General features: G+C 41.0%; 4 protein-coding genes and 1 pseudogene across 4 annotated transcripts in view; 2 read left to right on the top strand and 3 right to left on the bottom strand.

Annotated features, from left to right (window-relative positions):
- NECAP1 (NECAP endocytosis associated 1) overlaps window positions 1-3,053 on the bottom strand; it is an 11,448-nt gene extending 8,395 nt beyond the window's left edge. Inside the window, exon 1 of the mRNA XM_046641950.1 lies at window positions 2,906-3,053. Coding sequence (XP_046497906.1) covers window positions 2,906-3,000 — 95 coding nt within the window. The 5' untranslated portion in view covers window positions 3,001-3,053. The remainder of the gene's footprint in view (window positions 1-2,905) is intronic.
- Window positions 3,054-24,312: 21,259 nt separating this feature from the next.
- Window positions 24,313-31,606, top strand: C3AR1 (complement C3a receptor 1). Its single transcript, XM_046673806.1, has 2 exons — window positions 24,313-24,461; window positions 28,759-31,606. The coding sequence occupies exon 2, from the start codon at window positions 28,769-28,771 to the stop codon at window positions 30,218-30,220; it is 1,452 nt and encodes a 483-aa protein (XP_046529762.1). The 5' UTR covers window positions 24,313-24,461; window positions 28,759-28,768; the 3' UTR covers window positions 30,221-31,606.
- Window positions 31,607-32,555: 949 nt separating this feature from the next.
- On the bottom strand, window positions 32,556-51,831 carry FOXJ2 (forkhead box J2). The gene is made up of 11 exons (XM_046670483.1): window positions 50,720-51,831; window positions 44,511-44,857; window positions 43,229-43,303; window positions 42,078-42,146; window positions 41,753-41,893; window positions 40,821-41,019; window positions 38,494-38,895; window positions 37,973-38,074; window positions 37,191-37,400; window positions 36,192-36,290; window positions 32,556-35,277 (listed from the first exon to the last, which is right to left on the bottom strand). Exons 2-11 carry the CDS (start codon window positions 44,841-44,843, stop codon window positions 35,189-35,191), a joined length of 1,719 nt encoding a protein of 572 aa, XP_046526439.1. The 5' UTR covers window positions 44,844-44,857; window positions 50,720-51,831; the 3' UTR covers window positions 32,556-35,188.
- LOC124242792 (translation initiation factor IF-2-like) lies at window positions 50,639-56,089 on the top strand. The gene is made up of 3 exons (XM_046668123.1): window positions 50,639-50,935; window positions 51,253-52,102; window positions 55,325-56,089. Exons 1-3 carry the CDS (start codon window positions 50,639-50,641, stop codon window positions 55,381-55,383), a joined length of 1,206 nt encoding a protein of 401 aa, XP_046524079.1. The 3' UTR covers window positions 55,384-56,089.
- A 15,831-nt stretch (window positions 56,090-71,920) lies between these two features.
- Window positions 71,921-72,089, bottom strand: part of LOC124235658 (60S ribosomal protein L23a-like) — a 424-nt pseudogene continuing 255 nt past the window's right edge.

Genomic DNA, 72,089 nt, shown 5'->3' with positions numbered 1-72,089 from the left:
ACCTACAATGTGTGTTTCTTTGGACAGCTTCCTTGTCGTCTTATCGTGTGTGTCTAGTGACCAATATTTAACAAATTCTCAGTAAGTGAATGGATATTCATGGCAGCAGTTTTGCTCAGCCCTCAGCCTTAGTTCCTCTCCCACTCTTAACACCCAGCCTAAATAACTCCTGGTTTTGCTGATCTTCTGACAATACTCTAAACTGGCCTCATATTTTCATTTGCCTTAGCAATAAATCCTTACAGCAGCCATATGCAATAGGCATGAAAAGCCTGTCATCTCTCTCTCTCTCTCTAAATGAAGGAAATGACAATAACATGATAAATATTAATGCCTAACTTCAAAGTCCAGCATTCTTTTTATCACATAAAAACACACTATACAGTTTAATATTAATTTAGCTGGGGAGGAATGTAGTGATGAATAAAAAAACAGTTTTATAAGTTGGGAAACCATTTTCCAATCATTTTTAATTTTCTCATCAACCTAAATTTTCCTTCCATAAGTCTGGTCAGTGAAAGTCTGGGAAGCAAGAGCTTACACTAGGTGAATCAAAGTCATTTATTCCCTCTGATCTTACTAGCCATTCAATGAAAGGATTTCGCCTGCTTCCTAAAAAGCCCAGTTTCTCCTTTAATGTCAGCCTAAAGAATAAATTGTGCTCATAAGGTAAAATGGGTTCTGCTAAACAACAAGAAAGATTACGCAGACAGAAAGAAAAGTAGTATTTATCAAGTATCTATTACATGCCAGGCATTATGCCCATTCTCGTGAAAAATTAAGTGAGAGGATCTTGCAAACTAAGTAGTATTATATCCATTTTTATAGATGAGGAAACTAAAGTCCAAAAGAGTTAAGTGACTTGCCAAAGGTAATCCACCAAAGGTAATCCAGCAAATAAATGAGATCACGATTCAAACTTTGCTCTGTTCTCTTCACTCATACTAAGAGAAGAGCGGTTGATGATAAAAATGCCTCTTGGAGGATAAGAAATGTCAATAATAAGCATGGAAAACATAGAAGGATAATGAGAAAAAAGAATAAAAGAGGAAAATTAAGAAATTGCTTTGATGGCTCAGTGCAGTTAACTGACATAAGGATAAAGGCTGTGGATAAACTAGGAAGTGAAGGCAGAGAATGCAGATGGGTAAGAGAAGGAAGGTCTTTTAAAAAGCCTGAAGTCGAAGAAAAAGAAGAGAACCCCACTTCAATGTATATCAAATCCTTTAGGAAGTCTTAACACTTAAAGTTGAAAGTCATGAGCTATTTTACCTTATTCAACAGTTCAATCAATGCTAATTTATGTGATTAAATGTAATCTACTTATTTCTTCTTTCAGTTAACATTTACAGAGTGCCCACTATGTGCCAGACACTGTGCTAGACTCTGGGAACATAAAGTTAAAGAAGACCTCAAGCTGTTCATAGTCTAGACTGGAGAAACAGGAGACCAAGCAATCAACTACGACACAGAAGGAAGACCACTGTGAGAGACACAAGCATAGGTGCTATGGAAGCACACAGAGAGCATACCCAAGCCAGACTGGAAGGGTCAAGGAGGCCTTCCCAAAAACAGTGATGTCTCAGATGAGCCACACATATTAGTACCTGTGACTACCATCAAAAAGCGTGTAGATTCCCATTCACAGTCAATTTGGGGTCTGATTGAAAGCTTGAAATTAGGACTACTTCTTTGACAAAAGGCACAACCCACAGGGTCTAGTGCACAGGTCAGCAAGCACAAAGATATCGATTCAAGATGAATGAACCTCTGGTAAGGAGGCAAAACAACAGGCATAGGGAGAGGATAACCTTTCAGCCAAGGTAGTAAATGCCAAGAGGAAAATCAGGATGGTGATGTGGCTCAGAGAGAGGAATAAGAACAGTATCATATATTTATAAACTGCTTTACTGCTTCCTAAATCCTTTCACATTTATTATATGATTTCATTGAATCCTCCAAAAACTTCTGTGGGGTACATAAAGAGAGCAGGTTTTATTATCATTAACTTCTTTTTTCCTATTTTACAGATGAGAACACTGAGGCTTGCAGAGCTTAAGAGATTTGTCCCAAATCATACAGTTCTTAAGTTGCCAGGGCTCATACTCATATTATTTAACATGTAACCCAGTCAGTTACACATTAAGTCTTTCGACTACATGATTTCAAGACTTCCTACAGCATCTTCAGACTCTCACAGTCATTACATTACAAGGTGGTTTGTTAGCCCTACAGAGAAAATGCTGCATTAACTCTGGAAGGAAAAGCTATAGGAGAGGTTAAGAGAGGAGAGGGAGGGAAGGAAGATAGAAAATACTAGATAATCACCAAGAAAATATTGACAAGAATCAGACTGGACAACCATTGGAAAACTTATGATCATAACCTTTGCCCACTGGCAAAAGAGCTGAAAGGAAAACCAAAGGGTGGATGATGATATTTGGTGGCAAGACTGACAACAGCACAAAAGATAAATTAGCTCATGCAGAATGACCAACAACACAAGGATTACCCACAAACGTGCATGGGGTATTAGCAATGGGGGGGTGGGGGGTGAGAGTGATAAGCTGAAGGACGCAGGGAACAGCAAACGAAAGGTGACTGGCGATGGAGCGGGCACGACAGGATGTGGATGACAGGGAGCAGATGGACAACCCAGAGGGGTCCGGGGGAGGACGGGGGGGAGGATGCTGGATGGTAATTTTTTAAAGCAGCGGAAACAAGGATGATGGCAGCTCATAGTGGAGGAAGAGCAGGAGAGGAGGGTTATAACAACCCAGGTAGGGAGGCTAGCAAGGTGACAACCCAGAGGTGGCAGTGGCAGGGACGGGAGGCGTGCTACCTGAGGAAGAAAGTGTCATCCCCAACCAAGTACGCGTACGCTGCAGTGCCTCGGACTTAGTACCTGTAACCGCGGTTGGAGGCTCGGGGCGGAATCCGGTAGACGCTGACGTCGGGCTTCACACACAGGACAGACTCGTACTCCAACTCAGCCGCCATCTTGGCTCTGCTCTCCGCGCCACCGGGGGCGGGGCGTAGGAAGCGGGCCGGACAGGGGAGCGGGGAGTTGCGATACGCTCAACTTCCGCTGACGCTACTTCCGCGCGAGTTGGCTTGGTTCCTGAGATTAACCTCGGCCGGCGCGGGTTCGGGGAGCCATGTTGAAACCTGGAAACATGAAGCTGCGCGCCTCGCCATCTTGGGTAATGGCAAAAATGCCCTCCCCGCGCGTGCTTCACGTTATGGAAACCTTCATCCCCGGGAGATAAAGAAGAGCAGTGCTGTCTCGCTCCCGGCAGGTGCCTGCAGTTCTCTCGGAGGACAAGAGCCATCTGGCGAATATTTTTCTTTTAGCAGTCACTTTTTCATCATAGTTGCCAAACGGAAAAGGAGCATCTGCCCGTCGGTGCTCCCAAATTGGGTACCTACAGGAAATGGATGATCCAGTAGTAAACATGGTGAATTTTAACCCTCCAGAGCCTAAATTTTAATAATACCCAGCCTGAGTTAATTGCCTAATAGCACCCTTTTATCTGGGACCTTTCAGAACGGCATCTGTTGAAGTGGGCTGTCGCACTTTCCATGTTTATTCTAGTTATCATTTTGGAAAATTTGACCCTGTTAAACTCTTAAGTGGGATCATCTCAATTCCTGACAAATTCGGGAAAGATAATGAACTATTTAATGGCTGCTATTTATTCCCAGTTCTATTATTATGATAAATCCTACTGAATTGTCTCCGTAAATATATTCCTTGTACACTCAAATGTAAACTTGTCACATTTAAACTCTCACTTAAAAACTATTTAGTTAGCACGGTTAGCAAAGGCAAAACCGATGTACGAACTCGTCTGACTACGACAGCAATGGTCTTCATAATTTCCTTATATTGACTGGTTGAAAACCTGTCTCTCATTTGTCTACTGTATGTAGAAAAGTGGTATCTTAAAATTCAAAAAGAATTATAATATCCATCCCTGGCAAGGATCAGCTACTCTCATACACTGTTGGCAGAAATGTAAATTAGCATTTTGGAACGGAAATTAGTAGAACTGATCAAAATATTGTACATAACCTTCAATGTAGCAAATATGCTAATAGGTATTTTAGAGAAATTCTTACATGCACAAAAAAGTATGTACAAAAATGTTTATCACAGCATTGTTTATACTAGTGAAAAAATGGAAACAACATGAATGTCTACCAATAGAAAATGATTAATGATCCATTACTATAGGATGCTTTGATATATAGATAGATATGTATATTAAATCCATAGAAAGAGATCGAAGATTTAAAAAAAAAAAAAAACAGCAAACTTTCCCTTAAAATTTTGGTAATCCTCAACTACTTATGGTTCCCTGAATTGTCCATGATCTTCATATTCTTCATACCTCTATATTCATTAAACCTTGTACCTTAGACACTCTCCCCTAGCCTGCCAATTTGGCAAACTGACATCAGCTCAAATAATATCTCCTCTGTGACTTTTACTTTGATAAATTTTCTCTAATCCTTCCGTTTGCTTCTGTTATACCTTTTCATTGTACCTAATGTATTACTGTAGTTCAGATATCTCCTACTAAACCGTGAGCTCCATGAAGGTGAGAACTTTGCTTTTTCAGCACTCAGCACAATGTCCTTCACATAGTTGGCAATAACAATTGTTGAATAATACAAGATTTATATTTGTCTAATCATTTAACTTAATTTGGCCATTTCCCAAAATTCTCCAATTTCAGGACCCTACATATACTATGCAAAAACTTCAAAGAGTATAAAATGAAAAGCAAAAGTGCACATCTCCATTTACTAACAACATTATGCCAACAAATTCAATAACTTTAATGGTCATTGATGTACACAATTTAGCAAAAATAATTCAAGAAGAGATAGAAAATTTGAATAGCCCTATATCTATTAAAAGAATTGAATTCATAACTGAAAACCTTACCACAAAGAAAGCTCTAGGCCCAGGTGACTTCATTGTTGATCAGACATTTTAGGAAGAAATAATAGAAATCCTATACAAACTCTCTTAAAAAACAGAAGAGAAAAAACACATCACAACTAATGTTTATGAGACAATCATTACCTTGATACCAAAACCAGACAAAGATGTTATAAGAAAACAATAGAAAAACATTTCCTCATGAGCAAAAATTCTTAATAAATACCAGTAAGTCAAATCCAGTAATGTTTAAAAGGGGTAATACACCATGACCAAATGAGATTTACCCCTGGAATTTAAGGTTAGTTTGACATTCAAAAATCAATAAATAGAATACACCATATTAACAGTATAAAGAAAAAGCAATAATTATCCCAATAGAAGCAGAAAAAAGAATACAAAAAAAAATCAGTACTCACTCATGATAAAAACTCTCAGAAAACTAGGCATACAAGGGGAATTCCACAATTCAATAAAGGACATCTAAGTAAAACCTACAGCTAACATCATGTTTAATGGTTAAAGATTGTATGCTTTTCTGCTAAGATCAAGAACAAGTGAACAACAAGAGAAGTGTTACACTCTCACCACGTCTGTTATCATCCTAGAAGTCCTAGCCAATACAATAGGGCAAGAAAAAGAAATTAAAAATATACAGATTGGAAAGGAAGGAAAAAAAACTGCCTTGACTTCTTTACTTACATAGAAAATCATGAGGGATCTATAAAAAAACAACAGATCTGAGTTTACCAAAGTTGCAAGATACAAAGTCAGTACACTAAAATCAATTTCATTTCCATATGCTAGCAATAACCAGAAATTGAAATACAAAACAATTTAAAACATTTATAATAGCATCAAAAACCATGGCATACTTTGAAATAAATTTAACACTGCTGAGAGAAATTAAAGTAGACCCCAATAAAAAGAGAGATATACCATGTTTATGTATTGAAAGATTTAATATTGCTAAAAGGTCAGTTCTGCTGAATTGATCCATACATTCAGTGCAATCCCAATCAAAATCTGAGCAGGTGGGGCCGGCGCAGTGGCATAATGGTTAAGTTTGCACACTCCACTTCGGCAACCTGGGGTTCACAGGTTCGGATCCCAGGAACGGACTTACACATTGCTCACTGAGCCATGCTGAGGTGGCATCCCACATTCGAAATGGAGGAAGATTGGCACAGATGTTAGCTCAGGGCCAGTCTTCCTCACAAAAAAGAAAATCTAAGCAGGCTTTTTTGTAGAAATCAACAGCCTGATATATAAATGCATATGGAAATACAAAGCCCCTAGAAGAGCCAAAACAACTTAGAAAGTTAAGAACTAAGGCGGAGAATTTTCACTATCTTATTTCGAGAATCCAGATACAAGAATCAGTGCGGGGCCGGCCACGTGGCCAAGTGGTTAAGTTCACGCACTCTGCTTTGGCAGCTACGTGTTTCACCGGTTCGGATCCTGGGCGCAGACATGGCACCACTCATCCCGCCATGCTGAGGCAGTGTCCCACACAGCACAACCAGAGGTACTCACAACTAGAATATACGACTGTGCACTGGAGGGCTCTGGGGACAAGAATTAAAACAAAAAAAAGAATCATCACAGTGTTGCACTGGCATAAGGGTAAACATATAGATCACATAGATCATTGTAACAGGACAGAGGATCGGGAATAGGCCTACAGCTATATAGTCAAATGGTTTTGTTTGTTTGTTTGTTTGTTTTAAAGATTTTTTAATTTTTTTCCTTTTTCTCCCCAAAGCCCCCCGGTACATAGTTGTATAGTTTTAGTTGTGGGTCCTTCTAGTTGTGGCATGTGGGACGCCACCTCAGCATGACCTGGTGAGTGGTGCCATGTCCGCGTCCAGGATCTGAACCAGCAAAACCCTGGGCCACCGAAGGGGAGAACTCGAACTTAACTACTCGGCCCCGGAGCTGGCCCCTAGTCAAATGATTTTTGGCAAAGATGCCAAAGTAATTCTATGGAGAAAGATGAAGTTTTCAACAAGTTGTGCGGGAACAACTGGTAAAAAATGAAGGTCAACCCGTACCTCACACTGTAGACAAACATTAATTCAAATGAATCATAGAGCTATGTGTAAAAGCCAGGGAGCTGGCCCCGTGGCATCCCACGTGCCACAACTAGAAGGACCCACAACTAAAATATACAACTATGTACTGGGTGGCTTTGGGGAGAATAAGGAAAAATAAAAAATAAAATCTTAAAAATAAAAGCTAAAACTTCTAGGGAAAAAGAAATCTGTACAAACTTAGGGTAGGCAAAGATCTTTTAGATAAAACACAAAAACCACAAACCATAAAATATTTGATAAATTAAGATTCATAAAAATTGAAAATCTCTGTACTTCAAAAGATACCATTACCACTAAGAAAGCCACAGACTAAGAGAAAATATTCACAATACATATATCTGACAAAGGACTTGTATTCAAAATATATATATGTATGTTAAATTAAATTGAAACCACAATGAGATAACTCTACGCAACTAATAGAATGGCTTAGAAAGAAAACTTGACAACAGCAAAATGCTGGCAAGACTATGGAATAAAGATATGGAGCAACTTTCATACAGTGCTAGTGGGGAGTTAAAATGGTGCAACCATTTTAGAAAACAAAGTTTAGTATTTTCTTAAAAGTTAAACATACATTTATCATATGACCCAGCATCCCACTCCAAGATATTTACCCAAGGGAAATTAAAATATAGGTTCACAAAAAGACATATATACAAATGTTCATAACAGCTTTGTTTACAGTAGTCAAAAACTGAAAATAACACAAATGTCTATCAGCAGGTTAATGAGTAAACAAATTGTGGTATATCCTTGTAATAGAATACTGTCATATTGACAAAGGCTTAATATCCTTAATATATAAAGAACTCTCGCAACTCAACCACAAAACATCAAACAACCCAATCAAAAAATGGGCTGGAGACATGAACAGACATTTCTCCAAAGAAGATATACTGATGGCCAATAGGCACATGAAAAGATGCTCATCATCGCTGATCATCAGGGAAATGCAAATCAAAACTACACTAAGATATCACCTTACACCCGTTAGAATGACAAAAATATCTAAAACTATTAGCAACAAATGTTGGAGAGGTTGCGGAGAAAAAGGAACCCTCATACACTGCTGGTGGGAATGCAAACTGGTGCAGCCACTATGGAAAACAGTATGGAGATTCCTCAAAAAACTGAAAATAGAACTACCATACGATCCAGCCATCCCACTACTGGGTATTTATCCAAAGAGCCTGAAGTCAGCAATCCCAAAAGTCCTGTGCACCCCAATGTTTATTGCAGCACTGTTTACAATAGCCAAGACGTGGAAGCAACCTAAGTGCCCAGCAACAGACGAATGGATAAAGAAGATGTGGTACATATATACAATGGAATACTACTCAGCTGCAAAACAGAACAAAATCATTCCATTTGCAATAACATGGATGGACCTTGAGAGAATTATGTTAAGTGAAATAAGTCAGCGAGAGAAAGATAATCTGTGTATGACTCCACTCATATGAGGAATTTAAAACTATGGACCAAGAACAGTTTAGTGGATACCAGGGGAAAGGTGGGGTTGGGGGTGGGCACAAAGGGTGAAGTGGTGCACCTACAACATGACTGACAAACATTAATGTACAATTGAAATTTCACAAGATTGTAACCTATCAATAACTCAATAAAAAAAATAATAAAAAAGAATACTGTCATATTGACATACAATAGTAATAAAATAAATAGAAGAGCAATAAAGAGGACCAAACTGCTAATACTCAGTGATAGCAATAAAAAGGTTTGAACTACTAATACCCACAATGACATGGCTAGATCTCAAAAACATATTGAATGAAAGAAGCCAGACCCAAAAGAGTACATACTGTATGACTCCACTTATACAAAATCCTAAAAAAAGAGTGGTCTATCGTAACAGAAAGTAGATAACTGGTTGCCTGGTACCAAAGGTGATCAGGGATTAAACAGGAAAAGACACAAGGCTATTTGGGGTGGGGGTGTGATGGAAATGTCCTATATCTTGACTACCTTATTGGTTACACAAAGTGTATGTACTAGTCAAGACTCAAGAAAGTATATACTTAAAATGCATGCATTTTTATTGTATGTAAATTATAATAAAAAATACTTTTTAAAAATTTTAAAGTCCACTTCCTTACTCCTCAGGATCCATTCTCCTTTCATTCTCCATTGAATTAACTATTGTAAACAATTTTTTGTATATTCGTTCCTGGTATTTTCTATGCATTGCGCATTTATAAGTATGTGTGTTGTGAGTATATGAATTTACACAAATGGAATCATACTATACATAGTGTCTGCATTTTGCTTTTTACTTAACAATACATCAAGACACCTTTTTATGTCAGTACACATAGGTAGACCTCAAACTTCAACGTTTCATACATTCCATTCAAAGACTACCTATTGAATCTTTTCAAACTGCCTATAAGTTAAATTAATAAGATTTACTTTCAAAAAATCAGTCAATCATTGGAAGGTAGTATAAGTATGGGAACTTTGAATTAGGAGACATACTTAGACATTATTTAATAGTCTTTTCCAAGCGTTTTTATTTACTATGACCCAAAGTAAGAATACATTTTATATTAGAACCCAATGCACCCATATATATACTAGCAGATATGTAACTGAAATAAAGGTTTCCCAAAATATTACCCTTACTAAACATGATGGCAGTTTGTAGTTTTTATTGTGTTTTATTCCATCCTGTTCTTTTTTATGTTGTTGCTCTCCACCCACAAAATTGATTTCAATACACACTAGTAACTCTTGACCCACAGTGAAAAACTAAAAACAGATCTAACACTGCTCATGGTTTCACAGCTTAAAACAAAAAGTAATTAAGGAAGACAAAGAGCATTTCTAATGATTAGATCATATGCTAAGATCATTATGTACCTTGTACTCTATTTTTGGGGTCATAAACACTCCACTTGCTGTACAATAAAGTCTAAGCTCCTTAGCTAGATGATTTTTCATAATCTTGTCCCAGCTTTTCCTTCCAGCCACACCTAGAGACAGCTTTCACACCCTCTTCCTCACTCTCACTCCCAATGTCCTCTCTAGCTTAGCTGATCACATTGCCATAATTTTCCAAACACACCGTCCTCATTCATGTTAAGTACATTTGCTCAGGCTGAAATGCTCTTCCCATTCATTCCTTGGTAAAATGCCTTCAGAAATTATTTAAATATCAGTTTCTCTGAGAAGCTGTCCTCAACTTCCCTAAATAGAGCTAGTAACTCCCTCCTTTATGCTCCCAAAACATTTTTTATACTTCAGTTTTAGTTCTTATCACATTGCATTCAACTGCTTATAGGTGTGTCTATTTTCCAAGGGCAAGAAACATGTTTGTATTTTCCCACCATCTATCATAGTTTTCAGAATATAGTAAGAACTCTGTACATTTTTTTTGTTAAATGAATGATCATTTCTGTCCATCTTTCAGGGATAATTTGTTCTTTCTGAATCAAGAACATTTGAAATGTCTCAGCTGGAATTCACCTCTGCCCACCACTAGGGGGAAGTAGCAACACAATTCAAAAGTTCTGGACTGGAGAATAGAAGGTCCCAGAAATTAAGCAAATTTTCCCATATGTGTGACTTTCCAAGTTTATGTGACTTAACCAAAAGCCATTTTTGTTGGAAATGACGGAGGCCGCATCCATCTAAATCTTTATTACTTTTAGATATAATTTAACAAAAAAGTAAAAGACATGGGTTTCTTGACATCTCCACCAGTTAACATATTTCTCAGCTCTTTCTTTGCCACACACAAAAAGTTATTTATCACAGATTCTTAAATTCTGATTTGCCTTTGCTCAGGGTACTGTTATCTGTTATGAAATGGTACTTGCTAAAGTATAATTTTCCTAAATCCTGAGGTTGCTACAAATGCAGTGATAAAAATTGTAATAAGATTTAAATCATAATTTACAGATCTTTCTTACTTAGAATGGACCTTAGTGATCTTATAGTTAAAATCCCACATTTTACATATGAGAGACTTGAATCCCAGACTTACTAAATCATTTGTCCAAAGACACAGTTGGTGCTGCAGCCAGAATTGGAACTTAATGTCTCATGATTTACAAACTAACGCTCCCTCACCACACCACGCTATCTGCTACAAGAAACACCCAAGACATTGGTTCAAAAATAGTACACTTGTGCAGTTTTGTACACATATCTGTGCTTTTCATTTGATATAAACCATAAAGATAACTTCACAAGTACACAAAGTTATATGGGATATTTATGGCAGTGTTTTTGTAATTAAAAATGGAAATAATCAAAATGTCCATCAGTCTGATCAATTCCATAAGTAAATAAATTACTATACTTTTACCAATAAAGTACTATGTGTCCATTAGAATTTCGATTGATCTATATGTTGACATAAAAAGGTAAATTGATAAGTGAAAACTGCACGGTACATAAGAAAAAGTATACTATTAGGTCATTTGTATAAAAAATGAATATAAAATATTGAGGTTTGATAGGCATAAAATAATTGTGGCACTATAGCAGAGACACCTAACAGGTGCTATTATTTCTGGGAAATACAAAAGGGAAAAGAAGAGAAACTCTTTTTCATTTTATACCCTTCTTTATATTACTCTTATAATAATAGCAATAACTTGCAAAAGTAAATCAAGAACTGTTCACATAAAATTTTAAAACATGAAAATAAAACTATGTTTTGCTTATGGAGTCATACAAATATAAAATAAAAGCACAAAAGTATGTTAAGACCTTAATAAAGCTGATTAGTTACAACTTGATAAAGCTGATGTTAATTATATTTTTGCATTCTTATTCATCTGTTTTAAATATTCCATAATAATAACATGGAGAATGAGAGTCCAAAAAGCAAAAGCTAGAAATTAAATAATGAAGAAATGGCCTTATAAATTACTGAGTGATATAAGTTGCAGAATTATATCTATAGTTTAAAATGAGTATATGCAATGTTCAGAAACACACAACACAACATTTGCTTACATGTATATCAAAGATTATTTAAAAGGATACACACTACATTTAATAGCAGTCACCTCCTGGGAAACGGACTTGGGAAGAGGAGAAGTAGAGAAAGAATTTTCACTTTTTTTACTTTATACATGTTGCCTTTGATTTTTACAGTGCGCAAGTATTATTTTTTTAATTCAAAAACTGAACATTTTTAAAAGTTAGAAACACTGTTCTAGCCTTAGGATAAGTTCACAATGTTTTAATTAAATAGTAAATGAAGTCAGCCATTGACAAAATCTAGCCTTTCCTACTCCTTGCTCCCCAGTGTTCTGCTGCAGCCACTATGTCAGGTTAAACTGGCCCAGTTTGTGAATTTACCATCTCTAAACCTGAGGGGTAATAAATTCTAACTTTGTCCAGTTGATTTACTGCTGTATCCCCAATACCGAAAGCGGTGCCTGACACCTGGTGTGTTCAATCAATATCTGTAGTTTGAAAGATAGTGACCTAGAAGCCAAGAGAGAAAAAAAAAGACTGAAAAAATGCTAGAACTACAGAACTTAGGATCAAAGTCACCTTAGCTTGGTGGAAAAAACTCTATCAGGTCCTACAAACCTGAAAAGCAAAGGATATGTCTCACTTGGAGACACTTAAGTTCAAGATGAGAACTCTGGAGGTAGGATTCTTTTTCCTGATTTAAAAAAATACCTGTTTCCTCCTAGGTGTTCTAACCTCAACAGCTGCAGAACATGGATAATGATCTGGATCCAGGGAAGTTTGCAGCAATAACTCATCCTTAGAGAATCTCCACTCGATCCCAAGGATGTGAAGCATTGGCGGGTGCTGGATGTAAATAGAAGAAGGATCAGACACTAAAGATGTCTACTTTTCCTCCCAATTCTGCCATCCCAGTACACTACCAAATGCAAATCCAACAGGAAGAATGTCTACTACCTACTATAGTCACTAGAATCGGCAGATGATTTACTGAGGAAATACTTGATTTCCAGAGTAATCCCCTTATTCAGAAAAGAGTCTTACACCTGACTGAGGTCTCACACCACAGATCGTCAAAAATTTTTTAAATCTGTCAATACCCAGTGTTGACCAGAACGTAGGACAATGGGAACGGGTGAGAGTTTGGCAGTACCTACTAAAGCTGAACATGTTCACGCTTTATCACAGGAGTTAAGAAAGCAACTCCTGCAAATACACTAGGTAGGAACATACATCCAGGGGCTGGATGTAATTAGGAGAAATGTACAAGAGTTTCATTGCAACATTGTTTATCATTTACAACAGCAAGACGTTGGAAATAAACATCCATTATTAGAACAGATCAATTGTGATATATTCCTATAATGGTTTAGTGTAAATGGTGAACATGAATGAACCACTGGCTATGTGCATCAACATAAATAGATCGCAAAAACTTAATGTTGAGTGTGGAAAAAAGTAAGTTAACAAAAGGAAAAACAAAATTGTCCATTTGCACAATGTTAAAAAATAGACAAATCTAAAATTGTATAATTTGGGGAAATACACTTAGGTGGTAAAGCCATTTTTAAAATGTAAGGAAACGATAAACACAAAATTCCCAGTTGTGGGTACTTGGAGGGGGAGGGTGCAGGAAGGAGATGAGGACGGGCACAGAGGGGCCTTGAGATCACTGGTAGCATTCGACTTCTAAAACCGGCATTCTACTTCTAAAACTAGCTCATGGGGGATCATTTTATTGTTATTTAAAATGTACATGTTCATTATAGACACTCTTTCAAATGTGTTGTATACCTCACAGTAAAATTTAAAAGGTGATATGTGAAGCAACTAAATTGTCATTGATTTCAACAGTAAACATTCTGTATAACAATAATGATAATATTACCTAATATTTATACAGCACCTTCAAGATTACAAAATGCTTTCACATTCACTATCGTATTTATTTCTCACAACAGTCTTGCCTGGTAGCTAGTACTCTCCCCATTTTCACAAAAAAATATGCTGAGACACAGAAAGGTCATTAACTTGCTCATCCAATCTGTAAGTGTCAGGAAAGGAAAATTCTCAATTTCTGTTACCAACACAACAGCTGCCTATGCCTTATATTTAAATGTTTGTATGTATTATTAGTATTCCTGTGCCTATGGTGGAATTATAGTAATGACTAGCATTTGTTAAATACTGAGTACTGTTCTACATGCTTATGTACATTATATCATTAATCCTCACAAGAGATGGGTACTATTACTACCCTGCCTATTTTACAGGTGAAGAAACTGATACAGTGTGATTAAGTAATTTTCCACTGTCACAAGTAGCAGACATGGATCTAAGTGTCTTCAAGCCCAGGTGCTTAACCAATATGCAGTTCTGCCTCAGCTGTTTGTTCCTTTTCCCTCCATCTAGAAAATGCACAGAATATTCAAGAGTTTTAGCAATTACAATAGATACCCATTATACATGGATTTCCTATTTGTGAATATGCCCACTCACTGAAATTTATCTGTAACCCCAAAATCAACATTGACTGAACTTTCACAGTCATTCCAGGACATGCACAAAGTGACAAAAAATTTGAATCGCTGGACATGCACATACACAGCTATGATTATCCCAGGTGGGGCGGCACCTTCTTATGTCAGCTCTCATAGTGTAAGCTAGTGTTCTTTTCACAGTCTATTTAGTGCCAAGTTTTTCTCATTTCTAGGCTTTTTGTTGGCAATGGTCCCCAAGCACAGTGCTGCAGTGCTGTGTGGTATCCTAAGCACAAGAGGCCTGTGATGTGCTTTATGGAGAAAATATACGTTAGATCAATTTTATTCAGGCATGAGATATAGTGCTGTTGGTGGAGAGGTCAGTGTAAATTAATCACCAAAATATATTCAAGTGTCTTTAAACAGAAACACACATATAGCAAGGTTATGTATTGATCAGCTGACCAAAATGCTGTGACCAGAGGCTCGCAAGATCCTAACCCTGTACTTCCCGGAGGAGCAAGGGCTTAGTATCTGCTACTTTAGTGTTCTTGGTGACATAACAGAGCATACCTACCACGAATACAAAGGGAATCTGTTCCGGCATTCACGAGGAGCATACTGGCTAAGAAGATAGGCTCTGCAGGCCAACTGTCTGGTTCCAGTTCTGCCATTTAAATAGTGGTGTGAACTTGGATAATTCATTAGCCTTTTTGCATCTCAGTGTCCTTTTTGACAATGACATACTAAATGAGGTACTAACATTAGTGTCTATCTCATCAATGGAATGTTATGAGAATTAAATGACAAACAGTCAATGAAGTACTTAGTACAGAGTCTGGTAGATAAGCCCTCAATGTGTAAGATATTGCTAATATTAATAATAATTTACTTTTGAAATAAGAATTATGTTTGTTTAGCTAAATATAAACATTGACACACTCATTTTTAGTATTTCAGAAGCTATACACTAGAGAACATAATAACTAAAATGGAATTACCATTCTAACACCATTTTCCCCTACATGGCTGACAAATGTGACCAATGTAGTGTGATTGGAGAAATTTAAAAGGAGCATTTCATCTGAAATGAGTATGTGTTAAATGGTAGTTTATAATAAGAAATATTTATCTTGGTTTCTGCCGCCGGTTCCTGACACAGAGCTCCTAAAACCCTTTTTAAATTCCTAAGTGACAAGAGCACTAGCAGCATCTTTTGTTCTAATATTTGCTCTTTGACCCTAGTGCCTGACACAGGGCTCCTGAAACACTTGTAATTTCCTGGGTGATAGGAGTGTCTTTTGTTCTAATGGGGTGACTCCGGGTGGGCTCCTTGATGAGTGCTGATCACTGGAAAGACCAAGCCACGATTAGAAGTCTGGAATTTTCAGCCCCCACCCCCCATTCTCTTGAGAAGGAAGAAAAGCTGAAAATGGAGTTAATGATCGATCATGCTTACATGGGGAAGCCTCCATAAGATTCCGAAAAGTATGGGATCCAGAGAGCTTCCAGGTTGGTGAACACATCCGTGTATAGGGGTGGGTGAACACACCCCAACCCCATGGGGACAGAAGCTCCTGCACTTGGGACCCACCCAGACCTCATCCTATGTATCTCTTTATCTGGCTGTTCATCTGTACCCTTTGTCATATCCTTAAATAAACTGGTAAACATGTTTCCCTGTGTTCTGTGAGCCATCTAGCAAATAATCAAATCCAAGGGGGAGTAGATCATGGGAACCTCAAATTTGTAGCCAAGTTGGACAGAAGTTTTGGGTAACCTGGGGACCTACCACTCATGATAAGGCTCTGAAATGGGGGGCAGTCTTGTAGGACTGAGCTCTTAATCTGTGGGATCTGATGCTATCTTCAGGTAGATAATGTCAGAATTAAGTTAAATTGTAAGGCACCCAACTGGTGTCACGGAATTGTTTGATATGGGGAAAAAACCCCACAGATTTGGTGACCAGAAGTGGTGTCAGCTGTGTGAAAGTAAAGGAGACACACAAGAGATGAAGAACTGTGTTTTTCCCTACAAAGAGGAAAAAAGTGGGTGATTTTCCAACCCAGTGTGTTTATTATGTATCACCACTTTCTTTTGTCTGCATTCTAGTGGAGATGAAATGGGGAAAAAAAGCAAAGGAGAAAGGAAATGGAGAAGACATTTTCTAAATAATGCACAAATAGGATAGCTAACCTAAAAAATCCATAAAAATTTCCTCAAAAATGTATCTAGACTGGACAGCTCATCTTCAACAAAGGTGCCAAGAACATACAATGGAGAAAAGATAGATAGTCTCTTCAATAAATGGTGTTGGGAAAACTGGACAGCCACATGCAAAAGAATGAAAATAGACCATTATCTCACACCATACACAAAAATAAACTCAAAATTGAAGACTTTAAGATAAGTCGTGAAACCATAAAACTCCTGGAAGACAATATCGGTAGTACACTCTTTGACATCAAACTTAAACGGATCTTTTCAAATACCATGTCTTCTCAGACAAGGGAAACAAAAGAAAAAATAAACAAGTGGCAGTTCATTAGACTAAAGAGCTTCTGCAAGGTAAAAGAAAGTAGGATGAAAACAAAAAGACAACCCACCAATCTGGATAAAATATTTGCAGATCATATATCCAACGGGGGTTAATCTCCATAATATATAAGGAATTCACACAACTGAACAATAAAGACAATAAAAAAACAAACAGCCCGATCAAAAAATGGGCAGTGGATATAAACAGACATTTTTCCAAAGAAGATATAGATGGCCAATAAACGCATGAAAGGATGTTCCACATCACTAATCATCTTGGAAATGCAAATCAAAACTACACTAAGATACCACCTTACACCTGTTAAAATGGCTCTAATTACTAAGACAAAAAAATAACAAATGTTGAAGAAGGTGTGGAGAAAAGGGAACCCTCATCCACTGCTGGTGGGAATGCAAACTGGTGCAGCCACTATGGAAAACAGTATGGAGGTTCCTCAAAAAACTAACAATAGAACTACCATATGACCAGCTATCCCACTACTGGGTATCTACCCAAACAACTTGAAATCTACAATCCAAAGTAACATATGTACCCCTATGTTCATTGCAGCACTATTCACAATAGCCAAGACATGGAAACAATCCAAGTGCCCTTCGACCAAGGATTGGATAAAGAAGATGTGGTATATATATACAACGGAATACTACTCAGCCATAAAAAAGACAAAATCATCCCATTTGCAACACCATGGATGGACCTCGAGGGGGTTATGTTAAGCAAAATAAGCCAGACTGAGAAAGACAAACACCAAATGGTTTCACTCATATGTGGAATATAAACAAACACATGGACAAAGAAAACAGTTCAGTGGTTACCAGAGGAAGGGGGATGGGGGGTGGACACAGGAGGTGAAGGGGAGCACCTATGTGGTGACAGTCAAGAAATAATGTACAACTGAAATTTCACATTGATGTAAACTATTATGAACTCAATCAAAAAATAAAAATTAAAAAAAATTTATCTAGACCCACATTAATGAGAGCCATCCACTCCCCAATAGTCCTGAATCCTGTCACCCCGCCCCGAAAAATTCCTATGGCTTCTCATTAGACTGGTTGAATGCTAACTGAAACCTTTTCCCCTTGTCCACTTTCATTTCATGAAACTAAAGTCACAAAGGGTGTTAATGAAACTCAATTTACTTCCCCATCAGTCTCCCTTCTTCAGCTGTCCTAGATACATCCTGTAATACATACTTAGATACATACTATAGAAAATCAATAACCAACAAATGAACAGAAGAAACAAAGTTCGTTGAATTTTCTTTAAACCACTCAGAATTGAATGATTCATCATGCCAAATTTTCCTAATTTATTCAAGATCCAAGCATAAGTGCTTGGATAAGTATTTGTTATTATCATGAGATTAAGAGTTCTTTGTTTTGTTTTATTTACCTTTCCACTGAATTACTTTACTTTCTGGGTGACTTTGTTCTTCAATTTGTGCTCCTACTTGGTTTTACTATAACTGTGTGCAGGGGCTGGCCCCATGATGTAGCAGTTAAGTTCGTGTGCTCTGTTTTGGTGGCCTGGGGTTCACCGGGCCAGATCCCAGGCTTGGACCTATGCACTGCTCATCAAGCCATGTTGTGGCAGGCATCTCACATACAAAACAGAGGAAGATTGGCACAGATGTTAGCTCAGGGCCAATCTTCCTTAGCAAAAAGAGGAGGATTGGCAACAGATGTTAGCTCAGGGGCTAATCTTCCTCAAAAAAAAAAAAATTATAACTATGTACATAATTAGGGAGTTATATTGTAGGGCGGAGAGAGTATGTCTAATCTACATCCTTTAGAGCCATGGGTTGGAATTTGATTTGACAGAAAGGATGTGACTTAACACTGGGAAAAGAACATTCTGTAAATTATTTGCTACACATCCAAGATGGGAGAATAGTTTTGATGTAATGGACAACTGGAAGCCTCATTAGTTTTTTGACATAATAACTGCTAACATTTATTGAGTGCTTGTGTGCCAGCATTAAGCGTTTTCCATGTATTAATTCATTTATTCTTAACAATTCTATAAAGTAGGTACAGCAAATATTCCCCAAATCAGTCATTGCCCAGACAGGAAAATAGAAACCATTATAGGTACTTGAAACAGGATATTTAATACAAGGACTTGGTTGCAAAAGTATTGGAAGGACTAGAGAAATAAATGGGGAGAAGATGATATAACTGCAAGGGGCTGTTCCCTACAAGTGGAAGAGAAAAATAGCAAAGGGTATTACCTAGAACAGGCAAGTATGTACTTATCTTTGAGATTGGGGGTTCTTGCTGCTGCTTAGCAGGAATCAAGGAACTCAGTCTTGTGGCTGCTGCTGAAAGCAGTAATCCTGCTAGAGCACCCAGCAGCCAGCAGCTGCCACAGTCACACCTGCCACCTCCATTGCTGGAGCCCACCAGAGTTGTCTGCTTCTGCAGGAGCCAGAAGCTGAGTGATTCCCCTTCAATCTCTCTTTCTTTTATTTTAGTAGTTTTAATGTTTATTCTATTTTATAGTTTTTATTCTTTTACTTTTAAAATAGATTTGCAATTTCTGTGCACAAACTAAGTTCCAGAATCAAATGTAATGATTCCTTTTTCTCTTCACTTTCCAAGAGCACATGAACATGCCCCTCTGGCAGAAACTATTTAGAACCCAGTGGAGAGAAAGCCTAGGAAGTGTAGGAGCCAGGCTTCCAGTAGAGGGATAATAAGGAAGGAGGGGAATGGCTTGAGTCTCAATAGATAGTATCTGACATACTCCCCATTTTACAGAAGAGGAAATGAAGACACAGAGTTTGAATAACTTCTGTACAGTCGCACAATTAATAAGTGGCAGAGCTGAGATTCAAAGTCAGGCTCTCTCTACTTACCTTCCGTTACTCCTTAGTATGTTCTTTTTACTCTAGCCAAACCACTTTACTTGTGCCATTTACTCACACATTGGGCTCACCTCCACCTTAATATGTGCTTATGTTTCCCCCTTTCTGAACGTCTCTTTCATCTTCTCTCTCCCTGCCCAAACAGAAGAATTATAGATCGTGAGATGTAAAAGAAATCTTAAAGACCATTCAATACAACTCTTTAACTTTACACCTAAAAATAAATTTCTAGGTCAAGTGTCTAGCCGAAGGTCAAGTAGTTATTACAAAAACTGGAACTCAAATTTCCAATCTAGTGCTTTTTTCATCTCAAAAATCTTCTTCCATTAAATTTTCCTAGTTAATTCTAACCACCATCAGTCTTGCCCTTTGCTGGCTAGCCATAGCATTTGTCTGTGTCATCCAGTTTTGGGCACTTGGTATATTTAGTTTAGAATATAGTTGACTGCATACAGTCTAATGATTGAGCTAATCATTTTTCATCAAAATCTTTAAGGGCAGAAACTTTGTCATATATTTATTTTTAATTCTCTCATACAAAACAGGCTAGAGATCCGATGACTCTAAAATTTCTTATTTGGGTCAAATGAATACAGATCTCCATCACTGAAACTGTAGAATTAATCAGTGACTCATAAAAGGTTTTAATGTGACTGCCTTTGTAATATATGTTCAAACTTTCATTCTGTCCAAAGCATATGATCTCTGCTTAGAAATTTATAATTAGATACTAAAAAGGAAGAAAACACAAGTGAACTACATAAATTTCCCTCAATTTTCCACATTATACCGCGAAACAACTAGTACTTTATAAGAAGAGACAAAAGTCATCCTAGAAATTGGAGCGCGATTCCCAAGATGTTTTCAGTAATTTCCTTCCTGATCTGAAAATCCAAGGAATCCAGCTATAAATGCTCCAACTGGTTTTAATTGCTTTATAATCTTTAGAGAGAAAGGAATCAGTAAAACTGAATCCACACCAGAAACAACTTTAAAGACTCAAATTAACTCTTTGAATTGTACTCAAAAGTTAACAGTCTTTTCGACCATTCATTCATTCATTCATTGGTGCCCCAAACATGTATTATACCAGGCACGATAGGAGGCAATGGATATAGAAACAAATTTATGGTCTAGCAGGGTAGAGAGACAGATAAATTATTACTTTATAGCACTATTAATGCCTGTCAAATTCCTACCCACCCTCAAAGCCCAGCTCAAGTGCCACCTCTTCCATGCATCATCTTCCTGTTTGCTTCAATGAAAATTAGTCTTTCCCTCTTCCGTGTTCCCAGAGTATGTTGTGCCCTCCTAGCAGCCCTGACTGTGTTATAATTATATATATGTCTCAATTATTCTGCATTTCCTCCAGGGCAAAGCATGGTGTCTATAGTAGGGGCAGAATACGTGTTTATGATGTTAAACTTAATAATAAAGACCTTACCTTTTGCAAGTGGAAAAGATGCTCTCACCACTGTTGCTGGGAGTGTAAATTGGTGGAGTCTCCTTAGTGGGAAATTCCATCTTTCAAAAATTTCAATGCACATGCTCTTCCATTTAGCAATTACACTTCTAGGAACTTACTCTACAGAAATATTTATAGATGTATAAAACACAAGAGTGCTCACTGAAGCATTGTTTATAACTGCTGCAAAGGATTCCTGGACCCAATTTCTAATTTGGCAGGGCAGGGCGGGTGGCAGGCAATGGACACCAGCAGGGTGTCCGAAAATTCAACTCAATTCTGACACTCTCTACCCAGAGATAGCAACAGATTCCACAGGTTGAGGGCTCAGTCCTATGAGAATATCCCCCACTCCCCTACTTCAGACACCAGTCATAAGCCCAGGTTGTTACCTGTACTTCTGACCAACTGGCTATAAATCAGAGGTTCTCATAACTTCCTCCTTGGATTTGATTAATTTGCTAGAGTGATTCACAGAGCTCAGAGAAACATTTTACTTACTAGATTACTGGTTTATTATAAAAGGATACAACTCAGGAACAGTCAGATAGAAGAGATGCATAGGGCAAGACATGGGGAAAGCATGCCACTCTCTCGAATCTCCACGTGTTCCCCAACTAGGAAGCTCTCCAAACCCTGTCCTTTTTGGTTTTTATGGAGGCTTCATTACATAGGTTGATTAAATGATTGGCCACTGGCAATTGATTCAAACTCCAGCCCATCTCCCCTCCCTGGAGGTGTTGGGGGGCGGAGACTGAAAGTTCCAACCCTCTAATCACATGGTTGGTTTTCCTGGTGACCAGCTCACATCCTCAGGTGCTTCCAAAAGTTACCTTACTCACAAAACAAAAGACACTTTATCGCTCTCAATGCTTCAGAAGTTTGAAGGGTTTTGGGAGCTGTAAGCCAGGAACTGTGAATGAAGACCAAATATATATGAAAAATATATTTTGGTCATATGAATGATCAAATATGTATTTCTTATAAATCACAATACCACAACTCTTTAAAACTGGATAAAAACAATATTCAACAACAGGGGAATAATTGATTAAATGGAATAATATGGAGCAATTAGAAAAGTATGATGTGGGCCACTATATCTATATCCTGAAATGAAAAGATAAGTAGAAAAAGCAGGATAAAACATGTTTGGTGAAATTACATTTGTATTTATGAAAGGGATTACCTGCTGGGAGCAAAACTAGGGTAGCTGGGAGTTCAGGAAATTCTAGTTTTTACTTTTATATTTAAGTCTTTTACCATGGAAATGAATTACTTTATACATGTGTGTATATATATTATATATTATACATATATAATTTATGGTAATACTGTCTCTTTTGTATGCTTTGTATCTCTGCTTTGTGAATAGCTTCATTATTCAATGTTTCCAAATATTGGATTAAAAAAATGAATGTAATTAATAGAATTACATGCACTAACATGAAAATATGTTCTGATATATTAAGTGAAAAAAGTTAAAAAATCACGTGTAAATTATAATCTCGAATTTGTTTGAACCTCTTTTTTAAAAAATGTGTGTGGGGGGTCATTCCCGTGGCCGAGTGGTTAAGTTCATGTGCTCTGCTTCGGCAGCCCAGGGTTTCGCTGGTTCGGACCCTGGGCACGGACATGGCACCACCCATTAAGCCATGCTGAGGCGCTGTCCCACATGCCACAACTAGAAGGACCCACAACTAAAAATATACAACTATGTACCTGGGGGCTTTGGGAAGAAAAAGGAAAAATAAAATCTTAAAAAAAAAATTGTGTGTTGTATTTAGAAAAAATTCACTAAGAATGAATACTAATCTACTAAAAATAGTTACATCTGGGCAATGGAATTGGAAATGAAAACCTTCATTCTTTTACCCTTTATACTTACATAGTATTTTAATTTATCTTTGTTTAGAAGTATGTACTACTCTAGTAATTAGAAAATAACAAGGGAAAGAAAGAAATAAAACAATAAAACTCAACTCTTGGCATTTTTCTTGGGTCTTTCTGCCTCAAAAATATTACACGGTTATTTGACTGCAAACACGAGGAGAAGCAGCTATCATTGTTTGGACAATAAGCTGATTAATATGGACTGAAGCCTTTACCATAGGTGATAGTGATCAAATACATTTGACCCAAATAAACTTTATTTCCTATGCATACATGTAAATGAATAATGTGCGTGAGAATTCTTTACAACCTACACTTTAAGCAGGAATCACCACTCAAGGTCACTCTTCCGTCCTCTGCTCTCCTTCCTGATGAAATCGTCTAAGTGACGAGACTTCTGCCTGTCCCCCAGTGCCTGATGCAATCTCCCACCCACCGGCCTCTGATATGCTGCTCTCACACTCTAAACAACTTTCCAGCTTTGTCTGCCTATGGAAGTCCTGCAGTTCTTTAAGGGCTTGCTCAGATCTTATTTCTATATTAAGATTTTCCTAGATGGCCCCAGGCTAAATATACCCCTACCTATGACATCTATTATTACATCTATCACGGGCTGCGTCATATTACAGTTTTTTGTGTATAGGTGCATATTCCCACTGGATTGTGAATCTCTAGAGATTAGAATACAGTTTACTTCAGCTGATTTTGCCATGGCAGACTTCTTCACACATATTCAGAATTTAAGAGATGTTACTTGAGATTCCTTACCTGGGGTTCTGTAGGTCCTTCCTCCCAGCTGCTCTCCATCCTCACCCTCACATACCATAGGGTCTTTTTTTTTTTTTTTTTTGCATTTCTAAAACAAAACAAAACAAAAGCAAAAATCTATAAGTGAGAGGCTTATATAGAGAAGTGCTCTCTCTCTAACCATATCCTGTGTCCTGCGGAAAACATCTGAGAATGATGCCCTCCCACTTCTGTTTTTTGACTTTTCTTTATCTAAGACATTTAGAAATGACTCACTTTGAAACTCTTCCTGTGAAGTCAGATAGTAGCCAAAAGCGTGGAGTTTACCATCAGAACCCAAGAAGGGAAGAAAGAAGAGCTCAGCGCGTTTCCTAAACATACTTCACAACTTGACTGCAGTTAAGTGTGGGGACCAGACAGGACGCCTTCACTTACTGTCTCGGGTTTTTGGTAAGAAAGCCTAAATTCACGTGATGACTTGTGCCTTGCTTGTTTTGCTTATTATGGAAAATGGTTTGAGGGTCATTGTCTTCTATTTCCTCCTATTCTTTCGCCAACTTTTCTGTCTTTTTTTTAACCCTATATCCACCTTTTTCTATTTCTAAATATTCCACATTCTATTTACTTTGCTCTTAATATTTTAATTCTTGAATTAATAGTGAATTTTTATGTCATTTTTCCCTGTCTTAAATTGACTATGTTTCTCTTTCTGACCTTTGATTCCAGCTTTCCTCGTTAGGTTCATTTTTTCAAATCATTGATCGTGAGTTTTTTCCTTACGTAGATTTTTTTTTCTCATTCCATTTCCCTTTTTTTTTCTTTTATTCTTTTGCTCATTCCTTATTGCTGATAGGATTAGTCTGTCATCCTCATTAGTATTTGATTCTGGAATCTACATTTTTTTCCCCTATCATAGTTGAATTTTAGTTTCAGAATTTTACTTACCTTTTTAATTACTATCGGTTAATTCAGTATGGAAAACTGAAAAAAATTCCTCTACTAATCTTAAATGTAGAGGTATCTTTCAGCCAAAATACTTGGAGAAATGTAAAAAGTAATCTTGTTCCAAAAGACTTCTAAGACTCTGATTCATATATATTCTCATTTCAAGATGGATAATATGCGACATTTAAAATATAGATCACACCATATGACTCAGTTTCTTTATATTGGAATTTTGCTCTTTTCAGTCTTTATTAATTCAATTTGTGCAACTCTCAGTACCTCTTCTTTTATTAGCAATACCAAAGGCTTTTCAGTTATCTGATTCTTTGTAGTAAAAAGAGTATTGGTCTGACAGTCACTGGACCTAGGATCTGAGAACCCTCCTAGTTGTGAATATGTGAAAGTCACCTAATTTGCTGAGTTTCAGTGTCAAAATTGCAAAATAAAAGTAGAGACAAGGAGAGATGATTGCTAAGTTGCCTTTTAGTCCTAGCATTCTAGGACTCTATTCTTCTCTCAATAATTTAGGGATCTGTACGTGAATGTGTGTGTTGGAGCACAACAGTGGATGGGTGCAGCTGCCATGCACAACAGGGAAGGCAGGGAATCTGATAGGATCTGAATGTTTGAGTAAGTAAGGCTATAGAGAGGGGAATGAGAATAACTTCTTCTTTTTTACTATTTTGTTGACTCAGTTATTTTAAGTTCTGCTGATTATATAAGAGTCTATGACAACATTTGGTTAACTCAGCAGAACTACTTCCAAGTCACAAAATTATTTTGGGACTCTATGAAATGCTATTATAGCCTGTAAGAATTGGGAACTGGAAAACAAAAAGGAAGTGAGAAGAGGTAGCACCCTTACTGGATTCAAGGCATAGAATAAGAATTTTAAATTTAGTTGAAAAGGGGAAAAAATTTTAAATTTAGTTGAAAAAGGGAAAAAAAAGGTAAACCCCCAAAATGAGTATCCACCCATTCAAGTAATCTTTATCTTTATGTCATATAAGGCATTGTGCCAAATTCTGTGGAACAAGCATTTAGGAACAAAACTCCTTTTCACCACCATGAAATTTAAGGCCACAATGATGGCTAAGACAGCCACGATAATAATTATAAATACAAGACAAAATGCATTATTGCATAGAGATATGAAAAGAGGTTCAACCCACACATATCAGAAAAATTCAGAGGCTGAAGAACTAATTTCTGATTGATATTATAAGAGAAGGTTTCAAGGAAGATGTAATATTTGAGCTTGATCTTGAAGAATAGCTAGGATTTCAACAAGTAGTGATTAAAGATGGAGGAAAGAGGATATTAAGGTGAAAGACTTAATTCCAGATAGAAGTAAACAGCATTAGCCAAGAAATAGAAAGCGGCATTAACTTGGAATAGTGGGTTGTTTAGGAAAGCTACAAAGTAGGGTATGTTTACGGGGCCCTTCAGAACTAAGGGAGGGTAATGTCACAGAGGCCAAGAGAAGACAGTGTTAAGGAGTCAATGTATCAAATGACACATATTTTACTGTAGAGGATGAAGACAGAAAAAGATACTTGGATGTGTTCTTTAGAGGTGATTTTAGCTTATAAGGACACCTTCCTTATAAGGAGCCATGGAGCAGAAGACAAATTACAAAGGATTAAGAAGTGAGTGGTGAGGGGGCTGGCCCCGTGGCCGAGTGGCTAAGTTCACACACTCCGCTGCAGGTGGCCCAGTGTTTCGTTGGTTCGAATCCTGGGTGCGGACATGGCACTGCTCATCAAACCACGCTGAGGCAGCGTCCCACATGCCACAACTAGAAGGACCCACAACGAAGAATATACAACTATGTACTGGGGGGCTTTTGGGGGGAAAAGGGAAAAATAAAACTTAAAAAAAAAAAAGAAGTGAGTGGTGAGAACAACAGACCCCAAAACAAGCCAGAATCCTTGAAAAAGAGAAATTATGCTAAATTAAGAGACTTAAGAAACATAACATCTGATGCAAAGTGTGATACTAGATTGGATATAATTGTGGACAAATCAACTATAAAGGATGTTTTGGAACATTCTTTGTTGGAAAAAAATTGGATAAAGACTGAGTATTCCTTAAGGTACAATCATACTGTATAATGCGGAGACTGCAAATTAAAAAAAGAAAAGCAGTTTATAGAACAATATTCTTTTACACCCATGTTCATAGCGGCATTATTCACAATAGCTGAAAGGTGGAAGTAACTCAAATGTCCATCAACAGGTGAATAGATAAAAAAAACATGGTATATCCATACAATGAAATATTATTCAGCGGTAAAAAGGAAAGAAATTCTGACACATGCTACAACATGGATAAACCTTGAGGACATTATACTAAGTGACATAAGCCAGACACAAAAAGACAAATGCTGTATGATTCCAATTCTGTGAGGTATCCAGAGTAGTCAAACGCATAGGAACAGAAAGTAGAATGGTGGCTGACAGAGGCTGGAGGGAAAGGGAAGTGGGCTGTTTTTCTCCAATAGATACAGCATTTCAGTTTTACAAGACGAAAAATTCTGGAGATTGAGTGCACAATAACGTGAATATGCTTAACACTACTGAACTGTACACTTAAAAATGGTTAAGATGGTACATTTTATATTACATGTATTTTACCACAATTAAAAATTTTTAAAGGGCAGGCCCGGTGGCACAGCAGTTAAGTGCGCACGTTCCACTTTAGCGGTCCAGGGTTTGCCAGTTCAGATCCCAGGTGCAGACATGGCACTGCTTGGCAAGCCATGTTGTGGTAGGCATCCCACATATGAAGTAGAGCAAGATGGGCACGGATGTTAGCTCAGGGCCAGTCTCCCTCAGCAAAAAGAGGAGGATTGCCAGCAGATGTTAGCTCAGGGCTAATCTTCCTCAAAAAAAATATATTTTTTAAACCAGTATACATAGTATGATCTAATTTTGTTAAATTTTGCTTAACAAAACATATGCACACATACATACATATATTTATATGAAAAGAAGATTCAGAAGAATGTAAATTAAGGTGCTAAAAGAGTAATCACTCACTGGTGGTATATGACATTTTTATTTTATTTTTGCTTGTCTACGTTTTCCAATTTTCTTCATGCATGTTTTATGCTTCTGCAATAATAAAGCTATTTTTCCCAAGTTATATTCATAAAAAACAAATAAATAAGAAAGAAATAAGTGGCGAGGAAATCAGTACAAAGAGGGTAAACAACTCTTGAGAAATTTGATAGCAAAAGGAAAACATGAGGTTATACCTAAAACATAACTTGGTCTAGAGAACCTTTTTCCGTGATGGCGAGTCCTTTGAAAATCCAGTGGAAGGAATGGATGGACCTTCTGCCCTCAGAGAAATAAAAATATGCAAAGCTAAAATTTTCCATATTATTTGAGGTGGTGATGGAGCTTCGTAAGCCCTTTCTTGGATCTCAAGTTGAGAACATCTGATCTGAAAGTTATTATTTGTTTGCTCATTTAACTTGTTTGTTTTAAATAGAGGACCTTAGGAAAGGAATCAGTGGAGAATGAGAGATTGAAAGTACAAGAAAGAGGAGAAATTTACATCGATATGGACTTCCAAATGGAGTTATTTTGATACACATTTAAATTGACACAGTAGATTTTAAATTGTCTATCAGAGAACGTTTTTGTGTAATCCAATGGGAAGTCAAGGGTTATAAATTAAAATAGTCTGAGAGCCTTTGTGGTTCTACGTCATTATGTTGGAAGGTTAGAATTCTAAGAATATTCATTTTTTAAAAGATACTCTTAGTTTAAACATTTTTGTTCATCTTTTTCAGAAATTTAGCAATGGAGTCTTTCTCTGCTGAGAGCAATTCAACTGACCTACACTCACAGCCCCAGAATAAACTTCAAGTAATTCTCTCCATGGTCATTCTCAGCCTCACTCTCTTATTGGGATTGCCAGGCAACGGGCTAGTGCTGTGGGTGGCTGGCCTAAAGATGAAGCGAACAGTGAACACAGTTTGGTTTATCCATCTCACGGTGGCGGACTTTCTTTGCTGCCTCTCCTTGCCCTTCTCCCTGGCTCACTTGGCTCTCCAAGGACACTGGCCGTATGGTTGGCTCCTATGCAAGCTCATCCCCTCCATCATTGTCCTCAACATGTTTGCCAGCGTCTTCCTGCTGACTGCCATTAGCCTGGACCGCTGTCTTTTGGTCCTCAAGCCAATCTGGTGCCAGAATCACCGCAATGTGGGGACAGCCTTCACTATCTGTGGATGTATCTGGGTGGTGGCTTTTGTAATGTGTATACCTGTGTTCATATACCGGGAAATGTTCAGTGTAGACAATCATAATATGTGCGGCTACAATTTTGGTCCCTACAGTTCATTAGATTACTCAGACTTCACCTTTGATCTACTGGAAAACGGATCTCTTGACAATGCCTTCGTTCAACTACCTGGAGAAATGAATAATAGGTTAGATTCTTTCTCTTTACAAGCAGGTGATCCTTGGACAGCTACCACTGTTCTCCATTCTCAAACATTTCAAAGACCATCTGGAGATTCACTGTCTACGGATTCTGCTAGATTATCCAATCAACATCTATATTATAATTTATTTAAACCTGCTGATGAGATTTCACCTACAGGCCCCGGTGGGTTTCCCATTGAAGATCACAGAATTAACCCACTGGATAACTCTGATGCTTCTCTCTCTACTGATTTAGAGCTTTTCTCTAATGCTTCCAGCAATTCATTCTACACTTATGAGCCATCGCAAGATTTCCTGGATGATAATTTAGGCCAATTTGCATACAGCAATCAAATGTCAACACCCCTTGTGGCAATAACCATCACCAGGCTAGTGGTGGGTTTCCTGGGGCCCTTTCTTATCATGGTGGCCTGTTACAGCCTTATTATCTTACGAATGCGACGGGGCCGCCTTACCAAGTCTCGGAGCAAAACCTTGCAAGTGGCCATGGTGGTGGTGGTGGTCTTCTTTGTCTGCTGGGCTCCATACCACATTGTTGGAGTCCTATTATTGTTTATTGACTCAGAAACTCCCTTTGGGGAAGCTCTGCTGGCCTGGGACCATGTGTCCATTGCTCTAGCATCTGCCAATAGTTGCTTCAATCCCTTCCTCTATGCCCTCCTGGGGAAAGATTTTAGGAAAAAAGCAAGGCAGTCCATGCAGGGCATTCTAGAGGCAGCTTTCAGTGAGGAGCTCACACACTCTACCAGCTGTACCCCAAGCAAAGTCTTTTCGGAAAAAAACAGCATCAGTACAGTTGTGTGAAAATGTGGAGCAATTGATGGAAGGAGAGGCTCTTAGGTATTCACCCAGTGCAACATGTTTCTAAAGGGACAAGGAATATGGTGAGCAGGGGATTTCAGAAACCATCAAAGAGTCAATCAGTCCAGAAGTTCTCAAAGTGTGGTCCCAGACTAGTGACATCAGCATCAACTGGAAACTTGTTAGAAATGAAAATTCTGGAGCCCCTCCAGATCTGCTGAATCAGAACCTCCGGCTGTGGGACCCAGCAAATATTTTAAGAAGCTCTCATTTCTGATGAATCCTAAATTTGAGAATCATTGTAAAAATTAGTCTCCTTCTATCCCAAACTAAGCCACGTGAGATAAATGAGAATCTAGTCTGTTTTAAAATGATGTTACCATCATTAAAGTTTTTCTTTAGCATTATCTATATCCCCTTGCAGATTCCATTTAAAACCATTTCTTCCAGTCATACCTAAGTGGAAGATGATCATTTATTCTATGGCTTTGTTGTGGTGGTGGTAGTGACTGTGGTGGTGGTTGGCGGTGGCTTTAAACAAAAAGAAAGTGGAAACAGAAAAAGTCTTTGAAACAAGGACTTCTAAGACTGAGTCTGAAGCAGAGTACAATGCCGGATGCCTGCTATTTGGAATACGCCTGGAGAGAGGACATAGGAATTTCAAGTTTCCATTATTGCAACTACATAAGCATCTATTGTGTAAAGACAGACTACTAAGACATCCAAAAACTTACTCACGAAGTGGTATGTAAGCTGCGGTTTGGGGAGTTCTCTATTTTCTGATACTTACGGTATTTCGAAATCATATCCTTATGCTGTTAGTTTTTGTAGACATGATAAAATGACTTCTTGTTTTGAAAGATAATTTTGTCCAAACACATTAGTATTTTTTGTTTATCTAGCATCCCAATATTCGTTAACCATCATACTTTAATTTGTTCATGACCACACATTTTCTTCTACTTTGTCTAATCTTTCCAACCATATATACAGCTTTCCTTCTATCCTTCTTTCACTTTCTAAAAGCATTCAACTCCCTATCACCTTCTCATTTTTCTCTGTATATAAACTTTTATGTTAAACCAGTAAAATTTTAGGTTTGTTTGTACTACAACATAGCCTCATCTAAGCTGAAGATGATGATTTAACCTAACAAATAGAAAATAAGATGTTTTAGACTCGTAAGGCACTACTATATGTTCACTGGTTGAGGTGAGGGTGTAGGACTACAAATTTCTTATAAAGTACTATGCAGAAGAATTTCAAATCACTAGGAATAGCTTCAGTTGTGAGGTAATAATGTCTGACACGACATAAGATTTGCAATGCTACCTTCCAATTTAATCTGTTTATATATTTGATGTGAATAAATGCTTTCTTTCTCATGGTTCCTCGCAAGGCTCAGAGATTCATGGATCCTTTTAACTGTTTGACATTCAGACTATATCATAATCTCTAATTATGGAACAAACAAATCTCATAGGCTTGTTAAAGTGGCAATTAGCTAGGCTTCTGAAAATCCCAACACATCTCACAAGACCCGGGGTATAAGTTCCAAACTCCTGAGATCAGTGTATAGGATATTAGGGTGAATGATCTTGGCATAGTTATAAACATTCAATAGTTGGCTTTTTTTTTTTAAGATTTTATTTTTTCCTTTTCCTCCCCCAAAGCTCCCCAGTACATAGTTGTGTGTTTTTAGTTGTGGGTCTTTCTAGTTGTGGCATGTGGGACGCCACCTCAGCATGGCTTGATGAGTGGTGCCATGTCCGCGCCCAGGATCCAAACTGGTGAAACCTGGCGCCGCTGACGCGGATTGCGCGAACTTAACCACTCGGCCATGGGGCCAGCTCCAATAGTTGGCTTTTTTGGACTCCTTTTGAGAATTCCATTTGCCTTGGAAATGTATTCTGAAGAAATTCCTACAATTGGAATTCTCTAATTTCTGATGAAAAACCCTGGTGAGTACCTGTAAGTACTCACAGGAAGTCCCAGATGGGGACCCAACTTCTCCCCAAATTGTAATATCTTTAATCTTTAAAATATCCCAGAATACAAGCAAAATGGCCTAGTCCACACACCAAGCTGCAAGGGGTAACTGCCTCTCCCCAAAATATTTCACTATATTTAATAGGTTTTGAAAAAACGATTGTTAAAGGCATGCTTTTAATTATTCTTTCCCATCAATCATACAAAAAATTTCAGGGTCAACTAATCACACCAAGTGGTAGAGGGTCAGGGAGAGGCTACAGGCCAATTGAAAACAAATGCTCTTGCATTTCTCCCTTGCTACCCTGGCCAGAAGAAATTTGAGACCAGTACCAGTAAGACAAAACCATAAACATTCATCTTTTTTTTTTATTAAGAAAGCATGCAAAAAACAACAACAACCTGTGAGACCATACACCCCCTTCCCAGCCTGCACCAATGCAAAGCATTATGGGTGGTATGAAGGACTCACCAAACCAGAAACATGGGGGTTGAAGAGAGGAAGGCAGGGATGGGTGGATCTATACCAAATAATTGCTCCTTCTGTCCCTCTCCTCCACTTTCTCCCTATTTCCTCTTGTAGGCAGTGAGCTCCTGCAGTTTTGCACACATCACCCAATACAACAACAATGACTATACTTCAAGTCCAACAATGCTGGACCAACAAGAAAAAGTAGTTTTCTTTCCATTTCATGGAAGGGAGGGGAAACTGAGGCCCAAAGAAGGTCAGGTTTGTGCTGTGCCGTTTACCAAGGCTGAGTTTAGTGGAGGGGAGCTAAAATCCCAGAAGGTCTGATAGCCAATCTCCAGCTCTAGCCCCAAACTTCAGTTACTCTGACTCCCACCAGGGTTCTTAACGAGACTAGTTTTCAGAAGACATGGAATTACAAAAAGGAACATTTACATGTATGATTTAGTCTACCTTTGCAAATCCTGTATGGATCTGAGTAGAAAAGGAGTTTAGAAAAGAGAAGTGATGATTTGTAGAGGGGAAATCTTGAGGAGAACAAATGGGAAGTTGTGTGTAGGAGGCACCCTGATTGGAAGGAATAAGGAAGAGGACACAGGGCAAAGGCATTTTACCACCCTCTAAGAGAAATTATCCTTTCCCCAATGGGAAATATTATGTCATACTTCAACCCCACTAACTGCCCTCCAACACAATGGGGGATTCAAGCCACTCATACCCCCATTTCTTACAAAAAACTTCAAAGAAATAAAGTGCTCTTTAGTTAACCGCCCTTTCTTAACATCAGCCTCACTGGACTTCTTCAACAAACTCTCATATATAACCCCCTTACAAAGAAAGGAAGGGGTGGATGAGGGGGAAAAGCAGGAGAGCGGAAAGCTAGATCTCTTGGAAATCATGGATAAATAAAAGAGTACGAACAAAAAGCAGAAATCACAGAGGGAGTGGCTTGTCCATTCCGTACATTTTGTCCTGTAGCTTTCAGAAAGTGAACATTCAGTGAAATAAAAACAAAAGTAAACTTGTTCTTCCCTCTCATAACTAAAGTTCAACAATTAACACTAAATATACACTATGTACTTTGCAGCAATAAATCATGGCCAGTCCTTGTTAAAGGAGATAAATTATCCCCAGACCTTTTTCTGAGGGTCTTCCTTGGCCCTCACTGAACTCTTCTCTCTAGATTATTTACTCCCCTCCACCGATTTCCTTCACCCTCAAAAGCCTAATTGCAAAAAGCCTCAGCCCCAATGATCTGGATTCCAAGAGAAGCATTTGCCCACAGAGTTAAATAAGTGAAATATTCCCTAGCCATGTCTATGCCAGATCCCTTTTCCTTTCCCCATCCTCCTACCGCCAGTATTAGAGATTTGGTTCTGGTATGATTAGTAGAAAAGAGTCCTAGGACGTGATGAAACAAAAAGTGATAATGGGTTACTTTTCTTTCTTGAGAATCCCAGAAAATGGGGGAAGAAAATAAGATGGGTAGAAGAGTTGATCAAACAATTAAAGGAGGACAAAATAATATTTGCTGAATGAGAAAAGGGGATTCAAGGATTTGTAAATGCAAGTAAGAGCCACAGTTAATTTCCAGAGAAAATTATGTTTAAAAAGCCAAAATGGTTAAATTGGTACCATCTCCAAAAAGCTGAACCTATGCTGAATAGTTGTCCTCATCCCTACCATCGAAGCAGAGTTCTGGCTAAGAGTAACCCTATCTCCTATAGAGAATGGGCTAGGAAAAGCCGATGGAAGTTTATTTGATGTAGTAGTATATATCCAATTTCTGACTCTTTTATATTCCATCACCCCTCTATAGTATTCTACTCAACCCAACCCAGGCCTAGGATTTTATTGTCACCCTCCTGCACCACCACCATCACTCTTACCCTTGATGGGGAATGAGGATTGGTAGAAGTAAGGATTGAAGATATAAAAGGACAAGGAAGAGCTCAAAGGACAAAATTAGCACCATTGAGTAAAACCTGCAAATTCATGGCTGCCAAGCAGTGTTTTAGATCCCTTCTACTTGATAATGTGGCCTCTCTATTCCTGAACTGAACTGACAGGAATAGAAAAAAATTCAGGGCCAAAAGGTAGGATTAGCATTGAATTTCTCAAAGAGAAAGGTAAGTCATAGTTTGAAACCTTTCTCTGCAGCTATCATGGCCTCACCTTCCAGCCAGATGATTTTAAATTAGCAAGAGATGGACATGGTCCATGGTGTAGGGACAAGAGACTGGGGACAGCATATAACCAATAATAATAATAATAATAATAATATAATAAGAATAATAATAAAAGAATTAGGAAAAAACAAGAAAGAGGAAGAATCAGTCAGGAAAGGGGGTTATCTTCGGCAGCATCTTGCGGTGGCTTCTCTGACAGAGAAAGAAAAAAGAGGATATATATCTATATACAGGCAAGGGGAAAGGGATGGGCTGGGGCTGTTCTCTCCCCACTGCCAGACTTCACCACTCAGCCCTGGGCTGATGGCCACACTCTGTGATGCACTAAGTGATCAAGTCCCAGTCGAAGTCATCAGGGATCTCCTCATTGGCACCAGGAGGTGGAACCGGTGGCCGAGGGACCATATGGTGTGCTGTCAGGAAGAGAGAAACAGATTAAAAGGAGAGTGGATGGGAAGCCATTCTATCAAACTGGATGGGCAGTGCTTAGCTCCAAATAATACCATGAGAAGGTCTGGTAAAACTATTGTCATTATCAGCCCAGAGTTATTTTTGTTGCCAGCCACCACTTCAGTGACGTCTCAAGAAATAAACTACAGTAAACTAGGTCATATGGCAATATAGTAGTACACAGTCATTAAAAATTATGCTTGTGAAGACTATGTAATAATGACAAAAAAAATACAGAATATACTATTCTATGAAATAGCAGTGCATAAATTTGCATATGTGTTACATGGATAAGGAACGCATGGACAAAGAGTCAGACGTCAACCAAAAAACTGAAAACCCTTGTGGTTAGGCGGGATGATCATAGTGACTCTTCTAAAATGTATTTAAAGGTGAAGGATCTATTAAATTTATACTATTTACAGCAATTTAGGGTCTCTACCCCCACCTCCACCATCAGAGCTAGTTCAGTCCTAGACCCCTGATACTAGAAGTCAGGTGACAGGAAAGCAGACATGGGCACAAAGCAGGTATGTTTGTTGAACACATTCATTTCATTTGCCTGAGTATGTCTCCCATCTAGATTCTAAAGTGTTCCACATATCTATATTTTCTTTATATTCATGTTTTTACTTCTTTTCATTATTGAAGACATGAGCTAATTTTAAAGTAAATCAGTTTTCTTTGGTCTCCCATGACATAACCCCCCCCAGCAGGTGGCCCTCCCCCCAGCCTTGGGAATCATGAAGGCTCTTCCCCTCTTGGCTGGTGCAGGCAAAAGGGCAGAGAATGTAGGCTCAGAGCCAGAGGGAAGAGAAAAAACTCTTCAGGGTAGAGAGTGCTCAACTGCTGGTAAAACCAGCTGTCTAGTTCTTACCTGGGCGATTGTATCCTGCTGAGTCCTGGGTGGGGATTGGGTACATTGGTGACGGGCCAGGGTAGAGGTGAGGGGCTTGTGGGTGCCCGTAAGAGTTCACTGCCAAAGCAAGATGACAGTTTCTTGAGTGGAATCATTATACTCAAAGAAGCAGGGTCCAACAGAGAGGGAAGAAAAGTACTCTTCCTCTCCTTGTCTCTTCTCCCTTCCCTGCTCTGTTCTGTAGCTCCTGCAGGCATGAAGGCTTTCTACAGAAGTTATCGGTCCTCACCACTTACAGTAAAAAGGGACTGGATACTAGCATTGTGAAATATCGAAGATATTAAAACGATAACAAATACAGAAACATGATCATCCAATCTCTCTCATTTCACCAGTTTGAAGAGCATATAACTTAGAGAATCATGCCTTTCCTAATATGATCCACGTAGGGGTTATTGAGACACAAATTTGGAGTGGGAACTTTCTCTCCCTTTTTGTACTTGTTTTTTTTAGGAAGATTAGCCCTGAGCTAACATCTGCTGCCAATCTTCCTCTTCCCCACCACACCCTCCACCAGAGGAAGACCGGCCCTGACCTATCATCTATGCCCATCTGCCTCTACTTTATATGTGGGATGCCTGCCACAGCATGGCTTGACAAGTGGTGCGCAGGTCTGCACCCAGGATCTGACCTGGCAAACCCCTGGCCACCAAAGCGGAACATGCGAACTTAACCTCTGTGCCACCGGGCCAGCCCACCTCCCCCCTTTTCTAAAGTAATTCTGATCTCCCAAATCAAGGTCTAAAAAGGAATCATATGGTCTATTTCTCTGGCATTTTTCAGTATAGGACTTTACTGATATAACAGATGTTCAGTCAAAGTGGCAGACAAACTAGTCCCACTGCTCAGTCTGGATCAGTGCCCATGATGATTTTTCTCAATTCTCTTCTGCCTTTCTCCTCCCTCTCCCTTTTCAGCACAGTCTCCACCCCCTTGGCAACTTGCTTTATTTGGTACCTTGGTTCATAGCTGGCTCTTGTTTGCCACTGGTGAGAGCACAGGAGTCAGCAATGCGGGCAGAGGCTAGTGGCCGGTGAGAGCCCCCTTGAGGGAGCATGTGACCAGTCTGAGTAAGGAAGTGGTTGAGGGAGTCACACAGGTTGGCAATGTGATGCTGGTCGAGGCTCCAGTTCTTCTGCTCTGCCTGTCGCAGACTCTCCATCAATTCTACAAATAGAGAAGCAAGAAATGCCAACCTTGCAGTGGTCCCACAGCCCCCACCAGACCCACCCATCTCACTGTTCCAACCACATCATAAATCAACACCACTGATGAGGCACGTTACCAACAACAATTGACATCTGTTAGAGCTCTAGATTTTAAAACTCTCATTCTATTTGTCCCTTACTAAATTCTTATTATAATTTCCATCTTACTGATGAATAAAGCAAAATTTCAAAGTGACTGAATGAATCAGCCATGGTCACACTGTCAGTAAATGGTGACAAAACTACAAAATAGTGATCTAGGGTTTCTGAATTCCTGAGAGCCTTCCCTCTCCCAGAGACAGATTAGCTAAGATAATTCTGACAACCATTGTCACACTTTGAGTTAAGGCAAAATTAATTAAAATTAATTTGAAAATAATATCAATATTATCCACCTTGTGAAACACAGAGGGGAAATAATGAAATCCTCAAACTTCACTTAACCACCCCCTTCTGGTTTTGGTTTCTATCGGGTTTCCCCACTTACAAGGTATCCCACTTCCCTCCAATCATCATCCTTTGATCACTAACCTGAGAACTGTGACTGCTCAATGCTGGACCAATTGAGCCGATTCACCATCTTGAAGCTTTCCTTTAAGGAGTCGATATTGGAGCACCAGTCAGGAGGAAAGGCTGTAAAGAGGAAGAGCAAGTGGGTAATAAGATAGAGTGAAGCCAATAAGATGGCAGCCAACTGATAGCAGACTGACTACATGCAAGATTCTTGCATCTACACAGGTTGTCAATTGCATTATCAAGATAATTCCGGAATCCCCCTCCCTGGAGATTTAGGACTAGTAAAGCGACCTATGTTTTAGGTATAGACAGCCCAGCTCGTAAGCAGAATATGTAAAAATATCCCAATTTGTCCAAGAATTCTATATTATAGAGCTCTAAGAAGCAACTTCTGTTTGCTCAGATGAGCCCCCACGGGGGAGCAAGGCTAAAAGACCCACTATTAACTTCCTAATCAATTGCACCTCCAAGCCAGAGTCAGAACAAGGGGGTCATTCCACCCTCCTCTAGGATCTCCCTGCACCCTCCTTACTCACCAAAGCCAGTACTGTTGATAGGAGCTTGGCCTTGTGCCTGCTGCTGTGGTGGTGGCGGCTGCTGGGCAGGGTGGGAGTGGGGATGGTGCTGATGTGGGTGGTAGCCTCCATGCTGCAGTGGGGGTGGATGCATAGCCATCACAGGGGGAGGCCCATAGCCTTCAGCCCCAGCTTGCTTTCCCCCTGGTGGGGTACAACCATCTGGGCTTGGGGTGTGCAGTGGAGGAGCACTCCCTACAGTTGAGGGGCCCTGGGCTGATGCCTGCTGTTGCTGTGGCTGTGATTGTTGGGGTGGTGGCTGTGGCGGTGGCTGCGGCTGCTGCTGTTGAGGCGGCGGCTGCTGTTGCTGGTACATGTAGTAGTTGTTAGAGGGAGGCATGTCCCCCAGGAGAGACGAAAAGCCTGCAGGGTGGGAGGAAGCACGCAAGTGACTTGGCCAATGCATTTCTCACTTAACATGATTTCTGCTGGGTTGACATGGGAGGCCTCAGACAGAACCGCAGACTTCAAAGGGTAAGTGTGTCCCGGGACAGCAAGGATCCCCTTGGCTCCCCCGCCCCTCCCCTTGGCAGGTATAACAGACAGAGGGAGGGCCTTGATAGTGTGACAACCACTGAAATTCCAGCAAAAAGAGATTTTTTTATGCTATTTTTTCAAGGATTTTGGTGTAGGCCTGGAATCACAGTTTCAAAAGAATTCAGACATCAGGTAAAGTTTAAAAGTCAATTATAAATAAAACAAAGCCATTGGACAGCTATTCTCTCTTTTTCTTTTTTTTTTTTTTGAGGAAGATTAGCCCTGAGCTAACGTCTGCTGCCAATCCTCCTCTTTTTGCTGAGGAAAGCTGGCCCTAAGCTAACATCCATACCCATCTTCCTCTACTTTATATGTGGGACGCCTACCACAGCATGGCTTGCCAAGCAGTGCCATGTCCGAACCCGGGATCTGAACCGGCAAACCCGGGGCTGCCAAAGCAGAATGTGTGAAACTAACCCCTGCGCCACCGGGCTAGCCCTCTCTCCTCTTCCTATTGTGTCTACACTCTCCTACTGTACAGGCTTCTTATATTCACTGCCAACAAATGAGGCTTGGGTGAGGAAGAGAGTAAGATGGATGACTTTCTCAAACAGATTCCACAGGGAAGAATTAGAGGTTGAGCCTACTGGTTTTCAGCCACAATTAAACTTGAGTGAACACTTTGCTGTCCTCGCTCGCCCTAATTTTTCACTTTGTTTCTGACAGCCCCTCCATGTTTCCCACTTACAATCAACCAATCATCTGAGTTGGACTCATTTCTCAAGTAAATGCTACAATCTTAGAACACCACTCTAGCTATGAATCCTTCGGGATTTAAAAGAAGAAATTCATGACAATTAATATAAATTTTCCACAAAGTGACTTCTAACCACTTTTTATCATTCCATTAATCTTCTGCTGCCTATGCATACAAGGGCACTGCACAGAACAAGGTCTGATGACTCACCTGAAGTCTTGACTTCACCCCTACTTCTAAGTTCTTCAAGCAAAAAAATTAAAAAACAGGAATTGCAGAGGGCTGAACTTGAGGACCTCTCAGGGAGCTAGCCAATAAGGACTTTAAATCATTCTCACATGATAATTCGGGAAATTTGAGCACGGACAAGGTATAAACTGATATTAAGGAAGCTTTATTAATTATGTTAGGAGTGATAATGGCAATGGATAACTAAAATAAAAGTCTTTGTCATTAAAGATGCATACTGAAAGAGTATTTACAGGTAGAATGACATGTCTAGGAATTGCATTAAATTGCTCCAATTAAAAAAAAAAGCTTGATGGCAAATGAAATACGCTTAACAAAACATTAGTAACTGTTAAAGTTGGGTGATGAAAACATGATTTATTATTCTTTTTTCTCTATTTTTGCATCTGTTTGAAATTTTTCCTAATAGAAATTAAGATAAATATAAATATGCTAAAACATAAAATTAAATTGTTCTCACAACGAAATGCAAGGATTCTCTGGGAAAAGAAACTATGTACTGCTGTCCCCTAGTGGCCATCCTCTAAATGACTTGCCTGAAGCCATAACATGATTGCCCTTAGTTCTAGAAGGGGGATTCCTCCAACCCACATTCTGAAGCTTCTAACCCAGCCTGCTTCTGAAACAGCTGTCCTTCAGAACTAAGCCAGGAGAGCTGGACTCCAAACAGTTTTGGTTCATGACATGCTTCCCCTGAGCAGTGACTGACCTCTCGTGTTAAAAGTAAGAAAGGAGAGAAGAGAAATGTCACCAGCTGTTCAAAGATATAAGGAAATCCATGCCCCCATTCTAACTCCAGACTTACCATGCTGAGAGGAGGAAGAGGATTTCTCCAGCATGGATTTGTAGAGGTTGCGGAAGGACCAGCTTAGATCCTGAAAATTGATCTCTGAGTAGGAGAATTTGAAGTCATGGTTGGTGTTATACAGGGGAGGGGGCCCCTCAGCACTTTCTCGGCCTGGAGCCCCTGCTGCCACTGCTCCACCATCCACAGACCCTGTGCCCTGAAAAAAAGAGGTAAGAAAGACTTCATCCATGTCTTAAAGAGGGACAAATACAATCCTTCAGTGGTCACCCAGCTCTCCTGCCTGTCCTCTTCATCCTGTCCCAACCTTTCAATGAAGGAGCACCATTTTCTCCTTTTCTCATTCGTTCCTCCCTCTTTTTGTTTTTTAATTTTTTTTAAATTTTTTTGAGGACAATTAGCCCTGAGCTAACATCTGCCAACAATCCTCCTCTTTTTTGTTGAGGAAGATTGGCCCTGAGCTAACATCTGTGCCTATCTTCCTTTATTTTATATGTGGGATGCCTGCCACAGCATGGCTTGCCAAGCAGTGCCAGGTCTGCACCCAGGATCTGAACCAACGAACCCTGGGCCACCGAAGTGGAACGTGAAAACTTAACTGCTGCACCACTGGGCCAGCCCCTCATTTGTTCCTATGTTGATGTAGCGTCTTGCCTTTTTCCTATGCTACATCCATGCCCATCTTTCCCTTCTCATAACCTTTTTGGTTCCCCTTCTTCTCTTCTCTCTATTTTATTTTTCTGATCTTTCTCAAAGTTCTGTTATGTCTCTCTCTCTCAGCTTCCCTCTTTTACTTTACCCTTCTTTCCCAATTTATCTGCCTACTATATCACAGATACTCAATTCATAATTTTGAACGGACAGATATATGAATCTATTCAATCACCCATCCATCCCTCCACCCCTATGGCCCTGCCCCCTCTACTTCCTACCTGGCTGTAGCTGGTGATGGATGTGGGGCTCTGAAGTGACATCTGAGGATTCCCCTCGGGAGGCAGCGAGGCTTCTCCACTCCCTGGAACGCCTCCCCGTGGGCTCTTGTTTGCTTCTTGTTCTGGTGAGTCTTGGGATAGCTGAGGATTGTGAAAGAATAGAAACCTATAAGAAGAAGCTAAACATCCTCCCAAGACCCATGGTTTCACCTTTGTTGGTATTCACCCTTTGCCCCAAATATAAGAAAGGACTGAAAATACAGGGAAGAATGTGGAAGGAGCAGCTGGCTCAGAAATGGCACCTCCCCATGAGGAGGGGACTTACATCATCATCTGGAGGGTGTCTTCTCTTTCGGGAGATGTCAGGGCAAGTGTCGATTGTCCAGTAAGAGCCCTAGTAGGAGAATCCATCCCCACAGAGAACAAAATCATTATATATGAAAAGTCCCACCTTTGGAAAAGTAGATATTTGGGAGGATTTTCACATAAAATAACAGCTATATTAAGGAAAAAAACCTGGAGATTCACCCAGAATCCTGAGGGTACTGGCTACTTTTGAGGAGTAAATTTGTCCTAAAAGCTCAGAGTATGTCAGAGGCACCCCCTGGGGTGCAAACACAGGCCCTGATTGGTCTGGAGGGGTGCAACAATGATATTTAGTTCACAGAGCTAGAAAGGCCCATACACAACGCTCCCCTTCCAGGCGACGTGAAGCAAGACTCTCCTGGACTTTAGCGCCCACATCTGTCAAGTGAAGACAATGATTTCTCCCTTCTCCCCTTTCAAGATAAAAGTCATGAGATTTTTATACAGAAAATTTTTATATAATTTTTATAATATTTTATAATTATTTTTCTAACAGAATTTTTATATAGAATATAACAAAGGTTATTAAGTCCACCTTTTACATCTAGAAAGAGTGCTACACGCAAAGAAGGAGGTATCAAAGTCAACTTTACCACAGATATTTCTATTAAAAAATTAAGATTTCGGGGCTGGCCCAGTGGTGCAGCCATTAAGGGCACACGTTCTACTTCGGCAGCCCGGGGTTCGCCGGTTTGAATCCCGGGTGCGGACGTGGCACCGCTTGACAAGCCATGCTGTGGTAGGCATCCCACATAGAAAGTAGAGGAAGATAGGCATGGATGTTAGCTCAGGGCCAATCTTCCTCAGCAAAAAGAGGACGATTGGCAGCAGATGTTAGCTAAGGGCTAATCTTCCTCAAAAAAAAAAAAAGATTTCACAATCTTCTTAGTCACTCATTAGTCACTCTTTCACTCATTCACTCCTCAGTCACCCCTTAGTGGGGCCCACAAGCTTGATAACCAAGGTCTTCCTTTGAGATAAAATAAAGCTGCTTCTCTAATTAACATGATTTCCTCTTCTGGATAATTAAAAGAGCTGCAGGACTCTGGGCTGTCAACTACTTCTCTCTCCTTCCTGCTCCTCCCTTCAACGCTTATGGCAGTATCTCACCTTCCCAGGGTCATCCCGAGGTCTGGGCACCTTCCGGAAACACTTGTTGAGAGAAAGGTTGTGCCGAATTGAATTCTGGGGAAGCAGAGAACCAAATTAGATTTGAGCATTGTGCATAGCAGAAAATTTACCAAGAGGACACAGAGAGACACAAAAGGACATAACACACAATAAAGTTCAATTATCAGGGTAAACTTAGCACCTCTTAACTCTACTCAGGGAGGAAATTACCAATAGGGAGCAAGAGCAACGAAATAAGAAAAATGCAGAAACTAAACCGATGAGAGGTAATGGCTATAAACTCAACTACCAGGTGCTTCTGGAAAGCTGCTTACATAGTCTTTCAATCTTTCCACCCATCTGACAACAGGCATATGAATGCCTCAAAATCACATCGGCCCAGTTCCTTAATTCATTCTCTCTGTAGTCAAAGAACAACGTTTTAAAACTGTTTATATAAATCACGAGTGAAACAAAGGCACAGTTCACCTTTGTTTTTTCAACAGCCCATAGAATGGTCACATTTGCAGGAAAGAAATACTGTTGTGCATATGTGTTGGGTGGGGTCTGCGCTTGTGGTAGCTAGGAGGGACAAATTTATAAAGGAAAAACTGAATGCTTTCAACAGTCTCCAGCTCATCATCTGGATTCTATGTCAACCAGCGATTTATAGAATGTAAGAATCACAATGAATGGCTGCTCCAAAAGACTAAGAACATCAGCCTTCCTTCTTTGCTTGGAAGAGGAGTCCCCTTCTTCCTTTATCTCCAGCCAAACAACTTATCCTCTCATTATTTGCTTGGTGGATGAGCTGCTGGTGAAGGACCTAATTATATTATTTCTTTCCTGATATACAATTTTTTAAAAGATGATGACCGTGCACAGTGAGGCTCTGGAAATGTGGTGAGAGTCCTTCCTCTAGGTAGGAAGGCGCAATGCTATGCCTTGCACAGTGACTTGAACACAGTAGAGCGGCAATAAATATTTGTGAAACGAATGAATCTCCTTTTTGAAGAGTCAAGAGATAAGAGGGTGAGATAAGTAACAACATCCTGCCATGCTCATAAGTACACTTAGTGGTTTGATTTCACAGGAGTTCCCCTGATAAACCTTATGAAAGTCGTTCAACTCTGAAAAAAGTAAGGGATGGGAGATATGAGATTTTAAGTTCATACATCTCTGACAGGTCAGAGTGAAGTGAATCAGGTTACAGAAGAAGCAAAAGTAGATAAAAATATTGTCGAAGGCTATAAATAACCCCAGGTTATAGAAGCCGTCCCACCTTCCAACCAATGCCAGCATTCTTGTAATAGGGGAAGTTATCACAGATCCAGCGGTAGATCTCACTGAGGGTCATCTTCTTGGCTGGAGAGGAGTTGATGGCGTAGGTGATGAGGGTGGCATAGCTGTATCGTGGTTTGCCATCCTGGTGGACTGCTGCCTCATCTTTGCTCAGGGTGGCATTAGGATCGGTGGGTGAGCCTGGTGGACACTTGCGGCTGCCCCCTGGAGGCCCAGCCTGGGAGGCACTCCCAAGCTTCTCAATGGTAGCTCGGAGGGTCAGCTGGGGGAGCCAGTCTATGGAGGTGAGGCTACTCTCTAGGTCAGAAGCCATGGTACTTCTGGGTTCTGCAGAGAAAAGGACAAAGGGGAGAGGAAAATTGAATAGGTGAGTGTTACCTCTGGTTACTGGTGGAAAGTAATACTCAAATCCTAGAGCTTTAAGGGAAGTAGAGTTTATTCCCACTATGTTCCCATAGGAGACTCCTCTCAGGGGACAGTCCTCAACCAGCTGTTCCCAGAGCCACAAACGAACGTATCACCAACCATCTACCAGATGATAGACTGGTACTTATCCTACATCTTAATGCAGAACATGGCCCAGAAGCCTCTCCTTTCATGCAGGACTAAGAAAGATGAAACCACCCACCAAATTGAGCTATTCTCTCAATTCTCCTTACTTAAAAGCCCTACAACGTAATATTTTTAAGCTACGTAGAAGTAATTTTTCAAAAAAATATTTAGTTAGCAGGGTAAAGTGGCCAAAGTTTATTCTCCAATTATGTGATGCCTATTATATTTACATACAACATCCACGGATAGATAGCACGAGTGAACATATAAAGAAAAATAGTCTGAGTAAACATAAATATACACAAGTGAAGCACACACCAACACTTTTCAAGATGTTTCCTATTAGATATGTTTGAGCATTTGTCTTTTTATCTCACATACATGTGCACGTGAGGCATACTAGATATATCCCAAGCATAAATTACAATATGACAATCAACAAAGGACAGAAGCAAGACAGACACATAAACAGTGGCCCACATACCCAGAGATCATAATTAGATATACAGCATACATTACCAACAGAGCACAAGTCACAGACACAGGTAACAGATCCTAAGGACAGCTGCCCTCACACCTTTAAAGCTACCCCCTGCAAGCTCCCGCCCACAGACACCAACACCAGGAAGAAGTCATCAGCAAGGACCTCCCACCTCTCAGCCCGCTGGGCTTCGCTGAGCCAGGGAGACACCCAGCTGTGTGCACACCGGTAACAATCAGATAGCCTGGCTAAAAATAGCCACTCTGGGGCTAAGAGCTGGCTCCCTTTCTCCCGCCCTCCTCCTCTCTCCTTCCTTCCCAGCCAGGCACGCACACTCGCTGCACCTCCATGCAAACTCCTGGCGCTGCCAAACCGCCCACGCCTGCTGTCTGCATGCCCTGCTGCCACCCACACAGCCTGGGCGCTCTTGCTGGCAGAGAGGAGTAGCTAGAGTGACGTCTTGGTGGGGGAAGGTGAAAAATGATGGGTGATATCTGTATTGCAGGGTCTAGAAAGGCTGACAGGAACCACTTGGTGGCCATTTGGCACTCCACCACAGCTGATGCCAGCAACCTCCTAAGTACTTGCAGCCTAACAGGTTTGTGCCTGTACTGCCATCAGATTCCAGCTAGTATTTCTTCCTCATATCCCTGCTGACTGACCCACCAGGGCATTTCTCTTGAGCAGCCAGGGCTAGCATGCCTCAGGGTTCAGAATCCTGGGCAGAAATGCATTATGTATGTAATCGCTAAATCCACACCCAGATAATATGCACAAGCATATACATACAACTACATACAAGTCCACACGCTTTGCAATTAAAAGCTCAGTCCCTGATATGACTGCCTAGCCCTCTCTCCTGACTCCAACACCTCTTGCAGGCTACCAGCTCACTCTACCAGTTAGCGACTCGCCACTCCTTGACACTTACTCCTAAGGGTCAGCATTCTCACTCACCTCCCTCTCCCAAGGTCCCCACCCACACAATCTTTGCGTGTACCTGCAACTACCCTGCCTTGTGGTCCTCACCAGCAACACGCCCACTCCACAGGGCTGAAGGAAACACCTTAGTGCCTCAGGGGCCTGGGCAGCAGGAGACCCAATTGCAACCCAAGAATTGTTTGACAAGAGAAAGGAAAAAAAAACTGTTTATAAATAGCATCAGTAGAATCATGAAGGGGTTTCCCCCTTTATCCTTAGCTCCTCTCCCTACCACCCTCCTTTTCATCCCATGACCACCATTTTGCTCTAAAATCATGGAAACTTGGAAACTAACAGGGACGTTTAATCATCCCAGAAAGGCTCAGACCTCCTAGCACTTTACTAAATCCACATGCCACAGCCTCTGGGGCAAAGCAGAGCACTTTGGGCAGTAATCTGGTCCTGTAGCTGGGTTATCCCAACTGGACAGTGACACGACATTGAGCAGGTTCTCAATGACCAGGGTTCTCCTAGGTCCTTCCTAAAAGGGGAGGTCTGTAAAGAAATTTTACCCTATTCCCTATTATCTCCTGCTAATGATCCCTGGGAAATCTCATCTTAAGAACACAGAAGCCTTCAGTGGATATTTCATCTGAAACGCTCTCAACACTGGACAGGGGCACGAGAGTAGATTTAAAGCGGTTAGCAGAACCCATTTGGCACGTGCCAATCACTGTGAATTCCAGAAAGGGAAGCACTCTCAGCCTTTTGCTAGTGGTTCTATGCCCTCCTCTATCCTTACCCCAACACCAGGTTAGGACACTGAGGTTAAATTTAACCTTTCTCCAGCACCCTCCCAGTCAGCCCTCCACATACTGCCGCAGCACTCAAAATATATTCCAGTCTTCCCAGCTACAAGAAGCTTGCAGAGAAAAAGCCTTCTGATTTTTCAGCACCATTCTCCCTTAACCCATCCCACTTCCTCACCCCCGCCACTTCCCCATTCTTGAAGGGCAGCCCAGTGTGTGGAACCCCAAAGACTGAGGTTCCTTGGTTCTACTCCCAACCTTGACACTGACTCACTAAATGTCCCTAACTACCCCTTGCTCCCTGAAGTCTTGATGCCTCAGTTTCCCCCTTCAAAAAAAGGGATGAAGTCATAAACACTGCCGAAGCTTCCTCCCTGGAGGGAAGTGAATGAAGCTTAATGAGTTTGTGGCTGCCGCACATTCCACACTCCCCAAAATAATGGCACGAGGCTAATGTTCAGGGCTATTATTAGAAAGGCAAACAAGAGGTACTTCCATTTCTCAGTCAAACCAACCTAGTTACCCAGACCTCTCTCTCCAGGTGGGCCTCGTGCCACTGGGCTTGGGCAGAATCTGAGTCAGGCCACATTCTTCTTTGCATGCTGGAAGACTGAAAGGAAATACCCAAAGAAACTGGGAAAGGCAGCCAAAGGGCAGGCTCCATCACATCCACAGGACGTCTAATGAAGACTACAGTACTGGGAGAAAGGCAGAGAAAAACAGAAAGACATTCTGTTGGAGTGGAAGACTGATCCTGGATGAGAAGTGTAAGATCCAAAACAACAGGCACAGTTTTCTTCCCATTTTATCTGAAAGGCCAGTAATTGTTCTCTGTGCGGTGCTAAAGTCAAGTATTAATGAGTGATAACTTACTGCTCTGTACATAATGCCAAAACTAAGAGAGCAGTGACTAACTTAACCACGTTACTAATTACCAGTCAGGCTCCTGGGTTTCAATTCTGGATCCATTACCTACCGGCTGTGCAACTTCAGGAAAGTTACTTAACCTCTCTGTGTTGTAGTTTCTTCATCTATAAAATGGAGGTGATAACTGTACCTACATAGGGGTTTTGTAAGGATTTATCTTGAGTTACTATCTTTAAAGCACTTAGTGTTATGTAAGTGTAGATATTATTTTTAATAGGAAAAAGAAAGTATTAGAAATTAAAAATTAGAAAACTGACAGACCATAGAGGTAAGGCTGGAAGCAGCAAGCCTGCAATGGTTTACACTGCAAAGTCTGCAGTGAGCTTGCAATAGTTTTCAGGATGTCAGAATCTCAAACGTCTTCTTTGGGGACAGTGTCACCCCAGTACTGACCAATATCAGGACAGAGTAAACTCCAAGGAGGAAGGAATGGGAGAATAGCATCTCTTCTTTCTCAGGGGGTACTACGGCTAGTCATAAGACATGATCTGGAAAATAGCGCTCTCTAAATCACAGTTAATCCAACCCAAAAGCCATCTGCTTCTAACTGATTTCACAGAGGCAGGGAGAATTAGGGAAACTCAGTCCAAGCAGAGCCAGTTAGACCGTGTGGGGGTGGTACACCTGGAGGTGTGGTGACACAGTTCCCTCCAAGCCATTCAACAAGTTGCATTCCAGCATCTGGTAAAGTACTTTGTAAGAAATAGGCTGCTGTTACACCAGAGCTGTCTCTTTTCAAAAAGTAGGGGAGGGAGTTCTAGAGTTAGCAGCCAAGGATCCTGATTCCTTTGAGACCAGAGATATAAGAAATGAGGCTCTCTTATTAGTCCTAGAAGCAATGCTCCCAGCCTGAGACTGGGCTGCCCTGCTGTGTGGGATGACTTTCATGCAGCCACTCATGAGGGCTCCCCCTGGCCAGGGGAGGCCAAGCCTTTCCTCTCAGTTGGGCATCCTTACCAGCACCCTTTCCAGGTCCTTGCGTGGGGGCACCTGTTGTCAGAGGCCTACCAGAAATACAGAATTCTAGGCCACTGAAAGCTTAGTCTGGAAGTACACATGTACCTGTCTCCACACACATACCTACTCAAAACAGAGACAGAGCCATTCACCTGAATTAAGAAACACGCACATCGTTGCAAAGCACAGCCACACAAACCTGGATCACAGCCCTGTCTCATCTACTACTACTAACAGGTAGCCTCCAGGACCAAGTGGATGTACTTAGGGACTTAGGTAGCCCATCCATGAGCCAGACAGAGAAGGAGGAAACATAAAATTTCAAGTAAGATGAAGCCTCCCACGTGGTCTTGCTGTGGGGTATAATACCCCTTACAGAAGATAAGGTATTTCCTTCTGGCAAGGTAGGAAGGCAGGTACCCAGCTACTGAGCCCAGGTTGAAAGGCAGAGAGCTCCTAAACACACAGCCCGGGCTCAGCTAGAAGGATTTCCTGGCACGTTTTTCCTGCTTTTTCTGAAGATTCTGGACTTTGATGATTCCTGCTCCTACGTTATGAAAGAAAACTTAAATACGAGGTTCCAGAGACCCAGAACAGAACAAGAAACAGGGAGGCAGAGGATGAGACTATTAGGTGCTTTTCTAAAAGGAAACCGCTCCGAGGTCAAGTGTCCCTGGTGGTCAAGTTATTTAGACGGAAGACTGGAAGGAGCTGAGCAGCAACACTCCTCTCTTCCTATCTAAGATCTGCTTTTTCCTGAGGAACTGTCAGCGAAGAACAGGAGTCATGTAGGGCACTGGGGCAGTGGTACAGGGCCAGCATCAGGGAAGAACTTCAACCCAGGAGGTGGAATTCCCTTACACCCTTTCTTCTTGCCTCAGGACATGTGGGATTCCCGTTTTCCCTTTGGATTTTATTGGCAGAGGCATACTTCAAGCCAGGAAGGGGAATGTCACGAGAAGAGGCCTCTTGGTGTCTGCAGCACCGTGAGTGGGGACGGACTGCTTTTCTGTCAAGGGGGCAATAACCACAGGGGGTAGAGATCTCTGCTGGACATTAAGCTGAGCTGGGGTTACAGGTAAGAAAACATAATACCAATGGAAGCCCCAGACAAGGCCAGGCCACGAAAGGCCACCATCACTTCAGTGAGGGCCTTCTCTCAGGGTGAAGAGGCCCAAGGATAGAGGGTGGTATGGGAGTGTGGTTGGGATGTGTCCACCACTACTACACAGTATGGATGGAGTTCTGAAAATGCAGGCGTTTTCTGATATCCCTTTGCCGTCAGCATGAAAACACACACTTTCCTAGGGACCTCAAATGAATCCCATCCCTTTAGTCCCGAAACACGAAGAAATCCATTTCTCAGAGCCTCTGCAGCTAGATGTGGGTTCAAATCCAGGAGCTTCCTCAGAACACATTTCCCAGAGGATTCTCTGAGTTATTACTCTACCTTCCCCAGGAATGAAGCCCGAGAGCCCCCATCCCAGCCCCCTACACCCACTAGCGCCTAAAGATGACAGAGAGATGAAAGAAGGCACTAACCTGTCTCCAAGGTTCCTCCAGCAAAGGGAGGGAACCACCTGGTACTGGAGTTTGGGGTTGGAGGGACGCCCCTCTTCAAAGGCAGCTGAAGAGTCTCATCCTCAGTGGCTCTTCCTGTACTTGGCTGAGCCTCCCAAGCTGGGGAGGGGAACTGAGTCCCCCGAGGATAAGGAGCGGAGGGAGGAGGGGGAGGAGGAGAAGGAGGTCCTACCTGGGGTAGGTGGCACACCCCCCACACCCTGCCTGTTACCCTGGGGAGGAGGGGAGGAGCCTCTCCCAACCAGGAGTTGTCTCCTCCCCCTCGGGGGAGTCCCCCTCCCCCCCCAACTGGATCTTTCGGGAGTGGAGGGCTCTTTCTGTCTGCTGGAGGTCCGAGCGGAGGGGCTCTGCCCTGTTCCACTGTCTAGGTACAAGGAAGTTGAGGGGGAAGTTCCTCCCCTCTCCAGAAAGGCTGCGAGCCGATTCCTCTTCTTTCCCTGGAGTGCCCTCTGCTTCTGAACGTGAGGACTCCCCTCCCTGTGAGTACTGGATAGGATGCAGGGTGCCTACTCCATACGCATGTCCCTCCTCTCTTTGCCTCAAAAGTCCTGAAGAGCTGCGAGTGTGTGTTGCAGGGCGGAGGCACGGCGGGGCGGTCTCTCTCTGTCGGCTTCCTCTCGTCAGGATCACCCCTTTCTACTTCTGGAGGGCTATTCCCGGGCCAGTATGGGGATTTTCCTCGCCTCTGGGATGGAGAGACTCGTCCCCTCGAGGGGTCTCTTCTTTCCCTCCCCTGGGTGGTAAGGGTCTTCTCTCCACCAGGGAGAGAGGTTGCGCCCGTCCCCGCTCCCGCCTCCGCTCCTGGGGTGCCCCCGAGGGTGGGGGTTCGTACTCCCCGCTCTCCCGGGCTGGCCTGGGCAGCAGGGTCCGGGAGGCCGCGGCTCCCGACGCCCGTCACTGGCTACTGTGGCGGCAGCGCCTCCTCGAGTCCCGTCCCGTCCGGGCCGCTCCCTTCGGCGCGTGGGGCTCCCCGCGCTGCCACCTCTCGGGCTCCGGCCAGTCCGGGCTCCCGGGGAGCCAGAAGGCGGACGGCCAGTGTCAGGGCTCGGCTCGGGCTCGGGCTCGGCTCGGCTCCGCTGCAGGCCCCGGCTCCTCCCCGGCCTCCGCGCCGCGCTCCGCGCCCCTCCCCCTCCCCCGCCCGCCGGGCCGCCGCCGCCGCCGCCTCCCGGCGCGGGTTAAGGAGGAGCGGCCGCTCCGGGGAGACGGGGACGCGCGCCGCCGCCCCCGGGCCGCTGCGCTCCTTGCGGCTTGCCATCCACCGAGATGCCAGCCCCCTGCTGTCTGTCGGGAGAGTCCCTCGTTCGCACCAAACACTGTCGGTTCCAGCTGAACACTCTAATTCTGGTACACCGACCTTTTTTTTATTCTGTCGTATTCTATGTACAGATGAACATCTCCGGTTTGCTTAGGAATGCCTTCCATGGGCTTCTCTCCCCTGAGATAGTTTACAAAGACTTACGGGGTTGGGGCGAAGTTAATGTTACCCTGATATCCTGGAGTTCAATAAATGCTTATTGAATGAGTGAATGTATCCAGGGATAAATGAACGTGTAATGGAGAAACCTCTGGACTAAATATCAGAAAATCTAGATGTATAAAAACTTGTGCAAGGCCCTAGTTCAGTGGAATCTTGGTCAGCGAAGAGGGGACCTTGACATTCGCCTTGCCTACCCTATAAGGCTGTTGCAAAGATTAAATGAGATAATTTATGTGAAAATGCTTTTTAAACTATATAGTATACAAAGGATACAAAGTATGACTACTGTTCAGTTCCCCCGACAATCCTATAACATATCTTATCCTGGTCACAGAGTATAGAATGTTCTCATTCTCTGCCCCTTCCAGAATAATCCCCACCCAGAGACAAAATGCTACAGGAGAGAACACCTCCACTCTTCCTCCTGGAGTTGTATTATTCCTCTGCAAATTCTTATATATATATCCTGTGACCTATTGAACTTTTCTCAATCTACTCTACTATTACATAAAATAATATGAAAGCAAAAATATTATCCATAAATATTTGAATTGCTCAAAAAAAGACTGCATACTCAAAGATTACAGCTTGATGACTGCATTTCACATTTAGATAATAAAGTCTTTTTGTCTTCTGGCTAAATATGTGATACTGTATTTTATTTAAATTATACTATACATATAATTACATTGTATTTACAGTGTGCCAGGCATTTATTGAGCTAAGCACTCTGCATGTGCTATCACATTTAATTCTTCTAGCAATCCCATAAGGCACTATTGTTATACCTGTTTTACAGATGAGAAAACTATGAGTTAGAGATATTGAGTATGTCTGAGTTCACATGATTAATAAATAGCAAAGTCAGGACTTAAACTAATAGATCCACATGATTCCAAAGACCTGGCTCTTAACTTCTATTCTGTTGTCCCAAGCTGTCAGAGTTAAAAGTCGTCTTAACCTTAAAAGAAGCGAAGCCCACCTGAGCCTTTTCTTCCTCCCCACCCTTCCAATGTCCAGGTTTAAAGCTGTATATTTTTTCCCCTCTTTGAAACATTAACTCAGTCTCTCATACACAGATAATTTCTCATCAGATGTCTCTTGCCTTCCGTTAGATGTTTTGTAATGTTTCTTTTTCCAACCCTTTTTGACATGTATATGGAATTTGAGGGGAAAGGGTCGAGAGGTAGAAGTACTAAAAATGGAAAAGCTAGGGAAGGATTAGACTCTCTTTTCCTAGAAATCTAGAAAAATTAAAAGCTCAAGAAATTATTTGATATATACAAGATATTGGTTGCAGCATTATTTGTAATGGTAGAAAATTAGAAAAGCTTAAATATCCGTAATAGAGTAGGTGTTAAATAAACTATGGTACATCTATATAGTAAAATACTATTTAGCTTTTAAAAGAGTAATTGTGGTGCCTGTCCACGCTGAGTGGTTAAGTTCGCCTGCTCCACTTCAGCGGCCCAGGGTCTCACTGGTTTGGATCCTGGGCATGGACCTAGCACCGCTCATCAGGCCATGCTGAGGTGGCATCCCATATAGCATAATCAGAAGGACCTACAACTAGAATATACAGCCAGGTACTGGGGGGCTTTGCGGAGAAAAAGAAAAAAAAAAGAAGATTGGCAACAGATGTTAGCTCAGGTGCCAATCTTTAAAAAAAAAAAAAGAGTAATTGTATTTAACTCCGGAAGGCAGAATTAGTGAGGAGTTGGTTTTCTTTTATATCTTCTTTACCATTTAGATATTTTTAAATAGGCGTGTATTATTTTAAAGAATCAGTTTTTTTCATATATCTGAATATACTGCAGTGATAAATCATGTTTAAAAAGTTTGTGTAATATAATCATATAGTAAAATAGATACGTATGTGTATGTATGTATGTATCTGTGTATATACATACACAGACACACTCACGGACATAGATGGGTATACACCAAAGATGTGAACATAAAGATTATTTTAATTTATCTCATTTTCTACTATATCTATAATTAGTGTTTGTATGGTTTTTGCTTATGTAATTTTTAATATTAAAAAAAAAACCCTGGTAAACCTGGTTTTGTTTGGTTTTTGCCCTAAGACAGGGGAAAGCTCTTGCTGTCATTCTCCCTCACTTTCTATTAAGGAGGATGATATGGAGCAGAATAAACATATAGTCACTTAGACATACTCGGAATCAAAGTGTAAGGATCCACCCTTCTCTGTACTAGAACATATTATGTTTTTCTTCACAAGTGTTAGTCTACCTTGAGCAAAATGCTTCTTCATAATATTGGTGACTAATACACATTTTGGAAGCATTTATTAAAGACCTGTGTTATATGAAAGGTAGTATAGTAGATAAGATTCATGTATTCAAATCTCAGCTTTGGTACTCAATAACAAAGAATTTAAGTCATTTAACTGCTCTATTACTTAGTTTCCTCATCAGTACAATGGGGATGATAATAGTACCTCCTTCACGGTGTTGTGTGGGGACTGTGTGGCTTCATGCAGGTACACTAATGCATTGAAGTCAGCGCAGGAGGGAAGGGACCCCAGAGATTGAAAGAGGCTTAAAAGACGTATTAACCAAATGCAATATATGGATCAAGAGACATATCCATCAAATGCAATATGTGAACCTTTTGGGGGATCCTGATTTGAAGAAAACAGCTGGAAAAAATATCATGAAGCAAATGGTGAAATTTCAATCCTGACTTTGGTGATAGCAAGGAATTATTGTTATATTTTAGATGTATTCATAGAATTATTATTTTTTAAGAATTTTATCTTTTAAAGATGGATACTGAAGTATTTAATCATGAAATGCCTGAGATTTGCTTCAAAATAATCAAGTGATGGAGGAGAGAGATATAGATGATAAAAGACTGACCAAGTGTTACTATTATAACATGGATTGTTTTTTTCTTTTAGATACTATTCTCTCTACTTTTGTATGTGTTTGAAATTTTAAAAAATAGTTTTTTTAAAATACTATTTAAAAAGTGCTAGAACACAGTGAGGACTGGGTAAATAATTACTGTTACTACATGCTTTGTATTTATAATATTATCTAACGTTTGTTTATACCTTTCAGATTACAACGTGTTTTCATTTACACAGTGTCTTTTGGTACTCACACGAAACCTAAGGTAGGTATTATTATCCTCATTTCACAAATGAGAAGACTGAACCAGAGCCAAGACTGCCAGGCTGCGAAATATACCACCTCCACTCTTCCAGCTTCAGGGGACCCGCGGAAAAAGGAGTGGGAGGTAACCGACTAGTGACTGCCGTCAGATCTAGAGGGGAGAGAATAACAAACGTACAAACGAGTCGCTTAGAAATACTTATCAGACAAAATTTGAGCTCACATTTGCACATCAGAAAAATTCTAGCTGCTACTTTAAAAGGCAATCTCGGGATAAAAGTAGAAGAGATTCATAAAGGAAAAGTTCTCTCCAAGGTTTGTATTTCCTTTACATAACATTATTTTGTTTTATTATTTTAATTTTATATCCTCTACCTATCCTGTTTATTCTCCCTAAAAAATAAGACTAGAACTAAGGCTGGGGGACAGATGAGAAACTGTGGGAAGCGAGGTTGGGAGGCAGGAGGACGTCATCATCCAGTTGTTTTGAGGCCCAGACACCCAACATTTCTGTGCCACCTTAAGAAGCTTTAGCCTCTCCCCTAGCTGAGCAAGCACTCAGCTCCTCCCACTCCCGTGTCAGCCCCGACCCGGGAACGTGGGGAAGGGAGGAGAGACGAACTGAATGGAAAGATTGGCGCCAGAGGCTGCAGGGTCTCTCCTTCCCCCTACTCTACCGGCACGGGGAGGAGCGTGTAAAGCACAGGCCATTAGGGTTTGGTTCTTTTCCGGAGGATTCACGGTGGGGATATGTTCTACTGAAATGGGGGGGGGAAGGGGGGGATTTGAGGGGTGTGGCTCATCTTGGGGTGTGGTCGAAAGGGGATGGAACTGAGGCTTTTGAGATATGTAGCATGCGGTGATCATTAGTCGAAATTTGTAAGTTCCTGAGGTCCGGGCACTCCTCTTCAAACCATTTCCAAAAGAGGGGGCAAGTTTTCCATTCTCCGCCCCAATTCCTCGTCTTCATTTTAATTGACTGGGTTTAAGGTAGGCTGGGCCCAAGGCTGCTTGTTGATTGGCTCCATAAGTAATCTATCAGGATGACGCAAGCGAGGGGTGGCTATTTGGGGAGGAAGTGAAGATTATTTTCGTACCTCCTACCCCAACTACTGATTGGTTGAGATTTGCAATGACGTAAAACAAGGTATACAAATATTCACTAAAGGGAAGGGCCTATTGGCCTTTCTTGCAGGGACGTTGTCTAGGGCGGGACTGGGAAGAGCCATCCAGACTCAGTTATTGTAGTGAAGGACCGCCTTGACTGCAACCCGGAAATGAGTTTAGAAGGGAATTGAAGGAAAAAGGAAGATCCGCGGCACTTTTCTTGCCCTCAAACAAGTCATTTCCTGCATGGGATGGATGGTTTCCCGTTTACTCGACGAAGTCAGCGTGCGCCCTGGCTTTCTGGAATATACATGATAATTGTATTCTTATGAGCCTTTGGTCCCAGATTTCCCACCTACTTAGGTTACCTAAAAGAAGAAATGAGACAGGGGAAAGGAAGAGCATGGGGTTTAACCCTGCCTTTAGGGGAGGCTAGGGAAACTGAGGTTCTCGTATGGAAAGATAAGGACTGAACGTGGATCACGGTATCCAAGCAGGTGGGTTCCTAAAGAAACCATTCGTGAAATAGGGTGGGTGGAGGCGAAGAGAACTCTGAACATGTGTCTGAAAGGAGGGCGTTAATCACACACACAAACCTTCTTGGGTAGGGAGTGTATTTTATTCATCCTTGTTTCTCCCGCGCCTGGCAGTGTCAGATACGTCGTAGGTGATCTGAATCAAACTGAACTAAACCAGAATGAGAAGACTTTTATGAAGTATGCTGGACGAATTCTAAAGATGCCAGGGCTTTAGAATATGTTTTTAAAGGTATGTTTGCCAATTTTATGATCCTGGAGAACTGTTTCACACTCACTTAGCACCTGGGTTAATCCAGCCATAATTGAGACATAGCTCTGCTTCCCAAACCCACCTGGGAAGCTACCTACTTGTGAAAATGTTACCATTTTCTCCTTAACACCCTGAGGCCTTTAAAAGCCAAAGGGCAGTGGGAGGGGAGGGGAGGGGAGGGGAGGGAAATACTAAGAAAATTTTTAAGAATTGTGTCCATGAGAGAAAAATACATTTTGTTCCTAATGTTATATGAATTATAACATACAAAATTGTTTTTAGGTTAATAATTCATATACTTATAGCACTGTCACTTTCCCTTTGATGATGGCCAATAAACCAAAGCAGAAATTGTCTCTGAGGGGACCTAGAGCCCACCAGCAAGTCTAAGGAAGAAAAAAACCCGTCATTGTTCTTAACTGCAGATCCAAGCCCTGCAGCATGTAAAGATAAACCAGTGGCATCTTGATGGTGAGAACAGGAGGCACTGAGTCAGATAAAATCTTGGGCCTTAGAAAAATCCTCAACTTCCTAGCCTAGCTGACCCCTCTCCCTAACGTGCCCCCTTGTGAAACGGTGATCATGAGTTTCTTTCCTCTCCTGAGACCCAAGAAACAGCTACATGGCCTCAAAAAAACAAGGATGAAAGCTCCAGGTTATACTGCATTTGGCAGTTAGGGAAAGAGAAAAAGGGAAAGCCGGGGTATAGGAGGGGCTGGTAGAGACATCCAGGGGACAATGCACTTACTGTTGTTCAGTCAGATATTCTATCTGTCAGGGTTGGTTGCAGTAAACAGAATCCACTTTATTTTAAGCAGAAAAGGCCTCATTACAGGGACACAGTGCTTACGAAATCATTGGAAGGACCTAAGGAGCAGGGTCTATGCTGTATTCCAGAAATGGCTCCAAGAATGAGATTACTAAAGTCATCCACCAGGGAAGCTTCAGAAAGATGAGGAATCAAGAGTGTATTGCTGGGGCCGGCCCCGTGGCTGAGTGGTTAAGGTTGTACGCTCCACTTCAGCAGCCCAGGGTTTCACAGGTTCTGATCCTGGGCGTGGACATGGCACTGCTCATCAGGCCATGCTGAGGCAGCATCCCACATGCCACAACTAGAAGGACCCACAACTAAAAAAAATATACAACTGTGTACCAGGGGACTTTGGGGAGAAAAAGGAAAAATAAAAAATCTTTAAAAAAAAAATAAAAGAGTATATTGCTGAAACTGTTGAGTTCAAGAACACAGGGGCCTAGCTGTGATCCAGGAATCAGGAAGCTACTGTTGCTAACACTGCTTCAACAACCTTCAGTGGTCATGAAGCTAGTGAATGGATGCTGGAACACTGCTGAAGAAAAACCCATCTCATGACCACGCTTGCAGCAACAGCCACAGCAGCCAGCAAACGGCCTCTGCCTCACTTCTACTTTTCAAGGCTCTTGGGTGTGCAAATTATGGATAGATCAAAATTCACAACTAGAATCTTAGATGCAAGAAAATCTGGGAAATAGTTTTTGGTTTCCAGCCTCATGCAGTACAGGAGAAAATATAAAAACAAGACAGAATGTGGGTCAGCCATATCCATCACAAGTGTATATGTATCTACATTTAAAAAATGTCCTTGGTAATAAGTAGGATGAAAGGATTCAGAGCTAAAAGCAGCACAAGAATGAAGCAAAAATCTATTTTAGACTTTTTTTCGTTTTATAAACAAATAGAGACACAAGGGGGAGCAGAGAACTTTTTACGTTGTCACATAAAGACATTATGAACTATCGTCTACCATAACCATCATTTCATAAAATGAACATTTTTAACACCAAAAAGGTGGGAAGGTTATACTCAGAATTGAAGAACTGGATACATTTTTTTTTTTTTGTAGTAGACTGGCCCTAAGCTAACATCTGTTGCCAAGCTGCTGCTTTTTTTTTTTCCTCCCCAAAGCCCCAGTACATAGCTGTATATCTTAGTTGTAGGTTATTCTAGTTTCTCTGTGTTTGACGCTGCCACACCATGGCCTGATGAGTGGTACTAGGTCCGTGCCCAGGATCTGAACTGGAGAACCCTGGGCTCCCCAAGCAGAGTGCGAGAACTTAACCACTTGGCCACGGGGCCAGCCCCCACAACTGGATACGTTTAACTTCAAGAAAAATACTACCTTGTCCTTGCCTTTCTCAGTGAACACTTTGTTCCGGTGTGGCAGGGCTGTGAAACCACTGAAGTAGTATAAGGAAGAAACTACTTTCTTGCCCAGCCCTGCTTAAGACTTGCTGAATAACTTTGAACAAGGCACCTTACCACTGGGCTTTCATTTATTGCTAACTACAATTATATTACAAATAAATATTAACATTTAAGAAAGGAGAAGAAGGGGCCGGCCTGTGGCCAAGTGGTTGGGTTCGCGCACTCTGCTTTGGCAGCCCAGGGTTTCGCCAATTCGAATCCTGGGCACGGACATGACACCGCTCATCGAGCCATGCTGAGGCGGCGTCCCACATGCCACAACTAGAAGGACCCACAACTAAAAAATACACAACTGTGTACCGGGGGGCTTTGGGAGAAAAAGGAAAAAAAATCTTTAAAAAAGAAAGGAGAAGAAAAGATATGAAAGAAAGTTTCTAAAAGGAATATATAATAAGAAAAAATTGTTAATGAAAAAATAAGAAAGGCATTAGATTAGTGGACCTCTTGTTTCCCTTACAGTTCTAAAAGTCTATTATTTAACTTTTTTCTGAACTCCTAATAACCTTCCACCTGGACATCAGCTTGTAGACTCTACTTATGTCAACTAGTCCCTTTCAGCGACCCAAATTTAATAAAGAAAAGCACAGATTTTTTTTTTTTTCATGTCACTCCTTTTGTTCAAAAGCATTACATGGCTACCAATTGTCAATAAAATATAATCCAAACTATTCAGCCTGGTATTCAAGGCCCTCCTCAACCTGGTCCTAACCCATATTTCCCACAATTTCCCCCCAAAAAACAACTGACATGACCTGAATAGGTGCCTTTATTTCTGTTACCCTTTCCCCCTGTTTCATTTCGACAAATATTTAGAGAGCTTATTGAGCATCCTCTATGTGCCAGAATTTGTGTCAGATACTTCAGCAAGTTCAAAGATGAATCAGGCTCAGCCTCTGCTAGAGTGACGGCCCATCCCACGTGGCCCAGGACTATCTTGGATTTAGCACTAAAAGTCCCTCATCTCGGAAAACGCCTCAGTCCTGGGAGAACTGAGACAGCTGATCACCCTAGCCTCTGCCCACAAGAAATTATGAGGATCTTAAGATCCTTTCTAACTTAGAAACTCTGCCTGGATGCATATTCTTTTCCCCAACTTTCTTCCAAAGTAATTATTTTGGACTTCCCTAACAATTAGCTTACTATCAAAGACTATTCCCAAGCAATGACTTCTGTGTTTGTACCACCTTCTAGACTATGAACTCCTGGAAGGCAGAGCACCTTTCCAGGACTCCACAGTGCCTACTAGTGCCTTACATATAGTGACTATAAAATGAATGTATGTTGACGTGAATAGAGGAGAACTTGGACAAAATAATAGCTCAGGATTTTTTTTCTTAATTAAAAAGTTTTTAAAGTAAAACACGTATGGAAAAATATTCAGGTGGATGATTGTTTTTCCAAAATTAACAGCACCCAGACCAAGTCATAGAACACAGCATCCCTTCTGAGTCATGAACCCTCAAAGGGTAACCACAATCTAGATTTATGACACCATATGTTAGTTTTGCCTGGTTTTGACTTTTACATAAATGGAATCATTCACTGTGCTCTTTTGCACCTGATTTCTTTCACCAAACTTTGTGCGATTCATCCATATAGTTGCATGTCACTGTCGTACATTTGCTCTCATTGCTGTATAATATTCCCTTATGTGAATATACCAAATATATTTATCCATTCTTCTCTTAATAGACATTTAGGTTATTTCCAGTGTGAAGCTATTACATATACTGCTGAGATGAACACTCTAGTGTCTGTTTTTTGATGAACAGGTGTATGCATTTCTGTTGAGTATAAACCTAGGAGTGGAATTGTTGGGTCATAGCGTATATTCTGTTTTAATAAATAGCTAAATAGCTTTCCAGAGTGGTTGCACCATTTTGTCAATTTATACCCCCATTAACAGTGTATGAGAGTTCTGCATGTTCCACTTCCCCTCAGGTTTGGCATTCTCTCTTTCTTTCCTTTTCCTCCTCCTTCACTTTAGCTGTTCTGACGGGTGTACAGTGGAATCTCATGTGGTTTAAATTTCGAGTTCCCAGATGACCAGTTGCACACCTTTTCCTGTGTTTATTGTTCACTGGGATATTCTCTTTGGGGAAGTGAAGGGTAGCCCTTTTTTAAAATCTTTAACCCTTTACTAAAGCCCATGCTGTCATGGTGAAGCTCCAAATAATTCCAACCTAGGTTCAGGAGAGAACAGACTCGCCAAAACACCTTGGCATTCTGTCTCTTGGGGTCCCCCTCGCCTGGACAGCACCGACGAGGCAGGGGGAGACGACTTTTATTACTCCTAAAAGCAAAACTCTAGAGGGTGTTTTCCAAGAGGTGGAAGTAAAGAAAAGAAAAGAACTACTGGGTCCAAAAGAACTCCCAGAAACTGCCCTGGGCCATCTTGGCCCCGACTCCGGCCCGCCCAGCAGGGTATCTGGCGCACCATCTCCCGGGCGAGAAGGCGGTGAGGGGACGGGTATCTCTTAAAGCAGAAATGTTAACACCCTCTTAACGGCGACGTTGAGGATGGTGGGGCCCGGAACTGTTTCCCCGTGAAGGGTTTCCCGCCCGCCCGCCCGCCGGGAGCCGCCTGAGGGGCGCCGGGGGGACGCGCGGCGCGGCCGGCGCGGGTCGGTTAGCTGTGAAGGTGAGAAGTCGGGGGCTCGGCGGCCGGGAGTCGCGAGCGGGACCGCTGCTCGCACGCCGGGTGGGGGCTTGCGTCTCGCTGACGGAAGGAGCGGGATAAACCGAGTCACCTTTTCCTACCGCGTCAACGGATCTCTCAAAAAAGAACCCTCGGCATTTCGTAGCGGCGCGGGGGTCCTAACGGCTGCGCTGCGGGCCGGCGGAAGCGCGCTGGCGCCGGCTCTGTCACTGCCGGGCGCGGAGCAGCCGAGCGGCGTGGGTGGCCCCTGAGGTGGGCTGTTGAGCGGAGCCGCAGGGTCCAACCGCAGCTGCCGGCACGGGCGGCGGGAGCGCGGCTGTCCGTGTGGCCGGCAGGTGGGAGGACGGCCCCAGAGCCGGGCGCCGGGCGAAGCGGGTGGGCCCCACAGCTGGGCTGGGCCGAGGGGCAGGGGTCCCGTGGCTCTGGAGAAACTAGCCGAGGGCCGCGGAGCGCGGGCGACGATAGCTGCGTTTCCTGAGCACCGCGGGGGCCCGAGCGCCCCCTGCTCCAGTGCTGGAGATCCCGCGGTGACCGAGATGCACAGAGGCCCTGCCCTCCTGGAGCCTGTATTCTCGGGAAGGGACAGACACGAAAACGCATAGACACGTAATAAAATGCCAGACGGTGATCCATCTTCTGAAGAAAATATACACTAGGGAATGGGGGGGGGGGGGGGGAAACTGGTGTATTAAATTGAGGGGGGGGAGAGGGGAGGACCTGAGCAGCCCTTTCTGAGGAAGTGTCTTTGGACCAGAGACCTGAGGGAGTGGTCGAAGAATACTGCAGGCAGAGGGAACAGGACTGAGGAAGAGGGAACCGTGTTGCCTTTGAAAGATGTCCACCAGGGGTTTAAGTGCTGTGCAGACGAGATTAGCTTTGCAGGTTCTTGCAAGGTGAAAATTGGAATTTTCTTAGAAAATTATGCATCATTCATTCATTCAGCGCTGAATTCATTCGGTACTTTATTCCTGAAATGTGAGAAAGGGTAAGCGCAAGTGCCCTTGGCAAATACTGTTTTAATTTTATCCCAGTTTAATACGTTGACTAAATTTAGAATTTCCATTGATTTTCAAGTAGAGTTCATCTGAGTTAATTTTGCAAATAACTAAGTAGCACCTCACCTTTTAAGAAAAGTATATTTGTTTGAGTTAAAAGAATGGTGGGGTTGTTTTGATTTTGTTTTCTCCCAAATGGCAATGACCTAGAAGACAAGAATTAGCAGACAGAGGAAAGGAGAGCGATGAGGCTGGGGGTGGGAAGGTTGAAGAGAGAAATGAAAAGGAAAAGGTAATAAGGAGACCTGGAATAGTCAAAGCAGTGGTTTGTCCTAATTCTCCTCCTCCTCCTCATAAACTCAGGAAATAATACTGGTGCTTCAACATACAGCATCTCGGCTGATCCCCCAAACTATGCATCCAAGTCAGGAGAGCTGGTAGAGGAAGAAACAGACTCAGACTTGCTAACTGGTTGTGCAGAATCATGATTTCTGACTCCCCTGTAGCCCACTTAGTGGTTTAGGCAAAGGTGATTCTATGAGGAGGTGGCTTGCTTTAAATAGTTTAAATTTTATATGGCAAAATAAGCCACATTAAATCACAAAATTTTATTTTATTTTTTAAATTATTTTATTGAAGTTATATTGGTTTATAACATTGTGTAAATTTCAGGTGAAATCGCAGAATTTTATAACAGCAAGATCACCTAATCCAGTCCCTGCTCATTTTGCTGATGGGCAAACTGCTCGGTAGTGACAGAGCAATGACTCAAAAATATAGAGGTTCTGTTTTCACCATATTCAGCCCTCATTTCTCTCCCCAGAACCCTTAACTTGATAAAATTCTTCCACTGACTACTGAACAAATGGAAGGAGCTCTGTTGAGGACCCCAGAATTGAGTTAGTCTAAGGCATCATTAGAATTATATGAGGTTTCACCTCCTTCCACAAGTATTTGTTGGTGTGGCCTTTGGCCAGGGGGCTAAGCCACAGCTTCTTGTCTCAAGGAGCTTAAGTAGATAGAGCACATAAATAACTAGCCAATTACAATTTACAGGAAGCAGTGCCTTGAAGACGAATTGGAGGGAGAGTCAATTCTTAGTATAGCAGAGAGATGGAGAGCAACAAACACGATGTGAGTATTAAGAATTTATATTAGATTGGTATCAAATTGTTTTGTGATGTTTATGTTAATAATCACATGCCTGTCGTCTTCCTAAATTTTTCTTGTTTTCATAATGTGTGACATAAGTGATGGTGGGAGAGACTGTTGCAGCCAATGGAGTTGGTACATCCCCACATTCTTTCTATTTACAATTAATTAGTATTTGCCATTTGTGGCATTTAGTGCTTTAATATTATCAAGAACAATAAGAATGATATCTGTGTTCAGCATTGTAATTGCAAACAGGCCTCGGTAAAATTATACACAACTGGTCTTGAGGGAATCTCCCTGAGAAAAGCCATGGCTGTATAGATGTGAAGAGTATTATATGAATGTGCACAATAATAAGAGCTATTCTTATAGAGCAGACTCTAGAGTGTAACTGAGTCATATTACTTGCAAAGCGTGGCGATGAAGATCCACAAAAAGGTGTTAAGTAATGTATGAGCCTCTGGAATGGCATGGGGGTAGGGTAGGCATCCATCATCTGGTGGCTAAATTTCCTGAAGTCAAGGGTTTACCATAAGTGATCAATCTAGAAAGACTTTAAGTAAGCTTATTCTCTGGGAATTCACTAGTGTCTGAATGGCTGGCATCTCAGACTGCCCGATTTTCCCTGAACTTGTTGATGGTCATGCTAAGGGAAGCAGAGCAGGGGGAGCAATTGCTCTTCTTTAGCATGTTTTCCAGAAGATGTATCTTTTGGAAAATCTAAAAAGTCAACACATTTTTAAAAATGATATGTTTAGATGACAATTGTTAAGACTGTTTTGGAAAGACATTAGAGGAAGTACTGTAAGAGCAAGATATGAGATAGAAATTAGTCAAAGAGTGATCATTTTTTTAAATGTCTTTATTCTTCCACCAATCAAGAGCAAAGATTCTGTGCCCCCTGCCCAACCCAGTTCCCCACGAGGCTCTCCTTGTTGCATATTCATTTAATTTAATAACTAGATTTTACTACTTAAGAGTAGGAGTAACTTTGTTTTCCATTTCAAAAATCATAGGATAGTCTACCTGTATTATTTGTGGGCTTGCCAATTATGCCAACCTTATCATTATTAAGATATTGTATATCATTGTTGTTGTTTTATTTAAAAGGAAGTACATGTCTGTGAAACATTCCAATAACACAGAAATTAAAGAACAAAGTCCCCTGAATTTTGATGGGACTTAAGGATCAGTGAAGATTCAAGATGGTTGTTGCTGTTGTTACTGGCGTTACAAACAGTGATTTTACTTTTGACAAGGCCATTTTGACATAGCCAGATATATGTGGCTGTGAAAGTTTGTCCTATTTCATACCTATTAGCCAGACACTATAATTAGCCCTTTGGATGTCCATCTTTGCCAATTATTGTGACAATTAAGTTAGGTAATATATTCTAAGCACTTAGCAAAGTATTTGGCATATAGAAGATGTTAAATACTTGGGAATTTATTATTATTTACATACATTGATTTGTGAGGCAGCTATTATTATCTGACATCAAGGTTTAAGATCTTGAGGTAAATTTTCAAGGTCACACAGTGACTACTAGAGCTGGCCTATGACTGATACCAAAACTCTGTTTCCTCTTCTCTTCTACATTGTTCCCCTAGTAGACAGAGCAAGAGGTTCAGAATTTAAGAGAAATCAGGAGAAATCAGTTATAGTGTGAAAAAGATAACCTGCATTGTTATCCACCCATTGGATTTCAGCTCAGGTTCAAGAGGACATCAGGAAGGAATACAGAGTTAGAAACAAATCTAAAGACTTTTAAACTTCTTTACTCTCTGGTTCTCTGTAACTCCTCAGCTTGCTATGTTAGGGAATACCATGGAGGTAAAGTGACACATAAACATCACTTACACAAATCATGATGGGAATCAGACATATTGTTCTTTTATTCAAGTATTATTCCTCTAACAAAATAATTTATGGGATAATAAGTAGGATTTTTTTCCTAGAAAGATGTGGTAATTCTGTATGACTCATTTATTCATTCAAATATTTCTTGAGTGCTATTATATGACAGGCACTATTGGTGCCAGGGACAGCCCTCATGGAGCTTACATTCTAGTGAAGAAAATGATAAATTCTATGAAGAAAAATAAAGCAAGGTAAGGGCATAGAGGGTGAAATTGGGGGGAGGGTTGCGTATTCTAAATAATGTGGTCAGGGAAGGCCTCTCTAAGGTACATTTGAGCAGAAACCAGAATGACGATGATCTGGGAAAAGAGTGTTTCAGACAGTGGGAAGAGCATATATAAAGGCCCTGGATTAGAGCAACAGGTCAGCAAACTCTGTTATAAAGAGCCAAATAGTACATATTTTAGGCTTTGTGGACCATATGGTCTCTGTTAGAACTATTCAACTCTGCTGTTACAAGTTAATGCAGATGCAGACATTATGTAAACAAATGGGCTTGGTTGTGTTACAGTGAAACTTTATTTACAAAATGAGCAGAGGCCCGACATCAAAAGCACCAGCCGTAAAAAGAAAAATAGATAAATTCGGCCTTACAAAACTAAAAAGCTTTTACTCTGTGAAAGATTCTAGGTGAAAAGACAGACTATGGAGAAAATATTTGCAAACCACATAATGACAAAGAATTTGCATCTAGAAAATAAAAAGCCCTCTCAAACTCAACAGTAAACTGTAATCAGAACAGTGTGGTATTAGCATAAGGATAGACATATAGATCAGTGGAATAGAATTGAGAATCCTGAAATAAACCTCATGTGTCTATGTTCAGCGATTTTCAATAAAGATGCCAAGGCCATTCTCTGGAGAAAGAATAGTCTTTTCAATAAATGGTGTAGGAACAACTGCATAGCCATATGCAAAAGAGTGAAGTTAGACCGTTTCCTCACCCCATACACAAAAATTAACTGAAAATGAACCAAAGACCTAAAAGTAAGAGGTAAAACCATAAAGCTCTTAGAAGGAAACAAAGATGTAGGCCTTTGTGATCTTGAATTAGACAGTGATTTCTTAGATATGACACCAAAAGCATGAGTAACAAATGAAAGAATAGATACATTGGATATAATCAAGATTAAAAGCTTTTATGCTTCAAAGGACACCATCAAAAAAGTGAAAAGACAACCCACGGAATGGGAGATAATTTTGGCAAATCATGTACATGGTAAGAAACTTGTATCTAGAATATATAAAGACTATTCTGATTCAATAATAAAAGACAACCCAATTAAAAAATGGGCAAAGGATCCATGTAGACATTTCTCAGAAGAACACATACAAATGATCAGTAAGCACATGAAAAGATGCTCAGTGTCATTAGCCGTTGTTCTTGTTAGTGCCATTGAGTCGATTCCAACTGTTAGCAATGCTGTGTACAGCAGAGCTGAACCCTGCCTGATCTTTGCACCATCCTCTCATCTTCCAGCACTATATCAGACAATGCTGTGCTGCTGTTCATGGGGCTTTCATGGCCAATTTTTTCATAAGTGCGTGGCCAGGTCCTTCTTCCTCGTCTGTCTTAGTGTGGAAGCTCTGTTGAAACCTGCCCACCATGTGTGACCCTCCTGGTATTTGAAATACCGGTGACATAGCTTTCAGCGTCATAGCAACATGCAGCTGCCATAGTATGACAACTAACAGACAGGTAGTGCATTTCTCTGACTAGGAATTGAACCCAGGCTACGGCGGTGAGAGTGGCGAATCTTAACCGCTAGACCACCAGTGCTGGGTATCATTAGCTACTAGCGAAATGCAAATCACAACCACAGTGAGATGTTACTTCACACTCACTAGATTGTCTATAATTGAAAATACAAACATTGAAAAGTGTTGGCAAGGATATGGAGAAATTGGAACTCTCATACACTGGTAGTAGAAAGGTAAAATGATACAGCTGCTTTGGAAGAATAGTCTGACAGTTATTCAAAAGGTTAAACATGGAATTACCATATGACCCAGCAATTCCACTCCTAGGTATATACCCAGGAGAAATGAACACATATGTCCGCATAAAAACTTGTACTTGAGTGCTCATAGCAGCATTATTCCTAATACTGGAAAAAACCCAAATGTCCGTCAACTGAAGATTGGATAAATAAAATGTGATATATCCATACAATGGAAGGTTATTTAACAATAAAAAGAAGTAGAGTACTGATACATGCTACAACATGGATGAACCTTGAAAACAATACACTGAGAAAAAGAAGCCAGATACAAAAGACCACATATTATATGATTCCATTTATATGAAATGTCTGGAATAGGCAAATCCATAAAGATAAAAAGTAGATTACTGGTTGCCTAGGGCTGGGAGTTTGGAGGAAATAAGAGAGTGACTGTTTATGGGTACAGAGTTTCTTTTTCAGGTGATAATATTGTTCCAAAATTGATTGTGATACTGGCTGCACAATTCTGTGAATATATTAAAAAAACTCGAATTGTCCACTTTAAATGGGTGAATTGTATAGTATGTGATTTATATCTCAATAAAGCTGTTATTAATAAAAAACACAACAGTTAAAAAAATGGGGAAAGACATGAACAGACATTTCACTGAGGAAGATATATAGAGGACAAATAAGCACATGAAACAATGCTCAACATCATTAGCTACTAGGGAAATGCAAATTAAAACCGCAATAAGATATAACTTTGGAATGGCTAAAATGAAAGATAATGCTAACGCCATTTGCTGGTGAGGATGCAGAGAAACTGGATTATTCATATGTTAACGGTGAAAATGTAAAATGGTACAGCCACTCCAATAAAGAATATGAGTTTCTGGGGCTGGCCCTGTGGCTGAGTGGTTAAGTTCGCACGCTCCACTTTGCGCCCAGGGTTTTGCAGGTTCGAGTCCTGGGCGTGGACATGGCACCACTCATCAGGCCATGCTGAGGCAGGCATTCCACATGCCACAACTAGAAGGACCCACAACTAAAAATACACAACTATGTACCGGGGGGCTTCGGGGAGAAAGAGGAAAAATAAAATCTTAAAAAATAAATATGAATTTCTTTCTAAACTAAACATGCACTTACCGTATGACCCAGCAGTTGCACTCTTGGGCATTTATCCCAGAGAAATAAATACATAATCATACAAAAACCTGTACTTGAGGGTTCATAGCAGCTTTATTCATCATACCCTGAAACTAGAAGCAACCCAGTTGTCCTTTAATAGATGATAGTTAAACTATGGTACATTCATACCACAGAATACTACTCAGTAATAAAAAGGAACAAACTATTGATACATACATGAGGGTGGAGCCTTCATGAATGGGATTAGTGCCTTTATAAGAAGAAGCCAGAGAGCTAGCTTGCTCTTTCTCCACCATGTGAGGATATAATGAGAAGATGGCTCTGTAAACCAGGAACAGGACCTTCACCAGAACCCAACCATGGTGGCACCCTGATGTTGGACTTCCAGACTTCAGGACTGTGAGAAATAAATGTTTGTTGTTAAGTAACCCAGTCTATGGTATTCTGTTGTAGCAGCCCAAACTAAGATAGGTCCCATTTATATGACACTTGTAACATGACAACTTTGTAGAGATGGAGGACAGATTAATGGTTGCCACTGGTTGGAACTGAGGGAGAGAAATCGCTGTAAAAGGGAAGCTGGGGGATTCTCCTTTTTTTTGGAGATATCCTTCTGATAGAATTCTCCTGTATCTTGACTGTGATAATGGTCATATGAATCTACACATGAAATAAAATTGTGTAGAACTAAACACATACACACGAATAAGTGCATGTAAATCTGGTAACGTCTGAATAAGATGAGTGGATTGATCAGTATCAATTTCCTGGTTGAGATGTTGTATGTTATGCAAGATGTTGCTACTAGGGGAAACTGGATGAAGAGTATGTAGGATCTCAGTATTATTTCTTAGAACTATATGTGAATCTATAATTATCTCAAAATAAAAAGTTAATAAAAACAACAACAATAAAAAACAGGTGGCAGGCTGCATTTGTCCCACAGGCCATTCAAAGAACGGCAAGGAAGGAATGTGGTGCATCAAGGAGAAGAGTTGTAGGAAATGAGGTTGGGGAGGCAGCCCAGAGCCAGATCATGTAAGGCCTAGTAGTCCATGGTGAAATGTTTAATTTTTTTTTTTCTAGATATGAAGGTAGGTCACTGGAAGGGTTTTGACTAGGGGAGAAATAAGCAGATTTACGGGGGGGGTTTTGGGGGAGGAAGATTGGCCCTGAGCTAACATCTGTTGCCAATCTTCCTCATTTTGCTTGAGGAAGATTGTCTCTGAGCTAACATCTGTGCCAGTCTTCCTCTCTTTTGTATGTGAGATGCCACCACAGCATGGCTTGATGAGTGGTGTGTAAGTCTGTGCCCAGGATCCGAACCTGCAAACTGCAGGCTGCTGAAGCAGAGCACACGAACTTAACCACTCTGCCACCAGGCTGGCCCCAGATTTATGTTTTTAAGAGAGAACTGTTCCTGTCTGTTGGAGAATGAACTGTGTGGGGGCAAATTTAGAAGCAGAGAGATGAGTTATCGGATATCATATTGGCAGAGAGAGTAATGACTTGGGCGAAGGTGGTAGTAAAGGGTAGTAAAAGCAGTCAGATTCAGCAGGCAGGACATGCTAATGAATTGGACATGAGATGTTAAGGTAATACAGAAATCAATACTAGTTCCTCTGTTTTTAGCTTAAGCAATTGAGGTAGGAAAATTAGAGGAAGAACAAGTTAGCAGAGGAGTAGAACAGGAGCCTGGTGCGCTCCTGGGTACTTCTCCATGTGGAGACATCCAAGTGTGTGGCTTAGAGACCAGGTCCAACCTGTAGACAGATTTAATATAGGTGGTATTTAAAGCCATGGACCTAGAGGAGACAACCCAGGGAGTGAGTGTATATGGAAAAGAATTTTAAGGATTGAACTTTGGGGACACCCCAGCATTTAGAAATGCTGAGCAAAGGCAAGAAGATAAACTAGAAACCAGGACAGGTTGGCATATCAAAAGCCAAGGGAAGAAATATATTTGAACAAGGAAGGAGTGATCAGTTTTGTCAGATGTTTTTGAGTGGTTGAGTAAGGATAGAGAATTGGTCATTGGATTTGGTGAGATGGAGTTTGTTGATAACCTTGACAGAAGTAGTTCAAATACAGCAGGAGGGACAAAAGCCTAATTGGAGTAGGTTTAATAGAGAATGCTTTAAGGAGCTGGAGGAATTTTACTTTAAAGGAGCAGAGATCTAGGGTGCTAATCTTGAGAAGGACTTAAGAGCAAGAGAAGAATTATTTCTTTCATTTCTGTGAAGCAATATATGTATTATAAGAATTTTTTTTTTCTTAAAGATTGGCACCTGAGCTAACAACTGTTGCCAGTCTTCTTCCCCCCTACCCCTGAATCCCCCAAGTACCTAGTTGTATATTTCTTAGTTGTGGGTCCCTCTAGTTGTGGCATGCAAGACACTGCCTCAGCATGGCCTAATGAGTGGTGCAATGTCCGTGCGCAGGATCCAAACCAGCGAAACCCTGAGCCGCCGAAGCGGAGTGTACAAACTTAACCATTCAGCCACGGGGCCGGCCCAATATAAGAATTTTTTTATGGTGAAAAAATTTATATTTAGAATTAGCCAAGTGGACTCAGTTTAGATGATGCCAATTTTGTTGGCAACATCCAAAGCATCACAGTCAGGAGCCAGTTGAACGTATGCCCTCTTCTCTCCATTAGGCCTGATAAGGGTGTTGACCTGGCCACGTCAGTGTCATAGAGCTTCTTCACAGCCTGTGTGATCTAGTGCTTGTAGGCCCGGACAT

This window comes from Equus quagga, chromosome 1 (genome assembly GCF_021613505.1).
Source record: "Equus quagga isolate Etosha38 chromosome 1, UCLA_HA_Equagga_1.0, whole genome shotgun sequence".
In the NCBI taxonomy this organism is placed as follows: domain Eukaryota; kingdom Metazoa; phylum Chordata; class Mammalia; order Perissodactyla; family Equidae; genus Equus; species Equus quagga.
The sequence above is the reverse complement of the archived record's forward strand: the minus strand, read 5'-3'. Positions and strand labels throughout refer to the sequence as shown.

What these genes read in the sequence shown, in the direction of transcription:
- FOXJ2 (XM_046670483.1), bottom strand. Translation starts at nt 44,843, where the DNA reads ATGGCTTCTGACCTAGAGAGTAGCCTCACCTCCATAGACTGGCTCCCC. An exon ending in ATGCTGGCATTGGTTGGAAG is followed by an intron (nt 43,304 to 44,510) that starts GTGGGACGGCTT and finishes CTGCTTCCCCAG; the next exon opens with AATTCAATTCGGCACAACCT. An exon ending in TATCAACAGTACTGGCTTTG is followed by an intron (nt 38,075 to 38,493) that starts GTGAGTAAGGAG and finishes TCCTCTTTACAG; the next exon opens with CCTTTCCTCCTGACTGGTGC.
- LOC124242792 (XM_046668123.1), top strand. Translation starts at nt 50,639, where the DNA reads ATGAAGCCCGAGAGCCCCCATCCCAGCCCCCTACACCCACTAGCGCCT. An exon ending in AGAAGGAGGTCCTACCTGGG is followed by an intron (nt 50,936 to 51,252) that starts GTAGGTGGCACA and finishes AGTACTGGATAG; the next exon opens with GATGCAGGGTGCCTACTCCA. An exon ending in AGCTGAACACTCTAATTCTG is followed by an intron (nt 52,103 to 55,324) that starts GTACACCGACCT and finishes TATACCTTTCAG; the next exon opens with ATTACAACGTGTTTTCATTT.
- C3AR1 (XM_046673806.1), top strand. Translation starts at nt 28,769, where the DNA reads ATGGAGTCTTTCTCTGCTGAGAGCAATTCAACTGACCTACACTCACAG.